Source organism: Oncorhynchus mykiss, chromosome 25 (assembly GCF_057628025.1).
Source record: "Oncorhynchus mykiss isolate SJ-2025 chromosome 25, ASM5762802v1, whole genome shotgun sequence".
In the NCBI taxonomy this organism is placed as follows: domain Eukaryota; kingdom Metazoa; phylum Chordata; class Actinopteri; order Salmoniformes; family Salmonidae; genus Oncorhynchus; species Oncorhynchus mykiss.
The window spans coordinates 8,981,182-9,047,500 of NC_143046.1; the positions used below are offsets into that span (position 1 = coordinate 8,981,182).

The 66,319-nt window shown below is 42.7% G+C and overlaps 3 protein-coding genes across 5 annotated transcripts in view; 1 reads left to right on the forward strand and 2 right to left on the reverse strand.

Moving 5' to 3' along the window:
• LOC110504553 (glycine receptor subunit alphaZ1) overlaps window positions 1–9,518 on the forward strand; it is a 96,332-nt gene extending 86,814 nt beyond the window's left edge. For both annotated transcript variants that reach the window (XM_036969878.2, XM_036969880.2), the window contains one exon: window positions 4,870–9,518. In XM_036969878.2, coding sequence (XP_036825773.1) covers window positions 4,870–5,163 — 294 coding nt within the window. In that variant the 3' untranslated portion in view covers window positions 5,164–9,518. The remainder of the gene's footprint in view (window positions 1–4,869) is intronic.
• Window positions 9,519–25,319: 15,801 nt separating this feature from the next.
• Window positions 25,320–33,930, reverse strand: LOC110504538 (ras GTPase-activating protein-binding protein 1). 2 transcript variants are annotated; one of them, XM_021583300.3, is made up of 12 exons: window positions 33,609–33,930; window positions 31,341–31,457; window positions 31,021–31,102; window positions 30,608–30,781; window positions 30,393–30,483; window positions 30,037–30,130; window positions 27,927–28,161; window positions 27,447–27,548; window positions 27,037–27,151; window positions 26,649–26,777; window positions 26,247–26,356; window positions 25,320–26,094 (listed from the first exon to the last, which is right to left on the reverse strand). In XM_021583300.3, the coding sequence occupies exons 2-12, from the start codon at window positions 31,433–31,435 to the stop codon at window positions 25,852–25,854; spliced, it is 1,470 nt and encodes a 489-aa protein (XP_021438975.2). In that variant the 5' UTR covers window positions 31,436–31,457; window positions 33,609–33,930; the 3' UTR covers window positions 25,320–25,851. The 2 variants fall into 2 exon arrangements, with proteins under 2 accessions (XP_021438975.2, XP_090076169.1); XM_090220043.1 differs by having other exon boundaries at window positions 31,229–31,457; window positions 33,609–33,711.
• A 9,060-nt stretch (window positions 33,931–42,990) lies between these two features.
• sparc (secreted acidic cysteine rich glycoprotein) lies at window positions 42,991–60,705 on the reverse strand. Its single transcript, NM_001124702.1, is given in 10 exon segments — window positions 42,991–43,460; window positions 44,308–44,456; window positions 44,788–44,936; window positions 45,309–45,442; window positions 46,461–46,581; window positions 46,777–46,898; window positions 48,290–48,389; window positions 49,446–49,484; window positions 49,572–49,639; window positions 60,636–60,705. Coding segments are annotated over 9 exon segments (903 nt in total). The 5' UTR covers window positions 49,632–49,639; window positions 60,636–60,705; the 3' UTR covers window positions 42,991–43,431.
• Between the last annotated feature and the right edge of the window lie 5,614 nt (window positions 60,706–66,319).

Consider the following 66,319-nt stretch of genomic DNA (forward strand, 5'->3'; position numbering starts at 1 on the left):
TTGAACTATATATTGAACTATATATTGAACTATATATTGAACTATATATTGTGTAGTATTAAGGTCCTATATGTGTAATTAAAATCAACTGTTCACCCTTAAATGGGGGGAGAGAGAGAGAGAGAAAGAGAGGGGAGAGACAGAGAGAGAGAGAGAGCAAGAGAGAGAGAGTCAGAGAGTCAGAGAGTAAAAGAGAGAGAGAGAGAGAGAGAGAGAGAGAGTGAATGAGAGAGTGTGAGAGAGAGAGAGAGAGAGAGAGAGAGAGAGAGAGAGTGAAAGAGAGAGCAAGAGAGTGAAAGAGAGAGAGAGACAGAGTGCGAGAGGGAAAGAGAGAGTCAGAGAGAGAGAGAGTCAGAGAGAGAGAGAGCAAGGGAGGAAGAAACAGATCATGATGTGTTTAATCATTCCAGGTCAATGGCTTCATGATGGAAGGAGGGGCTTTAACACAGACTAACCCAGAGTCTTTATGCAACCATCTACTCTCAATAGGAACAGGAAACCAACATGTCATTAGTTTTAAATAGAACCTTTGAGGCTGGTTTCCTGGACAACAACAAAGAAACCTGTTCAAAGAAGAAGAGGCGGGTATTTATTTAATTTGACTTTATGTCCGGGAAACCAGCCCTTAACATTAAACATTCTTCTCAGACTTCCTGATCCTTTAGTACTGAAGGATATAACTATCCTCACAATAAAAGCTTGATGGCACGATCTTAATAAAGGAACACAAATCCAACTGGAAAAGGGTCATGTATTGGCTGGCATTGGGTGTAAATTGCTCTGGGAAATCATTAAATGAACAGCAAGGCACCAACTCCTGGAGGAGATGTTGATGATAGTTAGTTGTGACACTCCCCAAAACGACTTTATGCAAATCAGTATTTTTATTTTCCAAGGCGTCATGACACCGCGACCGATACAAAAGCAACTGTTCAGAGAAAACATAAGATGGAACCACCAACTAGTTGACATTACGGTTCCCTTTAATCTCAGCCATTAATCACCACACACTAAGAGATGTAAAAACATCCATCATGAGCAAATAGCATGATGGATGGAGGAGTCAAGTGATCCTTCTCTCTCTGTCTCAGTAGACACCAACCAACCAACCGGTCACCTCTCTGTCTCTGTCTCTGTCTCTGTCTCTGTCTCTGTCTCTGTCTCTGTCTCTCTCTCTCTCTCTCTCTCTCTCTCTCTCTCTCTCTCTCTCTCTCTCTCTCTCTCTCTCTCTCTCTGTCACAGTAGACACCAACAAACCAACTGGTCACCTCTCTCTCACTCACTATCTTTCTCTCACTCTCTCTCTCTCTCTCTCTCTCTCTCTCTCTCTCCCTCTCTCTAAAATTGCAAATACATAAGGGGGAAGGAGGGAGGAGGAGAGAGGAGGAGTGAGCCTGATACTCCTTTCATCCCAGGCCATACATTGTCTCCCTCACCACCACAAACCCAAAGGGCCTAGCTCCCCATTCATATCTCATTATTTATCTCCCCTTCACAATAAGAGTCTCTGCCCAGTTTACTGGATTAATGGTGGGATGTTGAATTAGGGAGCCGGGTAATGAGTCAGACAGCCTGGTCCTGTGTGGCCGGGCGGGCGATGTGAAAATAGCTGCGTCCCAAGTGGCATCCTATTCCCTACACTGTGCCCTACTTTTGACCATAGGTAGTGCACTATGTAGGGAGTAGGATACCGTTTTGGGACGTAGACAATGACGCAGGGAGGACGCCATCCTCCACAGCCCCGCCCCTCCCTGTACTGCTCCACGTCACATCCCCCAGCCAGCACATTAATCATACGGCAGGAGGAATGAGGCAGAGCATCTGTATTACTTACAAATGGTGGACCAGTGTCGCTGAAGGACAAGGGAAGGTCGACGCACAACCTAGCCAGCATTAGACGTTTCAGACGCTGTTATAGGAAAACAGGGGAGTGAAGGAGACGATACAAAATGAGGGAGAAAGGAGTGTGTGTTTGTGTGTGCGTGCGTGCGTGTGTGTGTGTGTGTGTGCGTGTGTGTGTGTGTGTGTGTGTGTGTGTGTGTGTGTGTGTGTGTGTGTGTGTGTGTGTGTGTGTGTGTGTGTGTGTGTGTGTGTGTGTGTGTGTGTGCGTTCCTCCATTCAGCCCAACACACATTAGCAGGTATAAAGACAAGGACAGAAGGAGGATATGGTGTCTACAAATGGAACCTAGAAAACGAAGGGTTGTATTTTAGCACTGCCTGTGCGCCTGTCCATTTGAATTTGCAGTGGAGGTGTTGAATGATTACATTTACATGTTTTCAAACCAGGCAAAGATAGATAAGGGAGCCTGATTGTTTGTTTGTGTGTGATGAGGTATTGTGGAGGAAGGGATTGTGTTAACCTGTAATGAAATCATTCAAGGGTTTTTCTTTATTTTTATTATTTTCTACATTGTAGTATAAATAGTCTAGACATCAAAACTTTGAAATAACACATGTGGAATCATGTAGTAATGAAAGAAGTGTTAAACAAATATATGTTATATTTGAGATTCTTCAAATAGCCGTCCTTTGTCTTGATGACAGCTTTGCACACTGTTGGCATTCTCTCTACCAGCTTCACCTGGAATGCTTTTTCAACCTGTCTTGAAGGAGTTCCCACATATGCTGAGCACTTGTTGGCTGTGTTTTTTCTTCGCTCTGCAGTCCGACTCATACCAAACCATCTCAATTTGGTTGAGGTCAGGTGATTGTGGAGGCCAGGTCATCTGATGCAGCACTCCATCACTCTCCTTCTTGGTCAAATAGCCCTTACACAGCCTGAAGGTGTGTTTTAGGTAATTGTCTTGTTGAAAAACAAATGATAGTCCCACTAAGCACAAACCAGATGGGATCGCACATCGCTGCAGAATGATGTGGTAGCCATGCTGGTTAAGTGTGCCTTTAATTCTAAATAAATCACAGACAGTGTCACCAGCAAAGCACCCCCACACCGTCACACCTCCTCCTCCATGCTTCACGGTGGGAACCACACATGCGGAGATCATACGTTCACCACACCTCGTCTCACAAAGACATGGCGGTTGGAACCAAAATTCTCCAATTTGGACTCTAGACCAAAGGACAAACTCTAGACCAAAGGACTAATGTCCATTGCTCGTGTTTCTTGGCCCAAGCAAGTCTCTTCTTCTTATTGGTTTCCTTTAGTAGTTATTTCTTTGCAGCAATTCGACCATGAAGGCCTGATTCACACAGTCTCCTCTGAACAGTTGATGTTGAGATGTGTCTGTTACTTGAACTCTGTGAAGCATTTTTTGGGCTGCAATTTCTGAGGCTGGTAACTAATTAATTTATCCTCTGCAGCAGAGGTAACTCTGGGTCTTCCTTTCCTGTGGCGGTCCTCATGAGAGCCAGTTTCATCATAGCGCTTGATGGATTTTGCGACTGCACTTTCAAAGTTCTTGAAATGTTCCGTATTGACTGACCTTCATGTCTTAAAGTAATGATGGATTGACGTTTCTCTTTGCTTATTTGAGCTGTTCTTGACATAATATGGACTATCTTCTGTACACCACCCCTACCTTGTCACAACACAACTGATTGGCTCAAACACATTAAGAAGGAAAGAAATTCCACAAATTAACTTTAAACAAGGCACACCTGTTAATTGAAATGCATTTCAAGAGTGTGCAAAGCTGTCATCAAGGCAAAGGGTGGCTATTTGAAGAATCTCAAATATAACATATATTTTAAGACTTTTTTGGTTACTACGTGATTCCATATGTGTTATTTCATAGTTTTGATGTCTTCACTATTATTCTGAAATGTGGAAAATAGTTTTTTTTTAAATAAAGAAAAAACCCTTGAATGAGCAGGTGTTCTTTTGACTGGTAGTGTACGTATGATATCGAGATAACATGTCCTTTATAACATGCTAACCTTGCCTCTTAACTCTGAGTGATGACATAGCTAAACATGTGAATTGTCCACCCATGCAAACCATATGCATCACAATGCATTTCAATGGTTCATGAGATAGACTGCTGTGAATCATGTTGGACTTTGACATTTAATGCTCAACATGATGTGCCTCGTTATGTTCATTAATATGTCTCTGCTTTACTTAAAGGTCCACTATGATTTAAGTCTGCTAAGAGCCTTTTCCTTGAAGGTCCACTATGATTTAAGTCTGTTCAGAGCCTTTTCCTTGAAGGTCCACTATGATTAAAGTCTGTTCAGAGCCTTTTCCTTAATGGCCCACTATGATTTAAGTCTGTTCAGAGCCTTTTCCTTGAAGGTCCACTATGATTTAAGTCTGTTCAGAGCCTTTTCCATGAAGGTCCACTATGATTTAAGTCTGTTCAGAGCCTTTTCCTTAATGGCCCACTATGATTTAAGTCAGTTAAGAGCCTTTTCCTTGAAGGTCCACTATGATTAAAGTCTGTTCAGAGCCTTTTCCTTAATGGCCCACTATGATTTAAGTCTGTTCAGAGCCTTTTCCTTGAAGGTCCACTATGATTTAAGTCTGTTCAGAGCCTTTTCCATGAAGGTCCACTATGATTTAAGTCTGTTCAGAGCCTTTTCCTTAATGGCCCACTATGATTTAAGTCTGTTCAGAGCCTTTTCCATGAAGGTCCACTATGATTAAAGTCTGTTCAGAGCCTTTTCCTTAATGGCCCACTATGATTTAAGTCTGTTCAGAGCCTTTTCCTTGAAGGTCCACTATGATTTAAGTCTGTTCAGAGCCTTTTCCTTGAAGGTCCACTATGATTATCAAAGTTGTATGTTATTACAATTTAAGGGGTGGGCCTTTAAGATATACTGTATACAAAGAGAGAGCAGGCATGGATATCAATTGTGTAATGGGGTTTTTAATTCCTAACAGAATGAATATTTGGCTGTGTTACAGGAGGATGAGGGCGGTGAGGGCCGGTTCAGCTTCACCGCCTATGGCATGGGCCCTGCCTGCCTGCAGGCCAAAGACGGCATGGCCATCAAAGGGAACAACAACAACGCCCCGACCGCCACTGCCGGCCCTCAGGAGAAAACGGTGGAAGAGATGCGCAAGCTCTTCATCGGCCGCGCGAAGAGGATCGACACGGTCTCTCGCGTGGCTTTCCCGCTAGTCTTCCTCATTTTTAATATTTTCTACTGGCTCGTATACAAGATCATCCGAAGCACGGATGTACACCAGATGACGTAAGCAAGGGAAGAGAGAGAGTTCAATACCACACCATCCTGCTCCCAAACCCCAATACTCCTCGCTCTTCACTTGCTCACTTGCTTTTGGTGGCTATCGCCTTGGCAAAGGTTATTTATCAATATTTGTTATTTTCTTTTCTTTCCCTCTTTTCTCCCTAATAATCCGGACCAGTGCAATAGCAATGCAGTAAAATGCATGATATATGAATGTGGCAAAATATTTACAAAACGATAAATCAGTAAATATTACGACTTTTACCGATACATTCAAGAGCTTTGGAATTTATGATAACTGAGAATAAAAAAAAAAAAAAGAAAGAGCGAGAGATTCTCTTCTAAGAAGTGTTCGTTTTATTTCGCAACTCGAAGAAGACAAATACTGCATTATAAAGAAGGAGAATTTGGTGAAACATACAGCACTGTAATATAGTATATATCTATCATACATTTAAAAACGATTATTTCTCTAATATAGTATATATCTATCATACATTTTAAAAAACGGTTATTTCTTCGAAAGGCAGGCGTCTGGATGGAACACGAGGGATGGATTTTTAAAAGGATTCTAAGATGATTCTAAGATGATTCTAAGATGATTCTAAGAGGATTCTAAGATGATTCTAAGATGATTCTAAGATGATTCTAAGATGATTCTAAGATGATTCTAAGATGATTCTAAGATGATTTAGTGATTCCATGAATGAAGTGATGCAATATGCAATATGTCCTATATATCTCAATTAGCTTCAATGTGTGTTGCAAGCACTTGTCAACGCTCCCTGAGCCCTCAACAGAAACTGAGATGTGGTTGATGCTGCTATCAACTATATGAAGGAAACTTGATGAGTCAAAATAATATTATATTGTTTCTAACCGCTGTGGTCAACGTGTTCCTCTGTCTGCCTTTAACTTTATTTCATAATTGCAAATCGTTTTTTAATTAACGCGCTCAGTATACATCACGTTGCTGTAATCAGCTCAAGCTCTTCTTGGGAACTCTAAAGTCTAATTCTAAAGGGACATTTGCCATCATTCACATATCGTCATTGTTGCATTTCTTGATTTCTGTATTCATGTGCTATTTTAAGGATTTGGTACTTCAATCAAAATATGATTAATTAAGAGTAAATCTAGAGTGGAAAAGCGTTACAAAAATCCTGATTCTTCCTACTCATTTCATTGAAGCTATACTGTTAACATTTGTTTAGTTCTTTTCGTAGCTCATTGTTTATTGCCCAGGTACAGTAAGATACCCGGCAGGTCGATGGAGGAAAAATGCAGTGAGTTAAGATTTAACAAGAAAACACCTACTGTACCTTAACAATTATTACCATTGATACATATTAATACATACATTAATAATGTAGCTTAAAAAATAAAAAAGTGATATTAAAATCATTTACAAAATATGCCTAAAGATATTCACTCAAAATCATGGGAAAAAGTTTGCTACTTTAACAGCAATGATTAACACATTCTTCTCATTGGTGTACCATACAGTACATTTTACAGTTCACACAACTACAGGATTCTGTGTAGCTGATTCATTTATTCAAGAGGCTTGATTTAAGATACTGAAATCCATGACTTCTCACCAAGCTTTTCTATGCAATAATTAATATATGCAATTATTTTTTTTATTAGCTTTACCATTTACAAAACATTATCATAAATCGGTTTGAACTTGTGTGACATCAAGGCTTTTAATCTCAGATATTACAAATCACAGTGCTCATATTTCCAATGGTGGACATATACATACACACATACATACATACATACATACATACAAACATACATACACACACAAGGCCTTCATATCTACATCCCCAAGCATAATGTAAACTATTCACCCTCCTCCTAGGCCCATGATTCTAAACACATTCACATTCAACTACAAGCAGGCCAAGCTACAGTGGCTTTTCATATTGCATATTTAAGACTCTCTGCTCTCTGTAGCCCCACCTCTGGGACATTGTTTATCTAACCTAAAGTGCTGTCACCAAGCCCCAGAAATAAAGACTACACTACTGCTACCGCAGGAAGTATGGCCTGCGACACATTGTCATGGATGGGAGACTCGGACACAGTGGAAATAAACACTTGTCGAGTGAGTTTTTTTTTTACATTTAACTTCATTGCCAAATGTTATTTTCCTCTACTTGGTTTTTATTCCAAACCAGATAAGTGTTTTGTTAACCTATGATCATTGCCTTCCTGGTTCGGTTTTGAATATGACGTCATAAGGGGAAAGATGCCAGAACACCTTTGGACACAATATTATATACTGGTTCAGGATATTGTTTAGGTTTTGTTGTCGTAACTTAGATTGATTCAGTTCTTTCCATTGACTTTCCAGTGTGTGGATAAAGTGCTTCCATTTCTTTTTGTGGTAATATGATGCTATTCAATTAACAATATTATATATATTTTGATATGAAACTTTCTCTGCTTCTTCATCCCTGTTTTCTTCTTCTTCTTCGTGAAAAGTGTAATCCATTACTTTTTTTAACATGTCATAGATTTTCGAATGTGTTAATGATAGTTTGAGGTGGTTTGATGTTTAAGGCTTGATGGACTTGCACAAGAGATTAGAACCATATTTAACATTTCGGGGGGTCAACTATTTCTTAAAATGTATATTATCTTCCGCTAATTCATACCTTCGAGTTGAGGCAGTATTTGTCAAAAACGTATTGATGTGTGTTTTCACGGACACGGTCGATGGGGTAAAATTGATTTGAAGGGCTATCTTTTTTTCTATTAGTTTTATTTTATCCCAGCAAATTAACTTTCAACATGTATAACATTATGCTTTACCCAAAACTATGCATTTAAAAAAGTTCATTGCTTAAAGGGGGTTAAAACGTATTGGTAAAATATCAGCACAGTAATCATACGTTTTGAAAGTGACAAAAGATTTGATAGTTATTCGTTTGGCCACAATATTTCAGCACAGATTTTGACCATGAATCTTTCCTCAGTTTTTGACTTCCTCAGACAAAACTATCCATTAAATAAAATGCTACCCAGTGTTGAATATGCAACGAACTAGCAACTAATCATATCATGTACCTCCACTCAACCACCATGATATTCACTCATACATTCAATAGTTATGGATTGAACTCTATGCCCCGACCATGAGAAGGATCACTGCACTTGGGACAATGCTATATGGATTTACTGTAACCAATTGCTTATTAAGGTGCATTATTACTAGCGCCCTGTCCAGGGCGTATACTTGTACATCAAGCTGCCTCATGCTACAGAAACAGGAGATAGGCTCCAGGGTTGGGGTCAATTCCAATTTAAATTGAATTTTAATTCAATTGAGGATTGTCCTGGAATTTGAATTGAATACATGGGACATGAATAGGAAGAAGGAATTGAATTGGAATTGAATTTCTGGAATTTACCCTGACCCTGATAGGCTCCTGCCCTACGGGACAAGGGGCAGGGGCTCGGACAAGGCTTACTTTGTTTATTATGTTATTCAAGATGGAAATGACACTTACTGCTCTGAATAGACAACGTCAACAAGGTCTGACGTATTCTAGAACACTGACACATTCTACAACAAGAATTGTATGTTTAACTTGACTACTCAGCAATTCAATGTTCAAAGTATGGAAGTGGTTAGAATGTTCACTGATGGGGGAAACCCTCCATTGAACAGATAGGATTCCTACCCTTCATATCAACCTGACCTATCATAATGTCAAATATTATTGACAATGAAGGAAGTTCATATAATATTTGGCATATAGGACAGAGCAATATGAACATTTTAAAAGTATGAAATTCAACTAGCATGTTATGATTTGTTAGTAATTGCAACAGTTGTTTGATTCTGTTTATTGTATTTTTATATATCAGATGCCCTGGTTGTGGTGATGCACTCACCACCCAGTGATAGAGATGGACACAAATAACCAGTCATGAACTGAACTGTACACAAAAATTGAAACTTTTTTTATTTAGGTATTTTTATTCTTTTTTAGCACAAGTTGGAATGGCCTTAATTTTGTTTTACTTGCTTAAATATTGTGTATTGGCACAAAGTGCACATCTTGATTTGCTAATTACAGTTATGATAATAATCCAAGAGTGCACTTCAGAAGAAGGAAAAAAGTTCAGCAAATCCTTTTTATTTTTCATTAAAATGTGAAAACACTGAATATTTTGCATGAATATAATTACAATGGCAGATATTTTTGGCTTGTACAAAAATGTGAGCAATTTGAAGAAAAAAGGAATGTACAATTTCTGCTGTAAATGTATATAACTAAATATTTATTGAAATATGTCATTATAAGTAATTCTAATTACAATTAAAGGTTTTCTGAACAAAAATGTGTCCCTTTTTTTTTATTGTCAAGAGTTGGACGGTCGGAGTTAAACTATTACTTCCTGTTTCCTAGCTCAAAGATCTGTTACCCAGCTCAAAGATCTGTTACCCAGGTGAAAGATCTGTTACCCAGGTGAAAGATCTGTTACCCAGCTCAAAGGTCTGTTACCCAGCTCAAAGATCTGTTACCAAGGTGAAAGATCTGTTACCCAGGTGAAAGATCTGTTACCCAGGTGAAAGATCTGTTACCCAGCTCAAAGATCTGTTACCCAGATGAAAGATCTGTTACCCAGGTGAAAGATCTGTTACCCAGGTGAAAGATCTGTTACCTAGCTCAAAGGATGATAAACAGAGTTCAGTCTCTAAGACAGAAGAGGCTGCATGATAAACAGAGTCCAGACTCTAAGATGGAAGAGGCTGCATGATAAACAGAGTCCAGTCTCTAAGATGGAAGAGGCTGCATGATAAACAGTGTCCAGTCTCTAAGACGGAAGAAGCTGCATGATAAACAGAGTCCAGACTCTAAGATAGAGGAGGCTGCATGATAAACAGAGTCCAGTCTCTAAGACGGAAGAGGCTGCATGATAAACAGAGTCCAGTCTCTAAGACGGAAGAGGCTGCATGATAAACAGAGTGCAGTCTCTAAGATAGAGGAGGCTGCATGATAAACAGAGTCCAGTCTCTAAGACAGAAGAGGCTGCATGATAAACAGTGTCCAGTCTCTAAGACGGAAGAAGCTGCATGATAAACAGAGTCCAGACTCTAAGATAGAGGAGGCTGCATGATAAACAGAGTCCAGTCTCTAAGACGGAAGAGGCTGCATGATAAACAGAGTCCAGTCTCTAAGACGGAAGAGGCTGCATGATAAACAGAGTGCAGTCTCTAAGATAGAGGAGGCTGCATGATAAACAGAGTCCAGTCTCTAAGACAGAAGAGGCTGCATGATAAACAGAGTCCAGACTCTAAGATGGAAGAGGCTGCATGATAAACAGAGTCCAGTCTCTCTAAGATGGAAGAGGCTGCATGATAAACAGAGTCCAGTCTCTCTAAGATGGAAGAGGCTGCATGATAAACAGAGTCCAGTCTCTAAGACAGAAGAGGCTGCATGATAAACAGAGTCCAGACTCTAAGACGGAAGAGGCTGCATGATAAACAGAGTCCAGACTCTAAGATGGAAGAGGCTGCATGATAAACAGAGTCCAGTCTCTAAGATGGAAGAGGCTGCATGATAAACAGAGTCCAGTCTCTAAGACAGAAGAGGCTGCATGATAAACAGAGTCCAGTCTCTAAGACAGAAGAGGCTGCATGATAAACAGAGTGCAGTCTCTAAGATAGAGGAGGCTGCATGATAAACAGAGTCCAGTCTCTAAGACAGAAGAGGCTGCATGATAAACAGAGTCCAGACTCTAAGATGGAAGAGGCTGTATGATAAACAGAGTCCAGTCTCTAAGACGGAAGAGGCTGCATGATAAACATAGTCCAGTCTCTGTAAGACAGAGGAGGCTGCATGATAAACAGAGTTCAGTCTCTAAGACGGAAGAAGCTGCATGATAAACAGAGTCCAGTCTCTAAGACGGAAGAAGCTGCATGATAAACAGAGTCCAGTCTCTAAGATGGAAGAAGCTGCATGATAAACAGAGTCCAGTCTCTAAGACGGAAGAAGCTGCATGATAAACAGAGTCCAGTCTCTAAGACGGAAGAAGCTGCATGATAAACATAGTCCAGTCTCTGTAAGACAGAGGAGGCTGCATGATAAACAGAGTTCAGTCTCTAAGACGGAAGAAGCTGCATGATAAACTGAGTCCAGTCTCTAAGACGGAAGAAGCTGCATGATAAACAGATTCCAGTCTCTAAGATGGAAGAAGCTGCATGATAAACAGAGTCCAGTCTCTAAGATGGAGGAGGCTGCATGATAAACAGAGTCCAGTCTCTAAGACGGAAGAAGCTGCATGATAAACAGAGTCCAGTCTCTAAGATGGAGGAGGCTGCATGATAAACAGAGTCCAGTCTCTAAGACGGAAGAGGCTGCATGATAAACATAGTCCAGTCTCTGTAAGACAGAGGAGGCTGCATGATAAACAGAGTCCAGTCTCTAAGACGGAAGAGGCTGCATGATAAACAGAGTCCAGTCTCTAAGACGGAAGAGGCTGCATGATAAACAGAGTGCAGTCTCTAAGATAGAGGAGGCTGCATGATAAACAGAGTCCAGTCTCTAAGACAGAAGAGGCTGCATGATAAACAGAGTCCAGACTCTAAGATGGAAGAGGCTGCATGATAAACAGAGTCCAGTCTCTCTAAGATGGAAGAGGCTGCATGATAAACAGAGTCCAGTCTCTAAGACAGAAGAGGCTGCATGATAAACAGAGTCCAGACTCTAAGACGGAAGAGGCTGCATGATAAACAGAGTCCAGACTCTAAGATGGAAGAGGCTGCATGATAAACAGAGTCCAGTCTCTAAGATGGAAGAGGCTGCATGATAAACAGAGTCCAGTCTCTAAGACAGAAGAGGCTGCATGATAAACAGAGTCCAGTCTCTAAGACGGAAGAGGCTGCATGATAAACAGAGTGCAGTCTCTAAGATAGAGGAGGCTGCATGATAAACAGAGTCCAGTCTCTAAGACAGAAGAGGCTGCATGATAAACAGAGTCCAGACTCTAAGATGGAAGAGGCTGTATGATAAACAGAGTCCAGTCTCTAAGACGGAAGAGGCTGCATGATAAACATAGTCCAGTCTCTGTAAGACAGAGGAGGCTGCATGATAAACAGAGTTCAGTCTCTAAGACGGAAGAAGCTGCATGATAAACAGAGTCCAGTCTCTAAGACGGAAGAAGTTGCATGATAAACAGAGTCCAGTCTCTAAGATGGAAGAAGCTGCATGATAAACAGAGTCCAGTCTCTAAGACGGAAGAAGCTGCATGATAAACAGAGTCCAGTCTCTAAGACGGAAGAAGCTGCATGATAAACATAGTCCAGTCTCTGTAAGACAGAGGAGGCTGCATGATAAACAGAGTTCAGTCTCTAAGACGGAAGAAGCTGCATGATAAACTGAGTCCAGTCTCTGTAAGACAGAGGAGGCTGCATGATAAACAGAGTCCAGTCTCTAAGATGGAGGAGGCTGCATGATAAACAGAGTCCAGTCTCTAAGACGGAATAAGCTGCATGATAAACAGAGTCCAGTCTCTAAGATGGAGGAGGCTGCATGATAAACAGAGTCCAGTCTCTAAGACGGAAGAGGCTGCATGATAAACATAGTCCAGTCTCTGTAAGACAGAGGAGGCTGCATGATAAAAGAGTTCAGTCTCTGTTAGACAGAGGAGGCAGCATGTATATACAACAAGTCACCATAATCAGTGGCCTGAACAAGCTTCTTTCTAGCCATAAGCAGGAAGCAAGCCTTATTACGAAACTAAAAACCAAATTTCAATTTAAGCTTTGTCACAAGATTATCAACATGAACTTTAAAGGACAACTTGTCATCCAACCAGATGCCTAGTTATTTGTAGGATGACACTTTTTCAGTGGATAAGCCACCAGAAGTGACAATGCTAACGTTCTCTGGCAGAGTTCTAGCTCTGATAAAGGTCATGAATTTAGTTTTTTTGTACTTTCAAGACCAGTTTGAGACCATAAAGGGAGGCCTGCAGTGACTGAAAAGCAGTCTGGAGCTCTTCAACAGCCTGAACCAGAGAAGGAGCACATGAATATATAACTGCACATCTGCATATAGATGTAACTTTGCTGGTTGCATCCCATTTCCCAAATCATTGACAAACATTGAGAACAACACAGGAGCTAAAATGGAACCCTGGGGCACACCTCTATTAATCTCTAGAAAGCTAGACTTGTGATTGTCAGTATATAACACATTGTGTTCTGTCAGAAATATAGTTCCTAAACCAATTTACTGCCCCTTCACTGAGACCAATGTTTCTGAGTCTAGCTAGCAACAATTAATGGTCAACTGAATCAAATGACAGCACAATGTTGCTTTTTATCAAGTGTATTAATGATGTTGTTTGCTACTGCCATAGCTGCAGGTGTGGTGCTGTGCCCCGATCTAAATCCAGACTGAACCCCACTCAGTATGTTCTTTTCAATTAAGACGTTTTTTTAACTGTGAGTTCACTAGGGATTCATAGACTTTGGCCAGGATATGGAGTTTAGAGATGGGACGATAGTTATTGGCATCTGAGGGATCTCCACCCTTTTAGCAGTGGGAGGACATAAACTGATTTACAAATGCTGGGTATGGAATTGGTCAAGAGACTCAAGTTGAAAATGTGAGCCACAGGTTCTGTGATAATACCAGCTGCTAGCTGCTATAATACCAGCTGTTGTCTGGACCGGCAGACGTTTTAGTGTCTATTGTCTTTAGTTCTTTATAGACCTCAGTATAAGAAACAGGCTCAAAGTTCAAATGGTTGACATGAGGGCCTATATCATAGTTGACTGTAACAGAGCTGACATTAGAGGCCTGGGCCCCACCATTATCAACAACTGAACCAGCAGATATGAAGTGCTTGTTAAAAACCCCTACAATATGGGCTTTATCCTTCACTTCATTAGAATCCATCATTAAATGGTCAGGAAGGCCAGAGGATATATTAGATTCTGACACTGATTTGATTAGCTTCCAGAACTTGGTAGGGTTGTTTAGGTTCTGTGACTGTATTTAAATTGTCATCTGATTTGGACTTCCTGATCAATCCTGTGTATTTGTTTCTTAGCGCTCTGAAGGAGGCCCAGTCAACAGGAGCATTTGTGTGTCTAGTTTAATTGCTGACAGACAATTTGTTCGTTGGACATGGCGGGATCTTTTTGTGTCGGTAAAGTTAATTATGCGAGACATAGCGGTGGAAACGCCTTTATGCGCAAGTATTGATTTAATAACCATCATATTGAAGTAAACGTGGAGTCACGCGATGATATGTGTTTGGTCCGTGCAGTTTATTAGGCTACATATTAAATCAATGATCATGAACTTCACAGGGTGGTGAAAGTGCACATGATGAGCTTGATGCTCCTTTCCAATAAATATCTTATCCTGGTGACATGATGATGCTTGGCTGCTGTTTGACAAATAAAACAAATATAAAACAAATATATCGCTCTTATCCAGAATCATTTCAAAATGCAGGTAGCCTACCAGCACTGTTATCTGCCAGCTGTTGGCTAGAACGCACGTGTGAAGACCAGAGTGGGCACGTTTGCTGTTTAACACAACAGTTTGTGACAAAACCATCAGTAGAGTTGAAAATGCGATGGAAACCCATTTTTTTTCATTCAGTACAATGTCAATTAACCACAAAAGTTATTGTTTATGTGCACGACGTCTTCACCCACAGCCTTTTAATCCGCAATGGGTCTGTTTGATGGAAACACATCTCTGGTGGGGAAAATGCGGGTATTGTTTTATGCAGATTTTTGAATATTTTCATGTAAATCTGTCGTAAATTGGATGGAAACCTAGTTTATGACACTTCGTTAAAACAACTAAATGTTATGTCCCAAATGACACCCTATGCCCTACATAGCGCACTACATCTCCCTCATCTCTTGAGTTATGATGTAGAAAATCTCCTGGTACACAGTGACTGACTGAACTTCCTCCTCTTAAATACACAATAGGCAGGTTTCCATTGACCCAGGATTAATCGACAAAAGCAATGTGGCAAAAATAATAATTGCGATATGTGTAATAAAATGCCAGATATAGGATACATTTTCTAAAGATCAAGACACATTTAGTCTCTTGTTTCGACAGCGGTGCATTTTTCTTTTGTTGAACTTTCTTTATTGCGACACGTGACGCAAACTATGATCGCTAAATCATTTTGACGGTACACGTAGCACGTGATGTCATCACATAACTATAAAGCGCTACTTCACATTTGATTCTAAATGCCTGAACTTCCTCCTCTGTAACGTGATATTTTTAGCTGCTGGATGACGATGACCCAATAAAGGACTGGGTTCCGTCATGACGTTTGCGCTCTAAATGGTACCCTATTTCCTAATAAAGTGCACTACTTACACCACAGGGCTATGGTCAAAAGTAGTGCACTATATAGGGAATAAGACGTCTTTTGTTACATAGTCATAGCTTTGGCTCCTCTGCCCTTGTTCTGGTGGTGGTGTACGTAACAACTCACTCCCCCTCCCCCTCTCCCTCTCCCAGACCACCCGGTCCCTTGGATGGCCCTGCAGTAAGTAGCAGGATACTACAGTGGGACTTACTGAAATGACATTACAGCTGACACTGAAAACCACCCCCAGGGCCTGAAGCCAGTGAAACATGAAGGCTTTGACAGAAATGTGTTTCTCAGTGTATGAAATAAGAGCATTTGGCCTCCCTCTCTAGTTCAGGCAAAATATAGCACTTTTTTGGCATTATGGTGATTATTAGGTTGTTTTACACAGACATTAGTTTCTCAGTGTTTAAAATCAGAGAATTTGCATTTGTTTGTGACCCTGCTCCCTATTTCACACTGAGAAACAAGCTCTGTTTTTGTTGTGTTGGTGGTGATGACTAAAACCTTGGTGGTTTCACCACGTGATAACGAAGACCTTGACATATCTTCACACGCCAGGATGTGAATGTTAATAGATTCAAACAGTCTTAATGAGAGACCCGATCGCCTCCAACGTGTTGGTGTCTGTGTGCTTAAGTGCCTGTGTTGCATTCCTGTGTGTGTGTGTGTGTGTGTTCATTCCAGGGCTCCTCAGGCTATAGGCCCTTCTCTCTGGGTGCATGTGTGTGTGTGTTCATTCCAGGGCTCCTCAGGCTATAGGCCCCTCTCTCTGGGTGTGTGTGTGTGTGTTCATTCCAGGGCTCCTCAGGCTATAGGCCCCTCTCTCTGGGTGTGTGTGTGTGTGTGTGTGTGTGTGTGTGTGTGTGTTCATTCCAGGGCTCCTCAGGCTATAGGCCCTTCTCTCTGTGTGTGTGTGTGTGTGTTCATTCCAGGGCTCCTCAGGCTATAGGCCCTTCTCTCTGGGTGTGTGTGTGTGTGTTCATTCCAGGGCTCCTCAGGCTATAGGCCCTTCTCTGTGTGTGTGTTCATTCCAGGGCTCCTCAGGCTATAGGCCCTTCTCTCTCTGGGTGAAACTGTGATTGTATCCCTAATGGAACTCTGTTCTAAAAGTAGTGCACTATGTAGGGGGTAGGGTTTCACTATGTAGGGGGTAGGGTTTCACTATGTAGGGAATAAGGCTTCACTATGTAGGGGATATGGTTTCACTATGTAGGGGATAGGGTTTCACTATGTAGGGGATAGGGTTTCACTATGTAGTGAATAAGGCTTCACTATGTAGGGGATAGGGTTTCACTATGTAGGGGGTAGGGTTTCACTATGTAGGGGGTGGGGTTTCACTATGTAGGGGATAGGGTTTCACTATGTAGGGAATAGGGCTTCACTATGTAGGGGATAGGGTTTCACTATGTAGGGGATAGGGTTTCACTATGTAGGGGGTAGGGTTTCACTATGTAGGGAATAGGGCTTCACTATGTAGGGAATAGGGCTTCACTATGTAGGGGATAGGGTTTCACTATGTAGGGAATAGGGCTTCACTATGTAGGGGATAGGGTTTCACTATGTAGGGAATAGGGCTTCACTATGTAGGGAATAGGGTTTCACTATGTAGGGGGTAGGGTTTCACTATGTAGGGAATAGTGCTTCACTATGTAGGGGATAGGGTTTCACTATGTAGGGATTCACAATGTAGGGAATAGGGTTTCACCATGTAGGGAATAGGGATTCACAATGTAGGGAATAGGGATTCACAATGCAGGGAGTAGGGATTCACAATGCAGGGAGTAGGGATTCACAATGCAGGGAGTAGGGATTCACAATGCAGGGAGTAGGGTTTCACTGTGTAGGGAATTGGGTGGGCTCTGGTAAAAAAAAAAGTAGTGCACTATGTAGGGAATAGGGTGCCATTTGGGAGGGGTTTGTCCAGCTGGAGGGTCGTATGCTCAGAGGGTTGTTGCCAGCTGTGCCAGCACCTTCTCAGCCCATGTGGGTCACAGGGTGGGGATAACAAATATGATACGAGCGATACACCCTGAGAGGTTACGTTGCATCCTCCTCCACATCATGAATACTAATGAACACAGTCTCTGGCAAACTGCTTGAAGACCATGTCCTTGTTCATGAGGAAATCTACAGTACCATTTGCTGGGGTGTGTTCATTAGACCACACTATAGCAAGCCTAATCCTAAATTCCGGTAGTAACTTTTATTTTATTTTATTTATTTAACCTTTATTTAACTAGTCAAGTCAGTTAAGAACAAATTCTTATTTACAATGACGGCTGACCAAAAGGCTAAATACCTCCTGTGGGGCCTCGGATTAAAAACACAAAAATAAAAAACAAATGACATATAGATGTAGAACAAAATATACATCACAACAAGAGAGACCACACAACATTACATAAAGAGAGACTACACAACATCACAACAAGAGAGACCACACAACATTACATAAAGAGAGACCACACAACATTACATAAAGAGAGACCCCACAACATTACATAAAGAGAGACCACACAACATTACATAAAGAGAGACCCCACAACATTACATAAAGAGACCACACAACATTACATAAAGAGAGACCACACAACATTACATAAAGAGACCACACAACATTACATAAAGAGAGACCACACAACATTACATAAAGAGAGACCACACAACATTACATAAAGAGAGACCACACAACATTACATAAAGAGAGACCACACAACATTACATAAAGAGAGACCCCACAACATTACATAAAGAGAGACCACACAACATTACATAAAGAGAGACCACACAACATTACATAAAGAGAGACCACACAACATTACATAAAGAGAGACCACACAACATTACATAAAGAGAGACCACACAACATTACATAAAGAGAGACCACACAACATTACATAAAGAGAGACCCCACAACATTACATAAAGAGAGACCACACAACATTACATAAAGAGAGACCACACAACATTACATAAAGAGAGACCACACAACATTACATAAAGAGAGACCACACAACATTACATAAAGAGACCACACAACATTACATAAAGAGAGACCACACAACATTACATAAAGAGAGACCACACAACATTACATAAAGAGAGACCACACAACATTACATAAAGAGAGACCACACAACATTACGTAAAGAAAGAGAGACCACACAACATTACATAAAGAGAGACCACACAACATTACATAAAGAGAGTCCACACAACATTACATAAAGAGAGACCACACAACATTACATAAAGAGAGTCCACACAACATTACATAAAGAGAGACCACACAACATTACATAAAGAGAGACCACACAACATTACATAAAGAGACCACACAACATTACATAAAGAGAGACCACACAACATTACATAAAGAGAGACCACACAACATTACATAAAGAGAGACCCCACAACATTACATAAAGAGAGACTACACAACATCACATAAAGAGAGACTACACAACATCACAACAAGAGAGACCACACAACATTACATAAAGAGAGACCCCACAACATTACATAAAGAGAGACCACACAACATTACATAAAGAGAGACCCCACAACATTACATAAAGAGAGACCACACAACATTACATAAAGAGAGACCACACAACATTACATAAAGAGAGACCCCACAACATTACATAAAGAGAGACCCCACAACATTACATAAAGAGACCACACAACATTACATAAAGAGAGACCACACAACATTACATAAAGAGAGACCACACAACATTACATAAAGAGAGACTACACAACATTACATAAAGAGAGACCCCACAACATTACATGAAGACACCTAAGACAACATAACAAGGCAGCAACACATGACAGTACAACTTGGGAGTAACACAACATGACAACAACATGGTAGCAACACAACATGGTAGCAGCACAAAACATGGTACAAACATTATTGGACACAGACAACAGCACAAAGGGCAAGAAGGTAGAGATAACCATACATCACGCAAAGCAGTCACAACTGTCAGGAAGTGTTCATGATTGAGTCTTTGACTAGGGGCTGTTGTAATGACCATATTACAGCCAAACCGTCAGTCGTTAGTCATGACCTCAGTAAAATTCCAGTGTGGGGGTGTTTTGCTGGTGACACTCTGTGATTTATGTAGAATTCAAGGCACCAACATGGCTACCATTCTGCAGCGATACACTATCCCATCTGGGGTACACTTAGTGGGACTATAATTTGTTTTTCATCAGGACAATTACCCAACACACCTCCAGGTTTTGCAAGGGCTATTTGACAAAGTAGGAGAGTGATGGGGTGGTGCATCAGATGACCTGGCCTCCACAATCACACGACCTCAACCCAATTCAGATGGTTTGGGATGAGTTGTACCGCAGAATGAAGGAAAAGCAGCCAACAAATACTCAGCATATGTGGGAACTCCTTCAAGACTGTTGGAAAAGCATTCCAGGTGAAGCTGGTTGAGAGAATGCCAAGAGTGTGCAAAGCTGTCATCAAGGCAAAGGATGGCTACTTTGAAGAATTAAAAAAATAAAATATATTTTGATTTGTTTAACACTTTTTTGGTTACTACATGATTCCATATGTGTTATTTCACAGTGTTGATGTCTAGACTATTATTGTACCGTGTAGAAAATAGTAACAATAAAGAAAAACCCCTTGAATGAGTAGGCGTGTCCAAATATTTGACTGGTGCTGTATATTTTTTTAGGAACTCAGTTGAAATTGCTAAATCTTCTCTACGCCCCATGGAGAAAAATGTGTAAAATTGCAGGAAACTTGCCTTAAAATGGAAACATATTCTCAACATCCTGTGGCAAAAAATGTGCAGAATTCCAGGAACTGAACTTTAAAACATATTTAAAACAGGGGGGTTGTGGGTACTCATGATGAGTTCTGATTTGTTAGGGCCCCCACCCCCATCACAGTAGCCCATCCCTGGTCTAGCCTGTACTCCAATGTTAAACAAATGATAGTAATCACCTTTTGAGTGTGGACTGTATTACTATGTATACTGGGTGGACAGGTTACCTGATGCTTTGCCCCAATATTTACTATCCATGAGTCTGGGAGAGAACGTATAGGCCTAGGCGATGCTGTTGGTTCATTGGTTGCGCAGGGCGGCGTACAGAGTTAGCCTACAATTATAGTCAATGTCCTATTGATGTTCCAAAGGTGTGCCTCGGCAGACCGTATGCGGCTTGAATGCATGGGGGTCTGGAGATGCTAAACATGCTTATGTTCATTGATGTAAATTACCGTGAGACTTAGCATGACAATAAAGGCTGACAAAATTTCATGACCACCACAGCCCTGGTAATAACACTCTGTTTCAACCCTAAATTCAGGTAGTACCACCCCGTTTAAACCCTAACTTCAGGAAGTACCACCCTGTTTAAACCCTAAATTCAGGTAGTACCACCCGGTTTAAACCCTAACTTCAGGTAGTACCACCCTGTTTAAACCCTAAATTCAGGTAGTACCGACTAGTGAATACACCCAAGGTGTTCATTAGGCACCAAACTGAAGAAAACGGACTGTAACAGGAAGGCTGGACGTGTCCAATAACAAACTAGTGTGCATTGTGTGCCCTAATGAAGACCCCTTGATATCAGTAGGATTTGGGAATGTTTTGCAAGACACTCACGTTGACATCGAGGAAAAGTCTTTGAGGCTTTGATTCAAGTATCTACATATCGGTAATTCAAGGATCTCATCTTTCCCCTCGATCCTGACTAGTCTCCCAGTCCCTTCCGCTGAAAAACCTCCCCACAGCATGATGCTGCCGCCACCACCATGCTTCACCGTAAGGGATTGTGCCAGGTTTCCTCCAGACGTGACGCTTGGCATTCAGGCCAAAGAGTTCAATCTTGGTTTCATCAGACCAGAGAATCTTGTTTCTCATGATCTGAGAGTCCTTTAGGTGCCTTTTGGCAAACTCCAAGCGCGCTGTCGTGCCGCTTTCTGAGTGGCTTCCGTCTGGCCACTCTAGCATAAAGGCCTGATTGTTGGAGTACTGCAGAGATGAGAGAACCTTCCAGAATGACAACCATCTCCACAGAGGAACTCTGTCAAAGTGACCATCGGGTTCTGACAAAGGCCCTTCTCCCCAGATTACTCAATTAGGCCAGGCGGCCAGCTCTAGGAACAGTCTTGGTGGTTCCAAACTTCTTCAATTTAAAAATGGAGGCCACTGTGTTCTTGGGGACCTTCAATGCTGAAAAAAAAATTTGTACCCTTCCTCAGATCTGTGCCTCGACACAATCTTGTCTCAGAGGTCGACGGGCAATTCTTTCGACCTCATGGCTTGGTTTTTGCTCTGACACTGTCAGATGTGCCTTTCCAAATCATGCCCAATCAATTGAACTTACCACAGGTGGACTACAAGTTGTAGAAACATCTCAAGGATGATCAATGGAAACAGGATGCACCTGAGTCTCATAGCAAAGGGTCTGAATACTTATGTAAATAAGGTACAGTGCCTTGCGAAAGTATTCGGCCCCCTTGAACTTTGCGACCTTTTGCCACATTTCAGGCTTCAAACATAAAGATATAAAACTGTATTTTTTTGTGAAGAATCAACAACAAGTGGGACACAATCATGAAGTGGAACGACATTTATTATATATTTCAAACATTTTTAACAAATCAAAAACTGAAAAATTGGGCGTGCAAAATTATTCAGCCCCTTTACTTTCAGTGCAGCAAACTCTCTTCAGAAGTTCAGTGAGGATCTCTGAATGATCCAATGTTGACCTAAATGACTAATGATGATAAATACAATCCACCTGTGTGTAATCAAGTCTCCGTATAAATGCACCTGCACTGTGATAGTCTCAGAGGTCCGTTAAAAGCGCAGAGAGCATCATGAAGAACAAGGAACACACCAGGCAGGTCCGAGATACTGTTGTGAAGAAGTTTAAAGCCGGATTTGGATACAAAAAGATTTCCCAAGCTTTAAACATCCCAAGGAGCACTGTGCAAGCGATAATATTGAAATGGAAGGAGTATCAGACCACTGCAAATCTACCAAGACCTGGCTGTCCCTCTAAACTTTCAGCTCATACAAGGAGAAGACTGATCAGAGATGCAGCCAAGAGGCCCATGATCACTCTGGATGAACTGCAGAGATCTACAGCTGAGGTGGGAGACTCTATCCATAGGACAACAATCAGTCGTATATTGCACAAATCTGGCCTTTATGGAAGAGTGGCAAGAAGAAAGCCATTTCTTAAAGATATCCATAAAAAGTGTCGTTTAAAGTTTGCCACAAGCCACCTGGGAGACACACCAAACATGTGGAAGAAGGTGCTCTGGTCAGATGAAACCAAAATTGAACTTTTTGGCAACAATGCAAAACGTTATGTTTGGCGTAAAAGCAACACAGCTGAACACACCATCCCCACTGTCAAACATGGTGGTGGCAGCATCATGGTTTGGGCCTGCTTTTCTTCAGCAGGGACAGGGAAGATGGTTAAAATTGATGGGAAGATGGATAGAGCCAAATACAGGACCATTCTGGAAGAAAACCTGATGGAGTCTGCAAAAGACCTGAGACTGGGACGGAGATTTGTCTTCCAACAAGACAATGATCCAAAACATAAAGCAAAATCTACAATGGAATGGTTCAAAAATAAACATATCCAGGTGTTAGAATGGCCAAGTCAAAGTCCAGACCTGAATCCAATTGAGAATCTGTGGAAAGAACTGAAAACTGCTGTTCACAAATGCTCTCCATCCAACCTCACTGAGCTCGAGCTGTTTTGCAAGGAGGAATGGGAAAAAATGTCAGTCTCTCGATGTGCAAAACTGATAGACATACCCCAAGCGACTTACAGCTGTAATCACAGAAAAAGGTGGCGCTACAAAGTATTAACTTAAGGGGGCTGAATAATTTTGCACGCCCAATTTTTCAGTTTTTGATTTGTTAAAAAAGTTTGAAATATCCTATAAATGTCGTTCCACTTCATGATTGTGTCCCACTTGTTGTTGATTCTTCACAAAAAAATACAGTTTATATCTATATGTTTGAAGCCTGAAATGTGGCCAAAGGTCGCAAAGTTCAAGGGGGCTGAATACTTTCGCAAGGCACTGTATTTCTGTTTTTCATTTTTAATACATTTGCAAACATTTCTTAAACAGTTTGTGTGTAGATTGATGAGGGGAAAGATAGTTTCATCCATTTTAGAATAAGGCTGTAACATAATAAAATGTGGACAAGGGAAGGGGTCTGAATACTTTGCGAATGCACTGTAAGGCCTCTACTAGAGGAGTGCCACTGCTTCCGGTCTTCTGCCTTTTGGGGGATGTTATCTCCTTTTCCACAGCTCTTTGCCAGGTTTACTTTTGGCGGCCACACTTCCTTTTCTAATAATTAAAAAAAATATAGGAAATTTACTGAAAATATAAAACTTAAACATGAGCTGAAATAACATATCCCAGAAATGTTCCATAAGCACAAAAAGCTTATTTTTTTAAAAACGGTTGTGGAAAATGTGTTTACGTTCCTGTTTGTGAGTGTTTCTCCTTTGCCAAGGTAATCTATCCACCTGACAGGTGTAGCATATCAAGAAGCTGACTTAACAGCATGATCATTACACAGGTGCACTTTGTGCTGGGGACACTAAAAGGCCACTAAAATGTGTAGTTTTATCACAAAACACGATACCACAGAGCGTGCCATTGGCATGCTGAATCGCAGGAATGGTCACCAGAACCATTGCCAGATAATTAAATGTCAATTTCTCTACCATAAGCCGCCTGTTTTAGAGAATTTGGTAGAACATCCAACCGTCCTCAAAACCGCAGACTACATGTAACCACACCAGCTCATGACCTCCACATCCGGCTTCTTCCCCTGCGGGATCATCTGAGACCAGCCATCCGGACAGCTGATGAAACTGGGTTTGCGCAACCAAATAATTATTTCAAACTGTCAGAAAACGTCTCAGGGAATCTCATCGTCCTCACCAGGCTCTTGAACTGTTCAATGGCCACTGGCACAGTGGAGAATTGTGCTCTTCGTAGATTACGTCTGGTTTCAACTGTCCTGGGCAGATCGTGTATGGCATCATGTGGGAGAGCAGTTTACTGATGTCAACACTGAGTTGTCCATGCTGGGGTTATGGTATGGGTAGGCATAAACTACAGACAACACAATTGCATTTTAAAACAGATACCCATTGTCATGACATCTGCCACCATCACCTCATGTTACAGGATAACTCATCCATGTTGCAAGGACCTGTACACAATTCCTAAAAGCTGTGGCCTGCACCCTCAGACGAGTCACCCGTTGAGCATGTTTTGGATTCCCTGTATCGGTGTACAACCGCATGCTCCAGTTCCAGACATTATCCATCAACTGAACAGCCATTGGAGAGGAGTAGGACAACATTCCACAACCAACCTGAGTAACTATGCAAAGGAGACGTTGCGCTGCATGAGGCTAAATGTGGTCACACCAGACACCGACTGGTTCTGATCCACACCTCTACTTTTTAAAAAGGAACCTGTGACCAGACGCAGGCGTCTTCAGTCATGTCAAATCCATAGATTAGGGCCTAATGAATTTATTTCAATTGATTGATTTCCTAACATGTAACTTAACATTTATATTCTTGCAGTGTATATAGGGGCAGTTTCCCAGCCACAGATTAAGGCTATACCTGCACTTAAATTAAAAACTCAAATGGACAATCTACCAAAAACCTCCTTAATCTGTGTCCAGGAAACAAGTCCATAAAAAGCAGCACAATGTATACAATACAAAAGTCAGGTTTAAAACAGTAAATAATGTTTATTCAGTTCTCTCATCAGCTGATTGGTATTGTCATGATGAAGTGCATCAGTGAAAAGGCAGACAGGACTTGTTACATGCTCGATAATAACCATTCACAACCATGATTCAATTTGGCAATTTAAAATAAAACCATACTTGCATTTGACCTGAAAAGACAGTGGTAGCGATACACAGGACTGCCCAGGCAGTACTTACACGTTCCTTTAAGAAACAGGGAGAGAACGCTAAAACCAAACTGGGCTGTTCCAATTCAACTAGTTAGTTTAGACTCTTTACTTTCTTTCCACAAATTCAAGTTCGGGACGTAAAAGACGAGGAGAAATGCCCAGATCATGTCAATGTCGGGAGAAAGGAGAGATGGATCACATTCCAGAATCCCAGGGTAGAAAACAAAAAGAGAACGGGATGGAGGGAGGGATGGAGAAGCCATCTTTGTACAATACTCGAGTCGGGGCGACTGACATCAGCAGTTGTAGCTGGCATGGTACATTAGACCAACAGAGTGATGTTCACTGACGAGGTCCCATGTAGCGACCTCCTTCACTGGGTCCAGTACCTCGTCCAGAGCCAAAGCTGGGTTTCTGTGTCATGCCACCCCTGGTGGGGGGGCCTCTGGGCCCTCCTATCCTCTCTCGGGGCCCTCCGGGGCCACCTGGACCTCTGGGGCGGATGTCTCGCCGGTCCCCTTCCCGGGCGGAGCGCGTCTTTTTTTCCTCCACGTTCAGTCGGATGTCTCCTCTGAACTTAATGGGCTACAGAGGAAAGAGGACTGTCAGTACACATTCATTCATGTGATCAAAAACAACTAAAGATCAGAGTGAATCCAAGGCTTAACAAAGTGGAGTTAAATTCATCAAATCAGCATGGGACTTGGTAATGAAAACATATTGAAAATAATTCTTACCCGGTTGCTTAGGATTTTCTGTACAGGTTCAAAATCGTCAAACACCACGAAGCCAAAGTTGGGAAGCTTCCCTCCGCTGTTGATCCGTAGCTCAAGCACAGAACCATACTCTGTAGGAGGAACCAGGTCATAGAAAAATTACAAATCAACCATTTCAATTCATTACTTCACTAGCTGCAAAACATGTATCATATTCTGTGGCAGGGACACAGATCATTTAACATTACAGAACAATTATTTTAATCAATTATTTCAAACCCTTTTTACAGGTCATTGGGGGTGATTAATGAAGACCGGCCATCTAAATCTGGCACTTCGACACCCCAGCAGTCAGTTGAAGCCATACAAATCCATACATTAACACTTTTTTTTACAGACCGTTTAAATAAAAATGTGACATACGTTGGAAAAAGTCCTTGAGCTCTGCCTTGTCCACATCATGGGGGACGTTTCCGACGAAGAGCTGGTGAGCGTCTGGATACCTCACCACACGGCGAACCTCTGACGACTCTCCCTGCTCTCCTTCCCGCACTGCAGACAAGAGGCATGAGCGATCACTGTAGTAACAGACATGCAACTCTATCCACATGTCTGATGCTTCCTCAAACAAACCAGACCAACACAGATCGGATTACATTCAATGTAGACAGCACACTGTAGCAAAACATTTTCAAAACAGATTTTAAAATCCGTTCTTATTGGATGACGTCAGGTAGTACCGCCCAGTTTCACTTCATTTCAAAACGTTTTCTACATCCTAAACATGACCCAGCTGTCTGGTGGACGGTACCTCCTGGTCGGGGTCCTCTGACTGGTGGGGGGCCGGGCCTTGGTTCCCGTGGTCTCTGGTCTCCTCTCGGTTGTGTTCTCTGTGCTGCGGCTTCGGTTTTCACCTCCACCCTGGGCTATAAAGCGCCAAGACAAAACGACAAACCAGACTAGAAGACCAAGACAAGACTTCAAGCTACATAACCAGTTGATTGAATGTGTTCATTGCCCTTTTAAGAGGAACCTTCATTAAGAAGTCAACAAATGTGTTTCTTATACCTAATAGTTGTTCTTCAACTGGAAGGATACATCCTAGATACGTAATAGGAGATTTTAGCCCTCTTAGTAATCAATGTAGTACATGTGGTTGTTTCTTCTCCTGGTATTTAATAGATGATTTTTACATTGAGAAAAGTAACAAAGTTAACGTACCGTTGCCGAGGGGACTTTGACGACGTGGGGGGGGATGCCAGAGACGGGGACAGCGCCGCTAGGGGGAAGGTTCTTACTGGTGACAGACGCCCAGGAGAAAGGCTGGAGGAGAGACCAAACAGACACTATTATATTAAGCTGAACGAGGTCTGGTAGCTGTACAGAGAAACCACTAGAAGCAAGGTAAAACTAATGAACAACATCAAGAGGCAAAAAGAAAAAAGGAATTCCTCAGCAATTGCTAATTTTGTAAATAAACTATCAAAGCTGATTGTCATGCAACCAAAATGGTTCTTAAACCAAAACAGAATAGGTGTAGACAGGTCACACATGGGATTGCCTAGTGACCTCAGCATTGACAGAGGATAACCAGCTAAAAACACAGCATCCAGAGATGATTAGACAGCCAGGTCTCACATGGAAACCTGACAACCACGTTGACATGACCATACCGTAGCCAAAATGAGGGTTGAGCCCTACCCGGTTATCTTCAGCAGCAGGTGCAGGGGCAGGGTCAGCAGTGGCAAAGGGCAGGGTTGAGGAGACAGGACACTTCTCTGCCTGCTCCTCTGTAGTGTGGTGTTGCTGCTGCTGGGTCTCTGGCTCCAGGACCGGTTTTCCATCCACCACGTCTGGATCTGGCTCCGCCTCAGGTTCAGGTTCTGGCTCTGGGGTTACAGCCACCTCCTCCTCCACTAGCCCCTCTGGCTCGGTGCTGAAATAGCCCAGACACAGATCTAATAATAACCTCGAGCATATTCTGGCCATAGACTTCTCAAAGAAAATAACATTCTAATTTGAGATTGGGAACAAGGAGAATATGCATTGCAGCATGCTACCTTCCATGTTACTCTAACAAAAACTCTGGTGAAAAACAGTTAAGGGGTGCCGACTAACGGAGACTAAACTGTAGGCTAGAAAAATCATGTTGCACTTATTTGGTAAACCAACATTTTAGCATTAGTGCCTTCTTCAGCGTTATGATGCATATTACCACATTATGCCAAAATGGTGGTTCTCTATCTACACACGTAGACACCTGCTCAAACACCTCATTTCAAAATAATTTGCATTCATATGGAGTTGGTCCCCCCTTTGCTGCTATTAACAGCCTCCGCTCTTCAGGGAAGGCTTTCGACTAGATGTTGGAACATTCCTGCGGGGACTTGCTTCCATTTAGCCACAAGACCATTAGTGAGGTCGGACACCGAGGTTGGGTGATTAGGCCTGGCTTGCAGCAGGCGTTCCAATTCATCCAAGATGTTCGATGGAGTTGAGGTCAGGGCTCTGTGCAGGCCAGTCAAGTTCTTCCACACCGATCTTGACTAAACAGAGGAAAGGGCCTTCCCAAAACTGTTGCCACAAATTGGAAGCATAGAATTGTTTAGACTGTCATACGGGTAAGATTTCCCTTCACTGGAACTAAGGGGCCTCGCCAAAACCATGAAAAACATCCCCTGACCATTCCTCCAAACTTTAGTTGGTACCATGCAGTCAGGCAGGTAGCATTCTCCTGGTATCCGCCAAAACCAGATTTGTCCATTGGACTGCAGACGCTTAGCATTTCCCATCGTGATCTTGGAAACCCTATTTCATTAAGCTTGTGTGGACTACCAATTAGCAACTGAGTCATTGTTGCTCCTAGACCTTTCCACGTCACAATAACAGCACTTACAGCTAACCGGGGCAGAAATTTTACAAACTGAATTGTTGGGAATGTAGCATCCTATGACAGTGCCACGTTTAAACTCACGAGCTCCTCAGTAAGGCCATTCTACTGCCAATGTTTGTGTATGGAGATTGCATGGCTGTGTGCTCGATTTTATACACGGGTCAACAACTGGTGTGGCTGAAATGGCAGAATCCACTAATTTGAAGGTGTCCACATACTTTAGCTAGCTCTCAGTATTCACTCACACAGAACTAATATAGTTGCAACATGTAAAGTCTTGGTCCCATGTTTCATGAGCTGAAATAAGATCCGAGAAATGTTTCATAAATACAAAAAACTTATTTCTCAAATTGTGCACAAATAGTCCAATAACAATTTAAAAAAATGTTAATGGCTAGGCTAAATTAAATGAGAATGGGCTAGATTGCGATTATATTTGAAAACAGCCGTTTCATTTATTTAAAATGTTCATGCAAATGGTCCATAGGACAGGTAATTAGCAACAATACACAAATATTAGTGGGAATTGTGTTTTATTACCGCGTAGGAGACCTGTTCTAAGCATATAAATTAATATCATTTTTCTTTATAGCAGGGATGAAGACGCAACAGGCAATGTTTTTGCTTTCCAATAACCCCTGTCAGTGTTGGTATGAGAACACTGTTCTACGTGATTACAATTGAACAGGGTCATTTCTATTAGGATTAATTACAATAATCCAAATGTGGCTGAGCACCGTTGGTAGAGGTCCTAATGCGTTACACCCCCATATCCGACACTCTCACTAGCATACCGTCACTATTATGAAGGGCATGTTTTCCACCACTCATGCGCCAGTAATACAGACTTAACATTGAGGATTGCTGATCTAGTCAAAACTAAGATGATATTAAGAGAAGATGGATGAGTTCCCTTACCATGGTGTCTGTTCGTAGAAGCCCGCAGCCTCTTCCTGGTTCACCTCTGGTGACGGTACCCTCTCCTCCATCTCCTCCACATCCTCGTCAGACTCTGAAACGTCAACATGAGTCCCATTTACAGACGTTTTGGGGCAGAATCAAATACCCATTCCATTTTAGTCATTTAGCAGAGGCGTATTATTCACTAGTGTTGACCCATATGCAAGGTAATGCATGAGTAAAAAAAAAAAGCACTGCGATGGAGTTCAATAAGAGCAACACTTCTAACCATGATGTATTAGTCATGAGAAGTAAATGACATATGAAACAACCAGCCAACTGTAAAGCAGCTTCCTAATCTTTAACAGGCTCACCTTCAGGGGGTTCTGAGTCAGAATCCCCAAACACTTCGTCTTGGTAACGGAATACATCGTTGTGAACGTAGAACTTGTTTGCTACAGTGCCCTGAAACACCAACGTCACTGAATTTTAACACAAAATTAACCCGATAGCTGAACTGGACCACACTAACGCAATAATGAAAATGTTTCAAGGACAAATGTTCATCTATACAGTTGGAAGGACCTACCTCAGGGGCCAGCACGAACGTCTGCATGAATTTGCGCATGGGCTGCATGTCGTTGGACAGCTCCCCCATCACTTGCACCACCACGCCCTCGTTCAAGGTCGCATGGGCGTCCACGTGTCTGATCTTGGTGTGGCAGTCACGAAAGTTCAGCGCCAACACCTTTTTATGGATCTCCTTTTCACATAAATAAAAGACATTGATGAGAATCTCAAACTTAAGGGTTAGCCTTGTATCAGAATGCCTAACTGACAATACATTAGCCATCTTTAATAACAGTGACAGAGCAACGTCATAAAATCATGAGTGGATGTGTCACATTGGATATTTGACAAATTAAACCTATATTACTGCTTCACTAAGGTTTCATTAAGTATTGCAGACATAATTTAGGGAAATTGTTTTGCAGCACGCACCGACTGTCCGTAGACCGCTTCAACTGGTTTGCCATTGTTGTCCAGACCTCCATGTACATAGGAAGAGTTCTTCCCATAAAACCTAAAACAAGTTGAAAAATAAGTTATTTATTGTATTAGAGGCATAGATATCCCACTAATATATGAAAGCAGATCATGGAATAGATACTGGTGTGGGACGAATTCTCTAGTACTGTATTGGCTTTACCTGTGCAGGTAGTCAGGTGCCTGGTTGAGTAGTGTGTAGTACTGTATTGGCTTTACCTGTGCAGGTAGTCAGGTGCCTGGTTGAGTAGTGTGTAGTACTGTATTGGCTTTACCTGTGCAGGTAGTCAGGTGCCTGGTTGAGTAGTGTGTAGTACTGTCGGACAAACTCCCGCCCGACGAGCTGGGCACTTGGCTTCTCCATCACCATTTCCTTGGTCAGCTGGAGAGAACTGAAAAGGGGACAAGGTGTAGTTGTCATCATGGTGTTGATAATTGACTGGGTGGTGAATAGCAGTCTGATCTCAAATTAAATTGGGTAGGTTGCAGACAAATGATCTGTACCCGTTCTGGTCACCATCCGTTTCTGTTCAGTCTGAAATCCCACTAGCCATATAGTCAAGCTACACTAGATTACCAAATGTATGTGGACACCTCAAACTTCACCCCCTTTGCTGCTATAACAGCCTCTACTCTTATGGGAAGGCTTTCCACTTGATGCTGGAACATTGCTGCGGGGACTTGCTTCCATTCAGCCACAAGAGCATTAAGGCCTGGCTCACAGTCAGCATTCCAAATCATCCCAAAGGAGTTAGATGGGGTTGAGGTCAGGGATCTGTGCAGTCAAGTTCTTCCACACTGATCAACATTTCTGTATGGACCTCGCTTTGTGCACAGGGGCATTGTCATGCTGAAACCGGAAAGGGCCTTCCCCAAACTAATGCCACAAAGATGGACGCACAAAATCGTATAGAATTGTATGCTGTAGCATTAAGATTTCCCTTCACTGGAACTAAGGGGCCTAGCCCGAACCATTATTCCTCCACCAATCGTTATAGTTGGCACTATGCATTGGGGCAGGTAGTGTTCTCCTGGCATCTGCCAAACCCAGATTTGTCTGTCAGGCTGCCAGATGGCGAAGCGTGATTCATCACTCCAGAGAACGCATTTCTACTGCTCCAGAGTCCAACGGCGGCAAGCTTTACACCACTCCAGCCGATGCTTGGCATTGCACACAGTGATTTTAGGCTTATGTGCAGCTGCTCGGCCATGGAAACCCATTTCATGAAGCTCCTGACAAACAGTTATTGTGCTGACGTTGCTTCCAGAGGCAGTTTGGAACTCGGTAGTGAGTGTTGCAACAGAAGATATACGATTTAATGCGCTATGCACTTCAACGGTCCCATTCTGTGAGCTTGTGTGGTCTACCACTTCACGACTGAGCCGTTGTTGCTACTAGATGTTTCCACTTCACAATGCCAGCACTTACAGTTGACCGGGCAGAAATTTGACAAACTGATTTGTTGGCATGCTATGACAGTGACATATTGAAAGTTAGTGTGCTCTTCAGTAAGGCCATTCTACTGCAATTGTTTGTCTATGGAGATTGCATGGCTGTGTGCGAGATTTTATACACCAGTCAGCAACGGGTGTGGCTGAAAATATATACACACACACACACATATAGCCAATCATGAGTCAAATGCAGTCCGAGGACGTTACAGGAGGCTGTGCAAGAGCATAAATCATTTGCATTCCAACTGGTCTACTGTTAGCTAGCTAGAAATCTAGTCAACCAAGAACTGGTTTCAGTTCATAGTAGTATGAAATTCCTTGTGGGAGACAAAATGGGTCACCCAGACCCACCCTGCTAAGCTAGTTACCTAACGTTAGTTAGCCAATAGTGTCTATACCTAAAAAATAAATAAACAAATAAAGGCCAAGATGCAACACCGGTCACGCCACAGACAGAATAATAAAATAAAAATATAGAAATTACGTTTGTGCCCTTCAGAAAAAAAAGGGTATTTATTTAGTTGTCCAGACAACTATCCTAATAGCCAATCAGCTGACAGCTGGAACTAGCTTCGACATCTTTCATTAGCAGCACGTGCGGCGAAAAGAACGCTGCTGGCTAACTGGCTAACTTTTCCCCGTTAAGATTTTAAATTCAGCTAACAGTCTAAAACGGTTCATCTTCGACAAACTGATATTGTAAACATTTCAACAAAGAGGCGTTGGATGGTAAAACATTTATTTTTAAATACACCGCTAACTGGGCAATCATGTCTCGCTAGCTGTTCCATTAGCTAAACTAAATAAAATCAGGAAAGGCCTTTCTTTCAACCATCGGATTAGCTGACTATTTAGACAGTCAATTTGGGCATAGGCCGACTGATTAAACCCACGTCAACCGACGCAATGTCACTAGTCACACATTGAATAAATGAAGACACGAATTTTCTAGATGGAGTGGTGTTCGTTAACACAACTCCAAGATGGATTTTTAGCTTCATCATGCGAACTAGCGTTCACGTTAAGATTACGGGTATTAACAGCAGCGGATATTTATTTAATCGTACTACACAGGGTATTGTACTTACCAGCAGGCAATTGTTCAAATCGTTAATAAAGTGACTTCACTGAATCACCTCCGCTCTGCCAGGCGGTAGCTAGAATGATTGTTCTAGCAGGGCACCGCACAACGTGTTCGGCTGCTCTTTTACCGGTCTCAACTGTGGGACATGGACAACCTACCGTGATTTCCCCCCCCCCCCCCCCCCGAGATATATGAACCAATTAATATACGGCGAGAGGAACTGTGTCACCAATCAAATGTTTGTATTCTAAGCAGTTTAGTCTACAACCAATTGTTGTGGAGTATGTGTTTACCTGTCGTTCTAAATGTAGCCAATAGGAGACGTCGTGGATTCCGGTTAAAGGCACGCTTGGTAAGAAATTTGACGGCGCAGCAGCACGCCGGATCATGGCCCCGAACTTAATTGTCAGGGGTATTTTTCGTTGCACTTGGTTCAGCTCCGGCACACATTTTTAATTTAAGCTTTATTTTAAGAGGAAGTCGTGCTGAGACTAAGGTCTCTTTCAAAGATGTGTCCACATAGCCTTATTTCTATTACAGCATATTGGATGACTGGAATATAATTAACAGTCACCCAGTTCAATCTACCATCAATAGGTTTAGGCTACCACATGATACTCAAATTGTCCCTATACCCATCACGAGGTTGCTACAACCTAGCCTACGAATGAACGTTCACAATTTAGGTGCACACAGGCCGAGAGATATGAGGTGATAGACAAAGACATGTACTACCGCCTTGCACACTAGCCTGTATCTAGCTGATATAGTGCATGGTTTCCCAAACTCAGTCCCCGTGCACAATTGTTTTTTTGCCAAAACACTACACAGCTGATTCAAATAACCAATTCAGCATGAAGCTTTGATGATTTTAATCAGCTGTGTAGTACTAGGGCAAAAAACTGGGGCAGGACCAAGTTGATTACACCCTATATCAGTGTTTAATCATTAGTCCCAACAGTTTCTATGGGACAAATTCAGGTATGTTAATCCCCATTACACTCCGTTTAATTAAAAGTTTTTCAACACAATTGGCAGAATGAATACACCCCTGATCACACACAAACAGTTCACTTTCATAGCCACAAAAAACAGGTTGTTGTATTCCTTCTCGCATCTCTGCACTCCTCATCTCAACTTTTTCCCCCCTCGCTTGTGAACTTCAGTGCACAATACATCAGCTGTCTGACCAGGTGAAAAAAACCTTTCAAAGCCAAGCCTTCATATCATAACCGCTACATACAACTTACATCATTGTCACCATATTAGCTAAAGTAACCTCAGTCAACATAGCTAATAGATCTAACATGTTAGTAAACCCGCTCTAATCATGCAGTACAGTCAGTAAGCAGTTTAGCAGTTACACTGGCGGGCTCCGGTGGCAATACATTTGTAAAACCAAAAGCTTACCTTGACTTGGAGTTCCAGTGTTGGATGGTCAGCCAGCTGGTTAACATAACATCCCTCTGAGCAGGTTGTTAGAGTAGGCTAAACTAGATATTTAGCTAGAAAATGTAGCTAGCTGAGTGAAAACTCTCCCCTCCATTTTTGAAAAAAATATTTGTTCAAAACTATTATATTTCTAACTTTTAGTCAACTACTCATGTTATGCAGTACTAGGCTAGCTGTAGCTTATGCTTTCAGTACTAGATTCATTCTCTGATCATTTGATTGGGTGGACATGTCAGTTCCATCAAATTTCTCTTTGCTTACTTACAAGCCCTTAACCAACAATGCCGTTCAAGAAATTGTAACGATGTGTGCTGAGAGTCAGGAAGTGAGTGTTTTAGTAAATAAACGCACAGTAAACCAAGAAACACAGACATGAAACAGAAACAATAACACCTGGGGAAGGAACCAAAGGGCGTCATACATACATACATACATACATACATACATACGAAAAGTAATCAGGAAAGTGATGGAGTCCAGGTGAGTCTGATGACGCGCAGGTGCGAGTAATGACAGATGTGCAGCATAATGAGCAGCCTGGTGACCTAGAGGCCGGAGAGGGAGCACACATGACAGAAATAGAGTTAAGAAAATATTTACTAAATAAACAAAAGTAAAAATAAAAAGTAGCACATGCTGCAAGAGCTCTGATAGGTTGGAGGATGTCCTCCGGAAGTTGTCATAATTATTTTTGTTACTATGGAAGGGGATGAGAACCATGAGCCTCCTAGGTTTTGTATTGAAGTCAATGCACCCAGAGGGCAGAAACTAGCTGTCCTCTGGCTACACCATGGTGCTACCCTACAGAGTGCCGCTGAGGCTACTGTAGACCTTCATTGCAAAACAGTGTGTTTTAATAAATTATTTGGTGACGTAAATATATTTTGTATACTTTTACCTAAATGTTTCACGATGGTGCTTGCCTTCATCCTCTGAGGAGCCGCCACTGATCAATACACATCAAACACATCAATAGATTATACATATCAATGTACACATTTGACATTGTCATTTAGCAGACACTCTTATCCAGAGCGACTTACAGTTTAGTGATTTCAAACACCATTCTTCAGTAAAAAGGTCTTCAATCAGCCTTTTGAATAGTGCAAGAGGCACCAAGTCATTCAACTTAAGAGAGCCTTGGAGATCATTCTACAAGTAAGGTGAAAAATAAACTAAAAACAGATTTACCTCTCAGTGGACATAGTGGATCTCCAGAGTTAGCTATTCCTGAGACCAGGTCTGGTATCTCGTACGTCTGTAACAGTGGAGTAAAGTACAGTGGAAGATATACAAGAGGCCTCTGTAAACAGAGTGCAACGCATCGATCTACAAGACTTCAAAAGAGGGCCAGTTTACTTTCTTATACAGAATGCAGTAATGTGTCCTGAACCCATCCAGTCATTGACTGAAGCCATCGCCCTTAATAAAGCATAGCGCGCGAAGATAAACAGTGTCCAATGGCTTCAATACAGTGAGGTGAAGCTGTTTTTCGGCACCAATGGAATGAACCCAAAACTGAAACTTCTGCCCAAAAGGTGCGACAGGCGAGTTAAATCAAGCGTGCCTATAAATTCTAGAGAAGTTATGCATTCATCCACTAGGTGGCGACACAAATCCACCCAGAACTCTTCATGTGACATGGCGTCTGGACTGAACTGTAACCGGTAAGGGTTATTCTCAATCCCTTAGTTCTATGATTATGAATTTGTGTTCATCTGATGGTTGACCACTCATATGGAACCTTATCGTATATCGGAAGTTTTGCCCAAAGTCTATCAAATCATTTGCTCTGGGTCATCTTCCCTCCATTCATTTGACTGTCATGATTATTTTTGTTGTTGAAGATATTACATTTTGCTAAAACTTTCTAGGTTGGGTTATTAATGCATCCTGTGCAGTGGCGAACCGTCATTCAGGGCAGCGCCCCACCTGTTTTATATACAAAATGTTTTCCTTGTTTTGCATGTTATTTTGGCATTAATACACATATCAGTTTGCAAACAATGTAAAAAATTATAATAATATAGTTGATAAAGATGCATACAAACATGGTCTCTTTTTTGCTTTCTTGAGTAAGGCAGCTCCAAAATGCAGGTGTTTCAGCCTAACTCAGTGCTTTCTGTGGTGGTGGGGCAGCCAGCGGAAAATACGGAGCGTATGGGTTTGTAATGTTTTCTAGTTGCGCCTTGATTGGCTCAATGTTCTGTCACTCATAGAGACACTAAGTCACCGCACAATCTACTGCGAGAGCACGGAATTTCAGGCCCATCCAAGAAGGCTCAAGGTCATTGGCCACAGATAAAATGATGTCAATTCACGTAATATCTTTCGTAGCTTTGATTGGATGATCATGTCAACATCATACTTTCAAAATATTAGCTTTCAATCATGAATCAAGTCGACAATCTACTGGCAAATGCTTTTCAATTTGTCATATGAAGATAAATTATAGATAAAACGTATCGGTGCTCATCGTCCATTGGACATGAACATTACACAACCAGTTGTAAATATCTAATTCAACAATGAGTGGTTTGTAAGGAATCAGTGGCTAACTGCAATCATTTCAAAGCTATCAGTAGCCTGTAATTCAGTGGAGTGGGTGTGTGGTCCAAGTCTGGGTTTAAGTGTCTCTTTTCCAAGCTTCCTTCACATGTCATAGGCCAGAAAAGGTTGAATACATTGTCCATGCTGTCAAATCCAGCATTCTACCGCATTCAAAACAACTGGAAACTCAGAACTGGGAAATCTCAGACTTCATTGAGTTCTAGACAACTGGGAACTCTGGGGGAAAAAAATTTGCTCCGACTGGGAAAATACGTTTTGAACGTTCACCCAACTCGGAATTCCAAGTCGGGAACTCCAGCCTCCTTCTAGAGTTCCGACCTAAAGATCACCGATGTCATGATTCGACCTTGTATCTTTCCGAGTTCCAAGTTGTCTTGAAAGCACCATAAATCCAAAGAATGCCAGACTTTGATGACAAAATTTGCCCACAAGAAGGACCGCAGGGCCACCTTCCTGTTCAAGTGAACACAACACAAGGGTGAGTACAAAAATGACTAGTATGCTGCTGCATAAATGATGTAATATGCCAGGGAGATATGGATGCTGTAGCTAAGAAAGTAATACTAAGTGTCTGTTGTGTAGTAAGCGGTTAGTAGCCCAGGTGCCTCTAACCCTAATCGTTTGGTCCCTTTCCCCCTCATAACTTAACCTACTGCTCTGACTTGGTGGTGCACATGTAGTCTATAGCCTGTACATTTCCTAGCTCGCTCATTAATGTCTTCATCAAAATTATGGATTGCCTCTTATCCACTTGTCGTTCCCTTAAGCCATAGCTGGTACATCTCAATTGTCAGTAGAAACCACATTTGTTTAATAAGCAAGTCAGCCAGAGGTTGTAAACCAGCTTTGGCCTGGGCACGAGTGACACCTGAACATCAGACTGGCAAACTGACTGCTCATATAGCTGACCCCCCACACGTCCCAACAGATCCGAGAGTACAGGCACATCCCTCCCCACCATCATCTCAAAAGGTAGCTTCTCCATTACCCCAACTTTGAGGAGGTATTTCTGACCCTGAATCTCAACTGTGAGCTGCTGTGACTGGTCACCATGAACACATTGGCTCAGTGTCTGATGACCGTAATCAATATCATTAACAGGTACATTACCTTTTCTGATCGATGACAGGGAACTGCCGGTGTCAATCATTGCAGTAAGACTTTTACCATTCACTTTAACAGGTACCAAGCCTGACCCTTCCCCAGTCTGTCTATTCTGAACACCATCCCCCTCTCTGGGCACATAACAGCAACCTGAGAGCTTGGATTTACGTAGCGGACACATTGAAGCTTTGTGCCCCTGGCCGCCATAAGCCCGTCCTTGGGCTCGGGCTCTCGGACCCAGGTTCGAATGTTGTGTGGTAGAACTGGTAGAAGTTGCTCGAGGATGATGACCTCACCGATTTCATTCTGTGTCTTCTCCTCCGGTCGAACCCATCGTCGGTAGAGACCCTTAAGGCGGTGGTACGTCTCTATCGGCGACTCACCCGATGGCGGCGATGCAGCTCTGAAGCGTTGACGGTAGGTCTGTGGGGAGATGTCGAACTTCACCAGCAGCGCTTCCTTCAAGCCCGTGTAGATGTTGGACAGCCCCACATCCATTGCTGTGTAAGCCTCTAAGGCCTTGAGCAATGGGACAAGTGAGTAATGGGACAAGCCTGCAGGCCCACTCTACCTCCGGCCACTGCCACATCTTGGCCATGCGCTCAAACCTCAGCAGATAGTTTTCAATGTCCTCCCCCTGCTGGTATGAGGGCATCTTTGGCTCCTTCCTCAGGAATGCTGGAAGATGGAAGTTAACACTGCTGGACTGGTCTCCTGGTGCTGGGGCTGGCCTCAGTACTGCTTGGGGATCCTGCTGTGGAGTTGAAGTCCCTGCTGCGTTGAGCCTTTGTCGTCTTGGTGTTGGCAGACCTAATCCCAACTCACTGACGAGTTCCGCTTGGTGAGGAGCTGTGAGGATAGATTGGCATAGACCCCGTAACTCCTGCTTGAGGTCTTCGTCCCTCCTCTCAAGGCAGGTGAACAGTTGCTGGAAAAGGACTACCATTGTTGGGTTTGGTTCTGGTCCCCCAACTGTTCCTTCAGTCAGCTGGTCTTTTTTTATGGCTGTATCTGCTGGTTCAAACGGTAGCTCAAACGGTTCTGGTTGTGTTTGGCCCCTTGGTCGGGCTCCTAGTTTCTCATACTTGACCTCTTCTTCACCAGACGATTCCATGGTATTCCACCCCGTTTCAACTTCAGGTACCTTTTCTAACAGTTGATGCTGCTGCTGAGAACGCAATCCTGTACGCATTCCTTTACCTCTGTTGGAATTCACTGATTTGCGGAGCGCCATAACCCCACTGCCACAATATGTCACATAGAGCAGGCCAGAAGGCTGTACTGGAACACCTGACCTCTATCACGTAGAGTAGGCCAGAAGGCTATACTGGAACACCTGACCTCTATCACTTAGAGTAGGCTAGAAGGCTGTACTAGAACACCTAACCTCTATCACGTAGAGTAGGCTATACTGGAACACCTGACCTCTATCACGTAGAGTAGGCTAGAAGGCTGTACTGGAACACCTAACCTCTATCACGTAGAGTAGGCTATACTGGAACACCTGGCCTCTAGCACGTAGAGTAGGCTATACTGGAACACCTGACCTCTATCACGTAGAGTAGGCTAGAAGGCTATACTGGAACACCTAACCTCTATCACGTAGAGTAGGCTATACTGGAACACCTGGCCTCTAGCACGTAGAGTAGGCCAGAAGGCTGTACTGGAACACCTGACCTCTATCACGTAGATTAGGCCAGAAGGCTATACTGGAACACCTGACCTCTATCACATAGAGTAGGCCAGAAGGCTATACTGGAACACCTAACCTCTATCACGTAGAGTAGGCCAGAAGGCTATACTGGAACACCTGACCTCTATCACATAGAGTAGGCCAGAAGGCTATACTGGAACACCTAACCTCTACACGTAGAGTAGGCTAGAAGGCTGTACTGGAACACCTGACCTCTATCACGTAGAGTAGGCCAGAAAGCTACTCAGTCCATCCCGCCTATCTCCAAAAACCCACCCCTCAGCTACTCAGTCCATCCCACCTATCTCCATAAACCCACCCCTCAGCTACTCAGTCCATCCCGCCTATCTCCATAAACCCACCCCTCAGCTACTCAGTCCATCCCGCCTATCTGCATAAACCCATCCCTCAGCTACTCAGTCCATCCCGCCTATCTGCATAAACCACCCTCAGTCTAATCAGTCTAATGATTTCCATGTGCCATATATTTTTCAGCCATTCCTGAACCTGTGACCTGAAACAAGGTAAATTACATAGGGGCAATACCAAAATAAGTAATCTAATGATTCTGTCTCTATGGTAGCAAAATCTACAGAGCTAAGATGATGTTCAATATACATAACATTCTGTTTGTGGCAATCATTTTTTAAATAATAATTTAAATGGAAAAACTCATAGCTTTGAATCAAGCGTTGTTTTGTGTATCAGTTCATAAACCATGTGACACGGAGTCTAACATCTCTTCCAAAATATTTTGCAACCTGTAACCGCAATCAACATTTTGGTCCGTGTAAAGCTGATATATCATTTTTTGTATTACTTTTTTTGTTGTTGCCAGTTTTGGTCTTTAATAATGGATAGATAAACAAGTTCCTCACCTTTTCCCCCTTCCACTTGCCTCTTTTGTGGTAATTCTGCAATCAGTTTGTTGTAATTTTGGATAACTCTACCTTTCCTATTAATAATATCATTAACAAAGATAATTCATTTGTCTTTAAAAACATTTTCCACAAAGAATGATTTATTTATTCTGTTTTTTTTTTCTTCTGGGGGATGCAAGTGATCTGTGGTCAATTCAACATCATGATAAAGGCGAAATGATTTAGTTCTAGTCAGAAGTATTTCTTTAATTCACATTCTTTATTCATCCCCAAAAAACATTGAGAATTGTTAACAATAATCTCATTGTATTCAACTGTTATTTCCTCCGTTTGTCTTGGAGAGAAGGGAGGACATTTCCCACTTGTGGAAGAAGGGGTGGGGCCTGTGGCTCAGCCTATGTGGAGGAGGCTCTACAGTTGTTTTCGGAGTTCCTGCCTCGCTGTACTGTCTGGCTGAAAGGGTAGAGATGGTAACAGGGTGCTGCAGTAACGAACTATAGGCTTCTCCTTTCCTCTGACTCTCATGGGACATTTCTTCGATTCTACAGAGAGGAAACTTTCAGCTTGTTCTGGTTTTTGACCAAATATGGAAATATGGCCATTTTGATCTTTTTTTCTTTTCTGTTTTTAAGAGGATACATAAGATTAATTTCTCTGAAAAGTAAACTAAACTAGCCAGTTCCTGGCAAACCTATTCTTCTTCTGGGTTCATTGGGACAGGTTGTCCAGCTGGTTTTTACAAACACAATGCAATTCTATGGTTCAGTATTTTTCTCTTAAGTCGTTGCGTGCATGCCACAGAACCACACAGGACATTTTAACTGCATGAGGTTATTGGTCTTCGTAGGAAAGTTATTAGATATGGTAGTTTCAAGCCAATGCAAAGTGCTGGTTTGAACTTTCCATATAGACTCTTTAAATAGAGGGTTAGAAAACTTTTGCTTTGTGGTATACCAATGTTTTTGACAAAAAAAAATCCTGTATTCATGGGCCAGAACTACATTCATCACAGGACGTTGAGACGTGTACTGAGCCTGTAACTCATAAGACAAAGGCGTAGCCTACAATGCAGTACAGTACATCATGCACTGCAACTGTGTATGTGGCATTTCTTTCAATGAATTGATCCTTCATGATGATGTGCTTCATATCTGTGATGTGGACACTTCGGAGGTCTTTTTGTTTTGTTTTCAAAACTAATGTGTAAAAGACAACTAATTAAATGTCCCATGATATGTTCTAGGTCCGTGTGTTTATCCATTTGTTCCAGGTGATGTTGATCAACATTGTGAGGATACTGAATATGGGATATGAAAGCATGCAGCAGTGCTGGACATTCCAGTAACTTGTATTTAAGGAAAGAGATCTATTGTTGGTCACACAATGTCACAGAGCAGAAGAATGTCAGTAAATATGCTAAAGCTTGAGAAGAACGCTCAACCCGCGAGACGCTTCCCTCGTAGAGTTGAAACACTATTTCCTTTTATTCTCAATCATTTTTTTCAGTACACTTATGCCCTTGTTGTGTGGCAGAATCTATGTAAGAAAACAAACCCGAGGATAGTCAGGCCTTCATTTAAGCAGTAGTCAAGAGTCAAACAAAACAACGAAGATGACAAAATGAGTGAGGACACCAAAACAACTAAAATATTTGGGGGAAAAAAAAGCAAATGAAAGAAGCATTTATTTAGAAACTTTATTTTTTTAAAAGATTTTTACAAAACTTGTATCCTCCAAAGAATGTTCTATTTGACGTTATTAAATCCAAGCCCTGATCACGTGAACACAATATACATGTTGTGAACAACCATTATCACAACCCATTCAACAACCATTTACATCTTTCTCCCGCCAAAAAGCATCTTTCTGTTACCTCCTCTAATCTATCTGGTTAAAAAGGATTTTCTTTATTTGCAGAAAACAAGAAAAAAAAAAGTTGTATCATGATCACGTTTTGTGATTTGTTAGTTCAGACTGTGCATATGTCTTTTTCAGCAATTTTAGTGGTGTCGGTTGGTCGTTAATTAGTTGTAGTTAGCACCGTTACTGTGTTCCTCTAATTTAGGGATCAGGTGAGCACCTCGTCCCGATAGAGACTTGTTTTCATACTGATGATACTGATGAGCTTAGATGACAAGGTCCTGGTCGACGTCCTCTGAAAAACAAAAAAAAACAAGCCCACCATTAACAAGCAATAATGAAATGGCCTGCTATGAACCGTTTCAATTCAAAACCAGACAGTAAAGTAGAAGGACGGGAAGATATGTCTGAAATGGTACCCTATGCCCTATACAGCCCATAGGACTCTGGTCAAAAGTAGTGCACTATATTGGGAATAGGATGCCATAGGACTCTGGTCAAAAGTAGTGCACTATATTGGGAATAGGATGCCATAGGACTCTGGTCAAAAGTAGCGCACTATATTGAGAATAGGATGCCATTGGCCATAGGACTCTGGTCAAAAGTAGTGCACTATATAGGGAATAGGATGCCATTGGCCATAGGACTCTGGTCAAAAGTAGTGCACTATATTGAGAATAGGATGCCATTGGCCATAGGACTCTGGTCAAAAGTAGTGCACTATATAGGGAAAAGGATGCCATTGGCCATAGGACTCTGGTCAAAAGTAGTGCACTATATAGGGAAAAGGATGCCATTGGCCATAGGACTCTGGTCAAAAGTAGTGCACTATATAGGGAAAAGGATGCCATTGGCCATAGGACTCTGGTCAAAAGTAGTGCACTATATAGGGAAAAGGGTACCATTGGCTATAGGACTCTGGTCAAAAGTAGTGCACTATATAGGGAATAGGGTACCATTGGCCATAGGACTCTGGTCAAAAGTAGTGCACTATATAGGGAATAGGGTACCATTTCAGATACAGACAATGAAGGCATTTGAATAGTCCAAAGAGGGCCTTGGTCCTCCTGTGTTTTGTTTTCTTCAAGGCAGTAAAATAACGAGTGTAGAACTATGAACGAGGTGTTTTTAAAACTACTCACGCTCCTTGATGCTGAAGCAGTTGGCCCACTCCTCCAGGGCGATGTACTTGTCATTGTCAGCGTCACACTGCTCGAAGAAACGAGTGGTGCAGTGTTCCATGGGGATGAGAGGGGCGCGCAGGGGGGCCAGCTCTGTGTGGGACAGGAACCTACAACACCACAGAACACCTGTTACAAAGCATCTACGCAGGCCTTATAAAGGCGTTATAAAGGCTTTATGAAGGCTTTGTAAGCTATAGTGTTAGACCCTAGAAAAGTATGAAGAGCACCAAAGTAGCAATGTCACCTTTTTTTGCTCATAAAACAATACATTATGCCAATATCCTTTCTGAGACATTTTAGAAATGTTTCAGTATTGAAGTCCTGACTAGCACAGAGTTGAATCAAAGTTATAGCCCAAGCAAGCCTGTATTTATGTGATGTTGAAACAATCCAGCTGAAGCAGAAGTCAGGAAACTCTTCTTCTTCTCCTCAACCTACCCATCGACGGGGTGCTGGTCCAGCTGACCGAACTGCCAGTGGACGGGGAAAATGTACATGTTGTAGTTCTTCTCAAAGTCGTGGGCCAGCAGGTCCAGGGAGTGCTCTCCAGCCTGCAGTCTTTTCTCATTCTCGTAGATCTTCCTCACCTGCAAGCCAAATAAAACATTTCTTTGCAAACATTCGTTTGCCTAATAATCTTTCGAATAGAATAAACTGATAAATAAATCCCAGTAGGATTGGATGCACAAAAGGAGTCGACCTCATAGTGAGAGCAGAATGTAAAATCCTATAATCATATTTTGGTTTATTCATTATTTTCGACCCATCTGCAGAGTTCGGTAAATGAACGTAAGCAAAATTAATTGGTTCTGTGCTGTGTTTAATAATTTTGACCCAACCTCATGAGGCAAACGTGCAGTAAATGGGTTCTGTGCAGTAAATGGGTTCTGTGCAGTAAATGGGTTCTGTGCAGTAAATGGGTTCTGTGCAGTGCATATAGAGTGGCTATGTGGACTTACTCTGAGCTTCTGCTTCTCAGTCAGCAGGTTGTTCTCCTCATCGCGCTCGTACAGGGTGACCAGAACGTTCTTCAGCCAGTCCCTCATACGCAGGGGGAACTCATTCAGCTCAGCATCCATGCAGGCCTCGATGACTGGAGAATAAACAGGAAGGAGAATGAGTTATATGTCAGAGCTGTCCACACAGGGCTCAGTGACTGGAGAGACACACAGGAAGGAGAATGAGTTGTATGTCAGAGCTGTCCACACAGGGCTCAGTGACTGGAGAGAGACACAGGAAGAAACATTAGGTACGGTCAGAGAGAGAGAAATAAACAGGGAAGACCCAGGAACAGCTGTAGAAGGTCTTGTTTAATGACGTATGGTCCCCAAGGTGCCAAAGGCTTTCATTTAATTAAGTCAAGTAAGTCAGAGTCAGAAAGTTGTATTGCAAGTAGGACATTCAAGTCAAAATCTCCAGTCCTATTTTTCAAACAATTATGGTCAAGCCCTTTGTCATAGAACATAAAACCCACAACTCACACAAAATGTGGCATTTGTGTCCATTGAAATTAATGGTTGATGCGCACAGCCCCATAGGCAATGATTTTGTACCTTCTTGTTTTATCCCGTGGTTGAATACTGTACCTGACATTTAGAGGCCATTAGTTTAAAAAAAAAGTTTTCTTTAAAATGTTCTGCGTCCACAACGTGCAACAACATCATCTCCACCCGTGCCCTTCAGTCCTAAGGTTCACCAACAGTGAGAGATGCATGGGTTTGATTCTGTTTAATGACAGACATTTAGCTGCAGATTCAGCGGTAGTTTGATAAGGGCGGCGATGCAGTGAGCATGCTACAGCCTGCCCTCCACTCTAAGTGTTAGGTTCCTTAAGGCAAAATCATCCCTCTCTTTCAAGCCCATCAATCATTCCCCTGGAGAAGCTTTCAGCTTCAGCTCTAAGACAACATAACCAATCACACTGGGAACGGAGTCTCAGAGGAAAATGTGTCTCTGGGGGATTCTGAAAAAGGTGAAATTGTTTTTGCACTGAATTGAATGGTTGTATTAAAACGTTTTCAATGGTCCCTGTGGGGATAAAATACGTTGAATTGAAATGAATTTAATACAATTCAATCCATGAATGTCTGTAACTATAAAGCATAGCTCACATTTGCATGGCCCGATGTAGTCCAGGTGCAGTTTGTGGCCCTTCTTGGTTCCCTCCAGACTGCACTTCTGGGCAAAGAAGTGGCAGGAAGAGTCGTAGGTTGTGTTGTCGGTGGCGCAGACCTGGAATACACAGATTATATTCATGATATAGTCAGAAATTACAGCATATCAAGAATTAGCCAATGATGCAAATAAGTAGTAGCATTATTGTACAGGTCAAGGTTCTATTAGGAACAGTGTTAAATATGAAACATATAGGACTGCTTGATGTTGGTCTGAACAGATTAGAATATAATTCATATAATGATAACTCACATGCTCAAACTCTCCAACGGCGCCAGGGCAGGTAGTTGGGTCCTGGCAGACACACATGGGGGTGTTCTCCTCATCCACCTCACACACCTTTCCCTTCTTGCAGTGGTGGTTCAAGCAGGGGCCTACGAAGGAATCGGAGAAAATTGTTCAAACATTCTGGAACATTAAAAAATGGAACATATGAAAGTGTTTTTTTCGCCCTTGAATTGAATGCTAAGTTATTCAACAGACAGATATTCCTGGCAGTATTTAGCAGAGGAGTGTGGCGGCGCCCCTGTCAATTAGGAGAAGAGTTTATTTTACGTTTCCAAGAAGCTTACTGGAACCATTGGGTGGAACACATGATGATAGGTCTCTCTTTTTGAGACAGAAGAACTCTGTCATTACCAACGTGTCGTCCCCCCTCTCGCTCTCTCTCTACCATCTAGCCAACATCTCAACGTGTCGCCCCCCTCTCGCTCTCTCTACCATCTAGCCAACATCTCAACGTGTCGCCCCCCTCTCGCTCTCTCTACCATCTAGCCAACATCTCAACGTGTCGCCCCCCTCTCGCTCTCTCTCTACCATCTAGCCAACATCTCAACGTGTCGCCCCCCTCTCGCTCTCTCCACCATCTAGCCAACATCTCAACGTGTCGCCCCCCTCTCGCTCTCTCTACCATCTAGCCAACATCTCAACGTGTCGCCCACCTCTCGCTCTCTCTACCATCTTGCCAACATCTCAACGTGTCGCCCACCTCTCGCTCTCTCTCTACCATCTAGCCAACATCTCAACGTGTCGCCCACCTCTCGCTCTCTCTCTACCATCTAGCCAACATCTCACAGCTGCTGCAAAGGAGCACCGACATACAGCTTCATTTGATTGATGTTTTCACACCTCTACTAAACCTAAGCAGCCTAGAATATATACTAGCCCAAGGATCATCAACTAGATTCAGAGTTTTTCTTGAGTGGATGATCACTGGGGCCGGATATATAAATACAAAAAAAAATTGTAGATTGAAAATTGACCACAAGAAGCCCAAATATATATAATATTTGACTAAAACATAATAATTTTAAACCTTGCTTACATTTGAATGAGATCACATATCTCTAATATGCGTGGGAATACCTTGGAGCAGATTTCCAAAGTTAAAATCAATTGGAGCTGATTTGCTGATTTGTCTTTTATGTCCAACAAATAAAAACATATTTTTTCATATTTTTTTTCACTCAGATGACTTTGGGGGCCAAATAAAACCACCCTTGGGCCAAATTTGGCCTCCGGGCCACCAATTGGGGAACCCTGTAGTGGCTATTGTGTGTTTAACGTTACAATAATAGCTATACATTACTGTAGCCATGCAGACTGTTAGCTTGGTGAATGTTCCCAATCATCATTGTAATATGTGGTAAACTAGGACTTTTATATAAGTTTCCCTTCACAGAAGGCATTGGGGATTAGGTATTGTTTCCTCACAACGTCTGTCGAGCGACAGTAGTGATTAGTGATTACAGTGACTATTGCTCACTCTCAGCGGTGACCTCCTCCTCCTCCTCCTCGACATCGATGGCCTCGTCGAAGTCTCCAGTCTCTACCTGCACCGGGTTGACCCCCACCTCTGGCTGTGCCTGAGACAAGGGCAAGAGAACACAAAACAACACTTCCATATGTTCTATTTCTAATGTTCCAGAATGTTTGAACAATAGAGAGACAGTAGAGTTGGAATCAACACATTTCAAGTTAATATATACCATATCAAAGATGACACTATTTTATATAAGCTATGGGCAATGCTCATAAATTGGTTGCACAATTTTAGTACCAGAAAAGGAAGCTGTAGCTAAATGTCTTTAGATATCAAGCGACACGGCAGAATGAAGTCTGTACTTCAGACAGGTCTAGACAGAGGTGTAGCAGCCTACAGCTGGATGGGGTGGATAGAGCCTGAGCCACATGTGGTGAAGCCATTAAAACGTCATGGTTTCCTGTCCGTTGTATTTATAACCTGTGGGATTCTGCTCACTCTATCTCAAGCTACATTACAGAAAAATAGTCAACATTCAAGGGAAAAATCCTCTGTCGCAAAAACGTTTGAGATTAAATTAAATTATTAAAGTCGTACTGTTGTTTTCGTTTGTTAACTTGTCAAAAGTGATACATAGAGAGTAAAGAATACATCTACTGTCAATGTTTTTCATCTCTGTGTTTTGATTTGTATATTGCTAAATGTTTTTCATCTCTGTGTTTTGATTCGTATATCGCTAAATGTTTTTCATCTCTGTGTTTTGATTCGTATATCGCTAAATGTTTTTCATCTCTGTGTTTTGATTCGTATATCGCTAAATGTTTTTCATCTCTGTGTTTTGATTCGTATATTGCTAAATGTTTTTCATCTCTGTGTTTTGATTCGTATATCGCTAAATGTTTTTCATCTCTCTGTGTTTGAATTAATACACGACACTATTGCTAATTTGCTCCAACCTGTGAAAGTGTCTACTCACTGGGCACAGACGTCAATTTCACGTCCATTCCATGTTGGTTCAACGTAATTTAATTGAAATGATGTGGAAACAACGTTGATTCAACCAGTGTGTGCCCAGTGGGTATGTTCACATTGTGTGATGTTGTTTCCCCCCCTAAGCACACCTGTCCATAGAAATCTGTAAACAAGTTAATGACCTTACCTCCTCACCGACGTCATCAATGATGGGCTCCTCCTCAGTCTGAAATGGTTAAGACGATGGTGTTATCATTGTTTGACACACACACACACACACACACACACACACACACATCAAAGGGACACTTACAATGGAAGCGGTGAATGCCTGACCAGCTAGGCACAGGAGGAAGACAATCCACACCCTCATCGTTCAGTCTAGAGAGAGACACAAAGAGGAACATTTTAGTGCACATTACACACATTCAACTCAACTGATGTCGGGTTGATAACGAGGTGCAGTTGAGGTCATACCTCCGTTCCAGTTTACCGCCTGTCTAGAGCAGCGCTATGCACTGTATTCTTATACATGGTGTACAAAGTGTACAGTCCAGACATTTACTCAGGCGTGGTCAAACAAGTCATGCAGGGACAAAAACAAGATGTTACTCCAAGAATCACAAAAGGCTCATGGGTAGCGGTTTGGTTCCAGACAAACCGTCCACTGTCCTGTCTGATTATAGGGGGATAGATATGTTCACATTCTTTGTGGATAGCTCAAATGACTGTCTTAAATTCACTCACCGGAGCTGAATTCAGTCTCCTGTTCGACATTGTATTTCCACCTAGTAAATGGATACTTAGAAAAGTAATGTTGAATGTAGTCTAGTGCTAGTAGTATTAGCAGTATTACATATGAGGTCTACTTGAGATGTTTTAGTGTAGACTTGGATCACAATCCACCTTCTTTTAAGGACAGGCATTTCACATTTTTGGAAATGTGACTTTTCAACCTTTACTCACCCACTCCAAAATATTGATATTGATCAACGAGATTCCAACCTATTTTCACATTCTCAAAAAGACAGTCAGAAGTTTGTTGAATTCCCAATGTGTAATCCCTATGCTTTCTACCATTCCAATACAATGGAAAAACAATGTAGGATTTTTGGTTTAGTTGGCATCTACAGTTGAAGTCAGAAGTTTATATACACCTTAGCCAAATACATTTCAACTCAGTTTTTCACAATTTCACAATAACCTGTCTAAGGTCAGTTAGGATCACCACTTTATTTTAAGAATGTGAAATGTTAGTGACGGTGAATCTATTTAGTTACTTAGAGCTCTCTGATCGTAGCACATTGGTAGTAGTCATTGGCAACTATTCTAGCTAAGCTGGGCTTGGTTAAAAACCTGGATGGAAGACCGAAGGGTAGCTGTAAAGAGATCAACTCTCCAGTAGGAGGTGCTGTAGAGAGATCAACTCACCAGTAGGAGGTGCTGTAGAGAGATCAACTCACCAGTAGGAGGTGCTGTAGAGAGATCAACTCTCCAGTAGGAGGTGCTGTAGAGAGATCAACTCTCCAGTAGGAGGTGCTGTAGAGAGATCAACTCTCCAGTAGGAGGTGCTGTAGATGGATCAACTCTCCAGTAGGAGGTGCTGTAGAGAGATCAACTCTCCAGTAGGAGGTGCTGTAGAGAGATCAACTCTCCAGTAGGAGGTGCTGTAGATGGATCAACTCTCCAGTAGGAGGTGCTGTAGAGAGATCAACTCTCCAGTAGGAGGTGCTGTAGAGAGATCAACTCTCCAGTAGGAGGTGCTGTAGATGGATCCACTCTCCAGTAGGAGGTGCTGTAGATAGATCAACTCTCCAGTAGGAGGTGCTGTAGAGAGATCAACTCTCCAGTAGGAGGTGCTGTAGAGAGATCAACTCTCCAGTAGGAGGTGCTGTAGATGGATCAACTCTCCAGTAGGAGGTGCTGTAGATAGATCAACTCTCCAGTAGGAGGTGCTGTAGAGAGATCAACTCTCCAGTAGGAGGTGCTGTAGAGAGATCAACTCTCCAGTAGGAGGTGCTGTAGATAGATCAACTCTCCAGTAGGAGGTGCTGTAGATGGATCAACTCTCCAGTAGGAGGTGCTGTAGAGAGATCAACTCTCCAGTAGGAGGTGCTGTAGATAGATCAACTCTCCAGTAGGAGGTGCTGTAGATAGATCAACTCTCCAGTACAAGGTGCTGTAGATAGATCAATGTATTCTCCACGTAGATTCCAGACAAATTACGTTGAAACAACGTTGATTCAACCAGTTTTTGCCGAGTGGGATGTTCCCTCTCCACGCTGGCTTATTTGTCTATGGTATTAAAGAGCAGCAGGACATTTTTTCTGTTCTATATGCTTCCCTTCCTGTTTAGTCCCTTATACCTGTTCTATATGCTTCCCTTCCTGTCTAGTCCCTTATACCTGTTCTATATGCTTCCCTTCCTGTATAGTCCCATTACATCTGTTCTATATGCTTCCCTTCCTGTATAGTCCCTTATACCTGTTCTATATGCTTCCCTTCCTGTATAGTCCCTTACACCTGTTCTATATGCTTCCCTTCCTGTTTAGTCCCTTACACCTGTTCTATATGCTTCCCTTCCTGTCTAGTCCCATTACACCTGTTCTATATGCTTCCCTTCCTGTCTAGTCCCTTATACCTGTTCTATATGCTTCCCTTCCTGTATAGTCCCTTACACCTGTTCTATATGCTTCCCTTCCTGTCTAGTCCCTTATACCTGTTCTATATGCTTCCCTTCCTGTTTAGTCCCATTACACCTGTTCTATATGCTTCCCTTCCTGTTTAGTCCCATTACATCTGTTCTATATGCTTCCCTTCCTGTCTAGTCCCATTACACCTGTTCTAAATGCTTCCCTTCCTGTTTAGTCCAATTACACCTGTTCTATATGCTTCCCTTCCTGTCTAGTCCCATTACATCTGTTCTATATGCTTCCCTTCCTGTCTAGTCCCATTACATCTGTTCTATATGCTTCCCTTCCTGTCTAGTCCCATTACACCTGTTCTATATGCTTCCCTTCCTGTTTAGTCCCATTACACCTGTTCTATATGCTTCCCTTCCTGTCTAGTCCCATTACATCTGTTCTATATGCTTCCCTTCCTGTCTAGTCCCTTATACCTGTTCTATATGCTTCCCTTCCTGTTTAGTCCCATTACATCTGTTCTATATGCTTCCCTTCCTGTCTAGTCCCATTACACCTGTTCTATATGCTTCCCTTCCTGTCTAGTCCCATTACACCTGTTCTATATGCTTCCCTTCCTGTCTAGTCCCTTATACCTGTTCTATATGCTTCCCTTCCTGTTTAGTCCCATTACATCTGTTCTATATGCTTCCCTTCCTGTTTAGTCCCATCACACCTGTTCTATATGCTTCCCTTCCTGTTTAGTCCCATTACATCTGTTCTATATGCTTCCCTTCCTGTTTAGTCCCATTACATCTGTTCTATATGCTTCCCTTCCTGTCTAGTCCCATTACACCTGTTCTATATGCTTCCCTTCCTGTCTAGTCCCATTACACCTGTTCTATATGCTTCCCTTCCTGTCTAGTCCCTTATACCTGTTCTATATGCTTCCCTTCCTGTTTAGTCCCATTACATCTGTTCTATATGCTTCCCTTCCTGTTTAGTCCCATTACACCTGTTCTATATGCTTCCCTTCCTGTTTAGTCCCATTACATCTGTTCTATATGCTTCCCTTCCTGTCTAGTCCCATTACATCTGTTCTATATGCTTCCCTTCCTGTCTAGTCTGACACGACTGCCAAGTGCTGAAGCGAGTAGCGAGTAAAAGTGGTCTGTCCTTGGTTACAAAACTCACTACCGAGTTCCAAACTGCCTCTGGAAGCAACGTCAGCACAATAACTGTTTGTCGGGAGCTTCATGGAATGGGTTTCCATGGCCGAGCAGCTGCACACAAGCCAAGCGTCGGCTGGAGTGATGTAATGCTAGCCGCATTTGGACTCTGGAGCAGTGGAAACGTGTTCTCTGGAGTGATAAATCAAGCTTCACCATTTGGCAGTCTGACGGACGAATCTGGGTGTGGTGGTTGCCAGGAGAACGCTACCTGCCCCATTTCATAGCGCCAACTGTAAAGTTTGGTGGAGGAGGAATAATGGTCTGGGGCTGTTTTTCATTGTTCGGGCTAGGCCCCATAAAGCCAGTGAAGAGAAATCTTAACTCTACAGCATACAATGACATTCAGCACCACAATGTCGCAGTGCACAAAGCAAAGTCCATACAGAAATGTGGAAGAACTTGACTGGCCTGTACAGAGCCCTGACCTCAACCCCATAAAACACCTTTGAGATTAATTGGAACTTTGACTGCAAGCCAGCCCTAATCGCCCAACATCAGTGCCCATCCTCACTAATGCTCTTGTGACTGAACGGAAGCAAGTCCCGTCAGCAATGTTCCAACATGTAGTGGAAAGCTGACCAAAAGAGTGGAGGCTATTATAGCAGCAAAAGGGGGGGACCAAGTCCATATTAGTGCCCATGATATTGGAATGAGATGTTCGACAAGCAGGTGTCCGCATACTTCTGGCAATTATATGAGTGACCTTTGCCTGGTCGGGAACTCTGGATGTGGAAAAATACAGTGACTCTGGCAGAAGTTACAAAGAATGACGTCTTCAAATACTGTGAACAAGGAAGGTTCTCTCTACTTTGAAAAATGAAAAAAATATGTTGTTGTTTTTTTCTCACTTAGAACTTGGACCTCCACCTCTAACAAACATATAGCTAGGTCGTATCTGAGAGGAAGCTAGCGATGTGAAAACAAAAACACTGCTACCAGCTTCAAGAAATGTCTACATTTAGTTTGGAGGTTGTACTGTGTTGCCAAACTTCCTATCTAATGATATTTTAACATATTTATACTTAGTCTTGTTTTCAGTTCAGTGGGAGGATGACTGACGTAACAGCAAAACAAATGATTTTATTTGGAAAGCGGTGCTCATAGTCAAACAGGGTAGAGGAAGAGGAAACGGCTGTGTAAACAGGCCCCTTTTCAGCAGGTATTTCATTTAGAGGTTTGTTGGGTTGGGGCGTAAACTAAACTGGGAGGGAAACAGCAGATCTTAACGGTTTTCAAAGAGTCTTTGAAGGCTTCAGGATTAGGGAATTCTTTCTTCTTCTTCAGGGTGATATAACCGGTGGTTAAATGGTTTGGAAAAGAAGCCTGGTGGCTAAAGGGGGACTAGTGCCTCAGTCTCTGTGTATGTCGGTCAGAGGAGGACCTCAGCATGGTAAATGGACAAACATTTACCGGCAGTAAATGTACATTTTGAAAAACACTGGAAAAGTCCCTCTCAAAGACTCAACGCACTTTAGAACTCATGCACTTACTTAGAGAAATAAAATATAAAACAATTCTAAGAAATATATTAAATTAAATCTAGTCGTACGGCGTTAGTCTTGAGAATTATGCTAACAAAATATTTTCTGAATGAGTGGTATTTCTCTGGACAGCTAGGCCCAATGAGACACATGATGCGAACAGGTAACAGATGGTATGGAGCCTTTCACAAGACACACCTGTCCATTGCATTTAAGAACCTTTACTGCAATCCTCACAATATGTCAAATGTTGAGAACCAATTCCAGAACCTTTGGGTATTTTCATAATGTATATCCCTATCGTTATGTTGTTGTTCTTTGAATAGCAAGCTAGATACATGTAAACCATCTTCTACCATGCTAGGTACATGTAAACCATCTTCTACCATGCTAGGTACATGTAAACCATCTTCTACCATGCTAGGTACATGTAAACCATCTTCTACCATGCTAGGTACATGTAAACCATCTTCTACCATGCTAGGTACATGTAAACCATCTTCTACCATGCTAGGTACATGTAAACCATCTTCTACCATGCTAGGTACATGTAAACCATCTTCTACCATGCTAGGTACATGTAAACCATCTTCTACCATGCTAGGTACATGTAAACCATCTTCTACCATGCTAGGTGCATGTAAACCATCTTCTACCATGCTAGGTACATGTAAACCATCTTCTACCATGCTAGGTACATGTAAACCATCTTCTACCATGCTAGGTACATGTAAACCATCTTCTACCATGCTAGGTACATGTAAACCATCTTCTACCATGCTTGAAATGACACCTTTGACAACAAATCAAAGTACTTCATCTGAGGGGAAAAAAATCTCAGGAGGAGCAAATCTCAGGAGGGGCAAATCTCAGGAGGGGCTAATCTCAGGAGGGGCAAATCTCAGGAGGAGCAAATCCCAGGAGGGGCAAATCTCAGGAGGGGCTAATCTCAGGAGGGGAAAATCTCAGGAGGGGAAAATCTCAGGAGGAGCAAATCTCAGGAGGAGCAAATCTCAGGAGGGGCAAATCTCAGGAGGGGCCAACCTCAGGAGGGGCCAACCTCAGGAGGGGCCAACCTCAGGAGGGGAAAATCTCAGGAGGGGCAAATCTCAGGAGGGGCCAACCTCAGGAGGGGCCAACCTCAGGAGGGGCTAATCTCAGGAGGGGCTAATCTCAGGAGGGGCTAATCTCAGGAGGGGCCAATCTCAGGAGGGGCCAATCTCAGGAGGGGCCAATCTCAGGAGGGGCCAATCTCAGGAGGGGCCAATCTCAGGAGGGGCCAACCTCAGGAGGGGCAAATCTCAGGAGGGGCCAACCTCAGGAGGGGGAAAATCTCAGGAGGGGCCAATCTCAGGAGGGGCTAATCTCAGGAGGGGCCAATCTCAGGAGGGGCTAATCTCAGGAGGGGCAAACAAAAGAGGTTTTGAAAAGGTTTTCTTTTGACACCCATGGTCTATTCCTAACGCATGGGACCTATAAGCTACACAACGGAGAGAGGGAGAAAAGTCAAGGACTGATATATGGAGTCTATGTAACCCAAGTTAAGACTTAGTTACCCGACCTGTTTAAATCATCCCTATCCCACCATCACATCTCTCTTTCTTTCTCTCTTTTCTCACAGGGTCAACCTTAAAGCAGTGGGTTGAAACATGTGACTAAGATATAAAATCTGAATGGAATTCCTGAGTCCTATAATTTAAATGTGTGTTAAACCCCTTTCTCTGTCATTCTCTCAGGACTTAACTCCTCTCAGTTGGTCTACTGGCCCTAAACACACACCTGTCTCACATAAAAAACTACCAACAGTTTCCTAATTCTCCAGTTAAATAATTTAACAATTTACCACAAGCTCTGATTGGCACAAAATTTGTGCCAATCAGGTGTTTGAGTTCGTAAAATGTTTTTTATTTATTTTTTAAATATGTGCATCCAATATATTTCACTCTAAAGTCTGACCTGGTGTGGTAAACAGTATGTTAGTAATTTACTATGTAACACAAAACGCTCTTGTCATCTACAGTGGGCTAGTCAGTCTGCAACACTGCATACAGGCCTTCAGACCCTCATCTCGCTAGCTGTACTGGCACGGAGCCAGAGGAGTGTCGCTAGGCAATACGCTCCGGCTTCCGTCCACCTCTCCTCCTCTGAGTCTCTCTCACACACCCATCCCCTTGTTTCCATCCCCTTGTGATTTTGTACATTTGCTTAGTGGTTGAAGAAGTGAAGGAGTGAGATCTGGCGTTCCTAGTCTAGCTAACACGCTATGGTTAATTTTTTTTATGCTGACTCAAGAGTTAAAATGTTTTCCATTTCCTCGTCAGACTGTTGGTGAAGAGATGGCATGAGCACAATAAACTTCCTTCCTGTCCAGGATTAGAGCTTTCTTAGGGTTGCCATGCAGCCAATCCAAAATATCCACAGTCCTTTCTCTCTTTCTTGACCTAGTTTAAACTTTATACTCTGCACAACAATAGCTACCCTTCAGCACATCGAACCAAACAACACATTTTATTTTCAGAAATGCGACCTCCTCTCACACTAAGTGAAAGACAGTTTAAAAAAAAAAGTATTTTGTATTCATCAATAGGCAAGAGGATATGTGAAGAAAAAAAACATTCCATGAACAGTTTGTCATTCTTTAGTCGTTAACTCAAACCTGAATACTTCACTCAGTTCACTGCTAAACTGAAAAAAAGACAAATAGATCCTATAAGGCCAGCTTTGATTTCTCAACGGGTGAAATGTGCTTTTCCTGAAAAGCTGACAACTTCAATACATGATGGACAAAAAAATAAACATGGACTAATAACCTTATAGAGTTATATTCTTGTACAAAACAAAAAAGGCAATTGAGAATAAATGTTTTTCACTTTTCTTTGTTTTAAAGATATGTATTTGTGTTCAAAGTTGCAGTAATTCTCAGGCAGAACAATGGACAGAGAGTGTGTTATTGTCAGCCTTTCTGTGTGAGTTTGTCAAACTCAGAGGCTATCAGAACACACATCTGCAGGATCTCACAAAGAGCCTAAACAGCTGGTGGGGATTGTCATGGTAACGTGCATTCCTGTTGATGGAAGTAATTGGGAGTGGAGGGAGGGAGGGATCTGTGTTGAGATTGCTCCTCTCTCTCTCTCTCTCTCTCTCTCTCTCTCTCTCTCTCTCTCTCTCTCTCTCTCTCTCTCTCTCTCTCTCTCTCTCTCTCTCTCTCTCTCTCTCTCTCTTTCTCAATTCAAGGGCTTTATTGGCATGGGAAACATATGTTTACATTGCCAAATCAAGTGAAGTAGATAATAAACAAAAGTGAAATAAACAGTAAACATTACACTCACAGAAGTTCCAAAAGAACAAAGACATTTCAAATGTCATACTATGTCTATATACAGTGTTGTAGCGATGTGCAAATAGTTAAAGTATAAAATGGAAAATAGATTAACATAAATATGGGTTGTACAGAATTTTGTTCTTCACTGGTTTCCCTTTTCTTGTGCAACAGGTCACACATTGTGCTGCTGTGATGGTACACTGTGGTATGTCACCCAGTAGATATGGGAGTTGGGTTTAAATTGGGTTTAACATAGGCAGACCTGGCTCTCAAGAGAAGACAGGCTATGGCGGCCTTTCTCAATAGCAAGGCTATGCTTACTATTTCTGTACATAGTAAAAGTTTTCCTTAAGTTTGGGTCAGTCACCGTGGTCAAGTATTCTGCCACTGTGTACTCTCTGTTTAGGGACAAATAGCATTCTAGTTTGCTCTGTTTTTTTGTTAATTCTTTCCAATGTGTCAAGTAATTATCTTTTTGTTTTCTCATGATTTGGTTGGGTCTAATTGTATTGCTGTCCTGGGGCTCTATGGGGTCTGTTTGTGTTTGTGAACAGAGACCCAGAATGAGCTTTCTTAGGGGGCTCTTCTCTAGGTTCATCTCTCTGTAGGTGATGTCTTTGTTATGGAAGGTTTGGGAATCTCTTCCTTTTAGGTGGTTGTAGAATTGAACAGCTCTTTTCTGGATTTTGATAATTAGCGGGTATCGGCCTGATTCTGCTCTGCATTATTTGATGTTTTATGTTGTGCACTGAGAATATTTTTGCAGAATTCTGCATGCAGAGTCTCAATTTGGTGTTTCTCCCCTTTAGTGAAATTTTTGTTGGTGAGCGGAACCCAGACCTCACAACCATAAAGGGCAATGGGTTCTATAACTGAGTCAAGTATTTTTAGCCAGATCCTAATAGGTATGCTGAATGTTATGTTCCATTTGATGGCATGGAATACCCTTCTAGCCTTGTCTCTCAGATCATTCACAGCTTTGTGGAAGTTACCTGTGTTACTGATGTTTAGGCCGAGGAATGTATAGTTTTTTGTGTGCTGTAGGGCAACGGTGTCTAGATGGAATTTGTATTTGTGGTCCTGGGAACTGGATATTTTTTTGGAACACCATTACTTTTGTCTTACTGAGATCTCTCTCTCTCTCTCTCTCCCCTTCTCTCTCTCCCCTTCTCTCTCTGTGTCTCTCTCTCCCCTTCTCTCTCTCCCCTTCTCTCTCTCTCTCTCTCTCTCTCTCTGTGTCTCTCTCTCCCCTTCTCTCTCTGTGTCTCTCTCTCTCTCCCCTTCTCTCTCTGTCTCTCTCTCTCTCTCTCTCTCTCTCCCCTTCTCTCTCTCTCTCTCCCCTTCTCTCTCTCTCCCCTTCTCTCTCTCTCTCTCCCCTTCTCTCTCTCTCCCCTTCTCTCTCTCTCCCCTTCTCTCTCTCTCCCCTTCTCTCTCTCTCCCCTTCTCTCTCTCTCCCCTTCTCTCTATCTCCCCTTCTCTCTATCTCCCCTTCTCTCTCTCTCCCCTTCTCTCTCTCTCCCCTTCTCTCTCTGTGTCTCTCTCTCCCCTTCTCTCTCTCCCCTTCTCTCTCTCTCTCTCTCTCTCTCTCTGTGTCTCTCTCTCCCCTTCTCTCTCTGTGTCTCTCTCTCTCTCCCCTTCTCTCTCTGTCTCTCTCTCTCTCTCTCTCTCCCCTTCTCTCTCTCTCTCTCCCCTTCTCTCTCTCTCCCCTTCTCTCTCTCTCTCTCCCCTTCTCTCTCTCTCCCCTTCTCTCTCTCTCCCCTTCTCTCTCTCTCCCCTTCTCTCTCTCTCCCCTTCTCTCTATCTCCCCTTCTCTCTATCTCCCCTTCTCTCTCTCTCCCCTTCTCTCTCTCTCCCCTTCTCTCTCTCTCTCTCTCTCCCCTTCTCTCTCTCCCCTTCTCTCTCTGTGTCTCAACTAAATTCAAAGGGCTCTATTGCCATCGGAAACATATGTTTACATTGCCAAAGAAAGTGAAATAGATAATTAACAAAAGGGAAATAAACAATCAAAAATGAACAGCAAACTTTACACTCACGAAAGTTTAAAGGAGTAGATACATTTTGAATGTCACATTATGGCTACATACAATGTTATAACAATGTGCAACTAGTTAAAGTACAAAAGGAAAAGTAAATGAACATAAATATGGGTTGTATTTACAGTGGTGTTTGTCCCCCCCCCCCCCCCCCCCACCCACCTCTCTCAGGCTTTGTCGAGCCCCATCCCCCTCCACCACCCCTCCAAGTAACTATGTGGCAACAATACTTGTGTAACATTGTGCTGTTCCAATAGCGAATGTCAGAACTAGTTCCTCTGCCGTCTGTATACTTTTCACAGCTTTTCCATGAATGAAAAGGTCCGGGTAAATCATTTGATTATAACTTTTCTATATTCTGTTGAACTAAATGTTCTATTGACAATATAGTTTCAGAAGAAATATTTACTCATTTCAAAGTTTGCACAAAAAAAAATGGTTCAATTTTGCACCATGATATATTTTAACTTTCAAGGTTAAAAAAACGCTGAATTTCCTGCACAACTTGAATATAACCACAGGAAAGCCTCCAATCACTGTCGTTCAGGTTAACACTCTGACATACTATCACATAGTTCAAGTATCACAGCAACTCAAAACAGAGCACCACGTTTCCAATGCAACATTAGTTGAGAAGTCCTTACTGACTAAGTCACAGCAAGTCATTGAGGAGGATGCTCAGTCTTACCTTCAGAACACCAACAAGCAGAGAAGCCAAAGGAGAAGTCAGCTGTCAGAGAGGACTAAGACTATCTAACAGCTACACAAGTTCACACAGAAGACATTTGCTGTGGGCAGGCTCAGGCAGACCCCCTAACCCCGTCCCTTCCTCAGAGGGTGGGACGTCTGACAGACGCTCCTAAATTTAACTCTATGCTCCCTTCTAGACAGCAGGAACTCCCAAGGTTTATGGATTCTACAGGGGCCTATTTTGCTTTGTAGTTGTTGTTTTTTTGGGCGGATCATCCACATGCATTTCAGAAGTGACTCCAATTTTGTGACATTTTAGCATAGCAATAGAAAACGTATAGCCTTAATTAAAGACAGTCATATACGGCAGCTGTCGTTTTATAGCATTTGCACTGTTATATAATGTTTTAATGTATACAAGGACAGGGCCTACATGTTTAATCATGAATTGTTGTAGGAACATTAGCTTGCAGAACCTCTCTTGAGATTAAGCTATTCCTTATGGCAGATATTTTAAATCACTCCTTGTTTCAGCTTCTATGTTGTCTGGAACAGCTGCGAAACCGGAGACTTCTACTGACTGTAATTGCTATGACGTAACTGACCAGGGTCATGTCATCTTGGTTCACCCCTAACTAATTAGGCCCTAGGGGTTTCCTTCCTCAGCATGATACACACATCTACTAGATGACATTTGACAGTGACTCCACAGGCCAAACAATATAACGAGGCTGCTGAAACTCACAACACAGCCATTGTCAAAGATATGTTTCACTCTCAATTCCAATGTCAGGTTAGATAAGATATTGATTCATATTACTGTTTCTATAAGGTTAAAAACATAGTTTATTAAAGATATATATATTTTTTTAGATGTTTTAGAAAATAACATTATAATTTCTCAAAAATCTCAAAGGAACAAATTGAGAGCTGTAGAGATGAGTAATCCTATGGGCCCCTGCAACCATTTCTTTATCATTGGGGGAAGTCAGGGCTGGTGAAACGTGGAACCATCAGACAGAAATAATCAAACTCAAATCCACATTTTTTTTGTGAGGTTTTACAGATACATATATATATATATATATATATATATATATATATATATATATATATATATATATATATATATATATATATCTATATATATATATATCGGATTGTGCCTCTCTGTGGTGGATTACTAACGTCTGCTTCCAGTCAGACCAGTGTGAAGCTAGAACAACATCTGGATCAGACAAGGGGAGAAAAAATAGCTGCAATGCAACGTGGCATTTTCCATTCTGGCCGGGAACATTCTTAAACCCCAAGCCCAATGCATGCGATGGAGAGAGAGAAAGGGGGCGGAGTTAAACGGAGTCTCACGGTTCCCAGTAGACGTGGCAGCAGTGCTGTCTGTACAGGCTGCCGTGTCTGAAATGGCCCCCTATTCCCTATGCGGGCCCTGGTCAAAAGTAGTGCACTATAAGAAATAGGATGCCATTTCGCACACAGCCTATATCTGAGGCAACAAGTCCTCACAGAGTCAGTTATACAGAAGGGCTGTAATCTAGTGTATAAATGCCATTACAGTTTGAAAATTGAGATTCCCAGCTGCCTGCCTGCAGTGTGTGAGCCTCAGATTACTATACAGTATACACCTCAAAATGATTATCTGAGAAAGAAAGAATAAGTTGGCAAAAGTTGGCACCAATCACTTATAGACAGATATTTATAGCAAGGTTTCCATTCAATTGGCGACAGATTTGAACATGAATATTCGAGAATCCGTAGAAAGAAAATATGTGATATGTTTCCACCAGCGATATGTTTCCACCAGCGATATGTTTCCGCCAGCGATATGTTTCCGCCAGCGATATGTTTCCGCCAGCGATATGTTTCCACCAGCTGGACTTGTTGCAGATAAAAGTCAGTGAGTGACAACATAGTGCACACAAAATGTTAGTTTTTTTTGCTTAAGTTTTCATGTACCGAATAAAAATGGAATGTTCAATGTGTTTCCATGGCATTTTCACCTCTATCGATAGTTCCGTCACAAAAGCAGTTGCATTAAATAGCAAATGTGGCAACTCTGGTCTTGGTGCCTGCGCTCTAGCCAACCGCTGGCAGATACAGTGCTGTGTGGGTAGACTAGTTTAGTTTATTATGATCCCTGCACATGCTGCAGCTGCTCTTCCTGGGGTCCACACAAAACACACAAATACATGACAAAGTTACAGAATTATACACCGAACAAAAAATGTAAACACAACATGTAAAGTGTTGGTCCCATTATTCATGAGCTGAAATAATAATAATTTATTTACATATGCACAAAATGCTTTATTTCTCTTAAATTTTATGCACAAATTTGTTTACATCCCTGTTAGTGAGCATTTCTCCTGACAGGTGTGGCATAACAAGAAGCTGACTAAACAGCATTATCAATAAAAAATACAGCAGGGACAATAAAAAAGCCGCTCTAAAATGTGCGGTTTTGACATATCACACAATGCCACAGATGTTTCACGTTTTGACGGCGCGTGCAATTGGCATGCTGACTCCAGGAATGTCCACCAGAGCTGTTGCCAGAGAATTTCATGTTAATTTCTTTACCATACACCGTCTCCGTTGTTTTAGAGGATTTGGCAGTACATCCAATCGGCCTCACAACCACGTACGTGTATGACGTTGTGTGGGCGTGCGGTCTGCTGATGTCAACGTTGTGAACAGAGTGTCCCATGGTGGTGGTGGGGATATGGTTTGGACTGGCATAAGCTATGGACAACGAACACAATTGCATTTTATCGATGGAAATTTGAATACACAGAGATACCATGACGAGATCCTGAGGCCCATTGTCGGACCATTCGTCCACCGCCATCACCTCATGATAACACACGGCCACATGTCTCAAGGATCTGTACACAATTCTTAGAAGCTGAAAATGTCCTAGTTTTTCCATGGCCTTCATACTCACTAGACATGTCATTGAGCATGTTTGGGATGCTCTGGATCGACGTGTACGAACATTCCACAGGCCACAATCAACAACCTGATCAGCTCTATGAGAAGGAGATGTGTGACCACCAATTGCCTCCGCAAGAGGAGTGTGTAATAGTAATCAGTAGTGTAAGTGAGTGTTTTGCATGCATGAATGTGATAATGCAGGGTGTTGAAAGGTGCCAAAGCAAACAACCAAAAGGCCACCAAGATACACAACAAAATCTGTAAAGGTGTCTGCATGGAGAGAGTCTCCTCCATGAATGTGGAAGTGGTCTATTTATCCTGGGAGACACCTGGCCCAGGTGTTTCCCATGTAGCTGACGACCCTCCCAACGCCGCCCACCGGCATCCTAATAAGGAAACAAGAACAAAGAGAGAATACGGCAGACAGAGTGGGAGGGTCGTCACAAGACAATAACAAAGACAGGTGAAACAAATCTGGGTGTGACAGTACCACACCCCCCCCCCCCCCTCCCACCCCTCTAGGGGAGCACTTGGCGTCCTACCTGGGAGCATACCTGGCTGACTGGGGTGTCGGCGGTGGAAGAAGGCGATGAGAGCTGGGACCAGGATGTCTCTAGCGGGGACACAGCACCTCTCCTCCGGGCCATAACCCTCCCAGTCAACCAGGTACTGGACACCCCTGCGAAGACGAACCAGTTCAACATGTCTTGGAGAACATCATTCAGAGCCTGGAACACAGCAGGGGCGTTGGTGATGCCAAAGGGCATTACCAGATACTCGTAGTGACCACTGGCTGTGTTGAAGGCAGTCTTCATTTCGTACCTCTCTCGTATCCGCACCAGGTGGTAGGTGTTCAGTAAATTCAGCTTGGAAAACACAGTGGTCCCTTGGAGCGGCTCGAAGGCTGAGGAGATGAGTGGTAGCGGGAAAAAGGTTCTTAACCGTAATGTCATTGAGTACCCGGTAGCCAATGCGCAGGGTCTTGTCCTTTTTCTCCACGAAGAAGAACCCTGCGCCGGTGGGAGAGGAAGAGGGACGGATAAATCTAGCAGCTAGGGAGTCCCCAATGTAGGTATCCATAGCCTTGTTCTCACGTCCCGACAGAGAGTACAGACTTCCCCATGGCAGCGTGGTGCTAGGGAGAAGGTCAATCCCGCAGTCATAGGGTGGGTGCGGTGTTAGCGACATGGTCCTGGCCTTGCTGAACACCTTCCGGAGGTCCTGGTACTCCGCAGGAATGGCACAGAGGTCCAGGGCACCTTCCGCGCACCCAGGAAGACATCCGGGGCAGGTTGTGCTGACTTCAGGCAATGGCGTGGCAGAACGGGCTCCAGCCCATGATGGCACCAGTAGACCAGTTAATAGGGGGATTGTGTTGTTGGAGCCAGGAGAATCCCAATATCACAGGAATCAGAGGGAACTTGATGAGCAGGAACAGGATAGCCTCGCTGTGGTTCCCTGACACCTGTACGTTGATGGGAAGGGTGTCGTGGGTGACTCGGCCTATAGAGTGCCAGTCCAGCGCTCTAACGTCATAAGAATGGAGAGGGGGTGAGTGGGGATGTTCAGATCGGATGCCAGGGTAGCGTCCAAAAAGCTCTCGTCAGCCCCAGAGTCAATGAGAATCCGGAGAGATTTGGACTGGTCTCCCCACAGCAGAATGACATGAAAATGAGTGTGAGCAGGGGAAGTAGGAACGTTCTCCAAATGACCCACCAGAGTTCTTGCTCCTACCAGTGAGAATGGTTTCTTTAAAGGACAAGAGGACACGAAATGACCAAGAGTCCGACAATACAGACAACTCTTGGTGTTGATCCTGTTTTGCCGTTCCGCTGGCGACAGCCCAGCTCTGCCTAGTGGCATAGGCTCAGGAAGCGGTGACTCGACCGTCTTCAGCAGCCCTCGGGGCAGGTTGGAAAGCCTCAAGTTCTCTCAGCAACGAGACCGTCGAGAGCTTCCGGGCTGGTGGGATCCCTGGACGTGCGAGCGAAACCCAATTTCATCTCCCTCCATCGTTCCCGTAATCTCCCATCGATACGGATGGTCAAAGCGATGAGGAAATCGAGCTCCGTAGGTAACTCCTGGGTTGCAAGCTCGTCCTTGACCTCCTCCGAGACGCCGTGCAGGAACATATCGAACACTGCCTCTTGGTTCCAAACACTCTCCGCTGCCAACGATCGGAAATCCACAGCATTGTCATCTACACTGCGGGAGTCCTGCCGAAGCTGGATTAACTTCCCGGTGGCCTCTCGCCTGGAGAACGAGGCATCGAAAAACCTTCCTCACTTCTCCTACGAACCCCTCCAGAATAGAGCATATGACCAGCTGTTGTTCCCACACTGCAGTAGACCAGGTGAGAGCCCCCCGGACATCAGCGTGATGAGGTAGGCAATCTTGGAGTGATCCGAGGGGAAGGAGGAGGGCTGAAGCTTGAAGACGAGGGCACACTGAGCTAGGAACGCCCGACAGGTGCTCGGCTCTCCATTCAAGCATTTCGGAGGTGGTAAGCAGGGCTCCCGAGAAGGTGGAGTGACCGATGAGACAGCGCTGCTAGTAGCTGAATCGCTGAGGAGCTGTGGGATTTCCTCCAGATAACCCGTGGAATTGCTCCAAACTGTTCAACACCCGGTTCTGGAGTTCAGCCAACATTTGAACCCCTCCACAAGGCCACGAAGCAATTCCTTATGCATACCGATGGTGGTTCCCTGGGTGGAGATGGTGTTGCACAGCTGG

Bases quoted from the DNA above. Each gene is read 5' to 3' on its own strand.
- LOC110504538 (XM_021583300.3), bottom strand. From the start codon at position 31,435: ATGGTGATGGAGAAGCCAAGTGCCCAGCTCGTCGGGCGGGAGTTTGTC. The intron at 27,152-27,446 runs GTACGTTAACTT...GGCGCTTTATAG, and splicing joins TCAAAGTCCCCTCGGCAACG to CCCAGGGTGGAGGTGAAAAC. The intron at 26,778-27,036 runs GTACCGTCCACC...TCTTGTCTGCAG, and splicing joins CAGAGGACCCCGACCAGGAG to TGCGGGAAGGAGAGCAGGGA.